The sequence below is a fragment of the Pelobates fuscus genome, chromosome 3, assembly GCF_036172605.1.
Source record: "Pelobates fuscus isolate aPelFus1 chromosome 3, aPelFus1.pri, whole genome shotgun sequence".
In the NCBI taxonomy this organism is placed as follows: Eukaryota; Metazoa; Chordata; class Amphibia; order Anura; family Pelobatidae; genus Pelobates; species Pelobates fuscus.
The window spans coordinates 33,328,126-33,400,214 of record NC_086319.1 but is presented as its reverse complement, the minus strand read 5'-3'; the positions used below and the strand labels follow the sequence as shown (position 1 = coordinate 33,400,214).

Genomic DNA, 72,089 nt, shown 5'->3' with positions numbered 1-72,089 from the left:
CTGGGAGACACAGGGAGACATGGGGACACTGGGCGACTTTGAGACTTGGGAGATATGGGGCACTCCCAGTGTCCCTATGTCTCCCAGCCAGTGTCCCTAGTATCTCAGTATCCCCATGTCTCCCAGTGTCCCTGGTGTCTCTCATTGTCCTTAGTGTCTCAGTGTCTTTAGTGTCTCAGTGTCCCCTAGTCTCTCAGAATCCCCTAGTCTCCCAGTGTTCCCATGTCTCACAGTGCCCCCAAGTGTCTCAGTGTCCCCTAGTATAAAATAAAAAAAATCTCAGGCACACACTGATAGATTTAAGCAGGTTTATTGGACACCGCAATGTTTTGACCTGTACCCAGGTCTTTATCAAGTCTCCAGTGTCCCTATATATCACAGTGCCCCCTATGTATCACAGTGTCTCAGTGCCCCATGTCTCCCAGTGTACCCTCATGTCAAAAAATCACCCAGTATCCCCATGTCTCCCAATGTCCCCAAGATTCTCAGTGTCCTTAGGTCTCCCAGAGTTCCCTAGTATCTCAGTGTTCCCATGTCTCCCAGTGTCCCAATGTATCTCAATGTCCCCTAGTGTCCTAGTGACATGGGGACACAGACACTAAGGGACTGGGAGACATGGGGACACAGACATGCCTCCTTTTTGTGTTTATTTGCCCCTTTTGTCAGTTCTTGTTATGTGATTTGTGTCAGTGGCCCAACCTTTTACCCCATCCATAGACTTCCTGCTTTACTGGACACTGCTGTTAGGGGGTATGGGTTTACTTGAAAGATGAAAGTGTGAGATTAGCATAGGGTATGTGTTTTCTCATAGTTGCATCCTATGAATTTCCCTCCAGCACCATCTCCATCAGATACATGACGCTTAGGTGGTATGACTGTTTTAGTGTTTTTGGTCAATAAGATTCTGCAATTAGGCCCATCATAATTGTCAGCACCAGGCCCACTGGGCTCTTAATCTGGCCCTGGGGATCAGTGTGATATGTCTTGGAACTGGTTCTTTGTGCAATGGCACAAGTGAACAAAAACTATTTTGACACCTGAGCTGGAATTTACCGAAGGGCAAGCGACTGAGTTCTTCTAAGCATTTGTCGGTTCTCAGAGTTCTCATATTAACTGGGTTTTTTTGCAAAATATAGTCATGCCCGCATTCTCCAGTACATACATACAGTCAGTTATACCCATATTCTCTAGTGAATTACATATATACAGTTAATCAGTTAATCCTTCTCACATTCTCCATTATATACATAGTCAGTCAGTGAGTCATACCCTCATATATAGGCATGCTAGAATGTAGGTATGCCCGTATGTTTCTATGGAAGTTCTTTGCACTCTCTCACATCCATACATACCTGTGGTTATAGCCACACTCTTGCATATATACATACATATAGACAATCATTTGTACATCGTCTCTCTGAACGCAGTGTCTCTCTATTTGGGTAATGGCAATGTGACTGGATCTGTGAGTGTGTGAATTTGTGTCAATGTTTGTAAGGCTATGTTAATGCATTAATTCAGCCTTCCTCATCTGTTTTTGATGTTGATCCAAAAGAAAGGGAAAAAATGGTTGCAGCCCTGCCACTTTTGCAACAAACTAGGAGGAAAAAAATCCTTCTTGACCCAAGAATGCCAGTCAGATCTCTCTTTGGATCAAGAAGCTATTGCTCCTTAAATTAAAAATGATATCCCTGAATATTATGTTTTTGCAAGTGTGCAAGATGTTTAAACACTTGCTGTTTAACCCCTTACGGACACATGACGTGTGTGACATGTCATGATTCCCTTTTATTCCAGAAGTTTGGTCCTTAAGGGGTTAAACATCTGTATAGACTCTGATAAAACCACCTCTTCATGCACATCCTTGCTGTTCTTATTCTAAAAAAAAAACCTTTCCTTTGCCTTAGACTAAATTTCCCTTTTTCCAGTCTAAATGTGTGACCTTGTGTCCTATGTATAGTCCTGTTTATGAATAGATTTCCAGACAATGGTTTGTATTAGCCTCAAATATATTTGTATAATGCTATCATATACCATATGAAGCACCATTTTTATAAACTAAAGAGAGTTATATTTGTTAACCATTCTTCATAATTAAAATGTTCCATTCCTTTTGTTAATTTTGTAGCCCACCTCTGTAATTTCTCTAGTGCCATAATGGTCTATAACTATTCCCAAATCCTTCTCATGTGTTGTTATCCCTAATTCACTACCATTTAAGGTAAAAGTTGCTTGTGTATTTGTTACCTCAAAGTGCATAACTTTGCATTTTTCTACATTAAATTTAATCTGCCATTTTAGTGCCCAGTCCCCCAGTCTATCTAAATCCCTCTGCAGCAGGCAGATACGTAATATCCTGCTCACATTGCATTACTTTACAGAGTTTTGTGTTATCTGCAAACACTGAAACATGAGTTTCCAATGCTTATTTCAATTCCAATGATCATTTATGAATATGTTAAATTGAAGCAGTCCCATAACAGAACCCTTCTGAAGAGAAATAGACTGGGGAGGAGGGGTTCCAACGGAGTTACTAATGTTACCAAAAGATGGAATGTGAAGAGAAAACAGAACCAGGCACAAGAACCAGCAAAGGACAGAATCACAAAAAAAAACAGGTTGCAGAGGGTTAGAAGAAGGAGTGAGCAAAGAGGAGAAGAAGAATTATGGAGAATAGTGACCTTTGGATTTAGCAGTGTCCAAATCACTGTTCACGTTAGTAATGGTCAGTAGAGTGAAGAGAGTTGAAAATGCTCAAAAAGCTTAACGTTGAACGGAAGGAATTAAATAGCTTAGTTTGCCATTATGAACAAAGTGATCTGACCAATGTTGTGAACTGTATGTCCAATCGAAAAGTAAAAAAAAAAAAAAAAAATATTAAAAGTTAGGAGCTAGCCACTAAATGTTCATTCCATTCACAGATCAAGCTAACTGCCCAGTGGAAGGAGTGGGGGAGGAAGAGCAGTAAAACTCAATTTCCAAGCAGAATTCTTCCACATACTTTCTCTTGTTTTGTTGATAAAGACAGACAAGCAGACAGGGATTGATTTTACACTCTCTGTGCCAGTGTGGAAGAGGGTTTCAGCCTACTGCGATGATGTTTAAGGCTACTGGATGCTGGGCCCAGCTACTGCAAGTGGCAATTACCAACTCTAAATGGGTGATAGCCTTGGTCATTGATCTTAGTGTGAGACTTGTTAGGTTACTGGATGCTGGGCCTAGCTACTGCAAGTGGCAATAACCAACTCTAAATGGGTGATAGCCTTGGTCATTGATCTTAGTGTGAGACTTGTTAGGTTACTGGATGCTTGGCCTAGCTACTGCAAGTGGCAATAACCAACTCTAAATGGGTGATAGCCTTGGTCATTGATCTTAGTGTGAGACTTGTTAGGTTACTGGATGCTGGGCTAGCTACTGCAAGTGGCAATAACCAACTCTAAATGGGTGATAGCCTTGGTCATTGATCCTAGTGTGAGACTTGTTAGGTTACTGGATGCTGGCCTAGCTACTGCAAGTGGCAATTACCAACTCTAAATGGGTGATAGCCTTGGTCATTGATCCTAGTTTGAGACTGGTTAGGTTACTGGCTGCTATGTCTAGCTATTGCTATTATACCAACCTTGAGTGGAAGATAGCCCATTTAATTGTTCCTAGTGTGGGTCTGGTTAGGGTACCGTACAGTGCCACTTACACCAACTTTGAGAGAGAGATAGCCTGCTCAAAATTTATTTTCTGTGTATTCAGCCCAGCGTGTGAGCACTCTGCAATGGGCTCTGTAGGGTTTGTTAAAGTTAAACACAATAACGTTACAGTAGTAAATCCAAAAAGCAGCAACCCATTTTCCAACACAAACATGTTTTGGTTGAATACAGCTGTGATAGTTTACACCAGTGGTAGTCAACCTTTTTCTACCTACCGCCCACTAATGCATCTTTGTTGATGGAAAAATGTCCTTACCGCCCACCAGTTTTTGCGCAAGTGCAGAATATATTTTAGAAAGGAGGGTGTTTTAAAAAATAAAATAAATGTACGTACATTTATCTTTTTATTTCTACTTAATGCATGTTTATAATGTTTTTAACTTTATAAAGTTTAATGAGAAAACAATAAAGTAAACTGAAATTACCTTTACTAGTGATTAATGAGATCCTTGAGGTTGATGCTGCGAGACTAAATATTTGATATCTGGTCCGATTTTCGTAAGGAACAAACAAAGGTCTCCTCTTTCGGTGATATTCAGACGACTTCTCTGTTTGCGCATAATATGATTTCTCATCTGTGCGTCAGCTCCCCTCCTCACCTTTTTTTTCCTTTTTTCTATTTTTTAACCTTCCTTATAGCAATGCCCAGTAGGAAGGCTGAGCTAGGTAGCCCACTTACTATTACTTACTATAGCCCACTATAACAGACAGACACACATGCATACATACACACATACACACATACAGACACACACACAAGACACACAAACAAAGACACATACATACAAACATACAGACACACAGACAGGCACACATACACATACAGGCACACAAGACACATACATACAAACAGACAGGCACACATACATACAGACACACACACAGACATGCACACATACATACAGACACACACATAATACATACAAAGACACATACACACAGACACAAGACACACATACATACAAAGACACATACACACAACACATACATACAAAGACAAGACACACACACACAAGACATACATACAAAGACACACATACATACAAAGACACATACATAAGACACACATACATACAAAGACACACACACACACATACATACAGACACACACACAAGACATACATACAAAGACACACACACACACACACACACACACACACGACATACATACAAAGACACATACACACAAACAAACACACACAAAATATTTTAGTCACCCTCCTGTTTCCTACCTTTTAGGTGCAGGAGGGTGACATTCCCTGGGGTCCAGTGGTGGCTCAGGTGGATGGGAATCAGAGTTCCCACTCTGACTCCCTCTGCTTCCTCCCGCGCAGTCTGTGTGTTACCTGGGAGGAGTGACGTGAGGTCACTTCCTCCCAGCTTGTGATGTAATCACAGGGGGACCGGTCGCGCTGTTAAAGCGCCCAGCGTTGACCAGGCCCCCTTACAATCCACATCCATCAGGTGGCCCTAACAGCATGGGCCACCCGATGGACCCCTTGGACGACAGCCCCGGCGATTTGCCGCGCGGGCCGGGGCCGCAAATGGTGATGGCGGTCCCCGGTCGCAGGGGTACCGCTGACTCGCACCCGCCCGCCCACCTGCCCAATCTCTCAAAATTAGGAAATCCCTACCGCCCACCTGGAATCCTGAAACGCACACTAGTGGGCAGTAGGGACCAGGTTGACGACCCATGGTTTATACAATAAAGATTAAAATCCCAATTTATTTTAATAACAACAACAAACCAACCTTCATCATAGTTACATCTTAATCACAAGAAGAAAAAAAAATTAAGTGAGGGTCAGTCGTGTATACCAATCCACCATCAGCAGTAGTGCCATGGCCAAACTTGACATGTTTTCCTCGGCCATGAAGACTGCTGCCACCCATAGGCGTGCGCACTGGGTGTGCCGGGTGTGCCTGGGCACACCCTAATCCCCGCGGCACACCTATGGATTGAGTCCTGCAGGAACGGAGTTCCTGCACTTTTTTTGTGCAGGAACGCCGTTCCTGCAGGCACTCAGCGCCCCCCTTCCTCCCCCCATGTCCCCCCTGTCATGGATGGGATGGGGGGAGGGCAAGAGGTTATGGACCCCCCCCCCCCGGTCGGCTCTCTCAATATCAGCCGCGGCGAGGGAGCTGTGAGCTCTCTGCTCCCTCTCGCCGCGCGCTGCTTGCTGATGCTGGGAGCCGGAATATGACGTCATATTCCGGCTCCCAGCTACAGCAGACAGCCCGCGCGGCGAGAGGGAGCAGAGAGCTCACAGCTCCCTCGCCGCGGCTGATATTGAGAGAGCCGCCCGACCCACTGGACCCCAGGGACAAGTCCACGCCAGCACTCCAGGTAGGGAGGCTGGGTGGACATTTTTTTAATTAAAAAAATAATAATTTGTGTGTGTGTGAATGTGTGTGTGTGTCTGTGACTGTGTGTGTGTGTGTCTGTTTGTGTGTGTGTGTGTGTCTTTGACTGTGTATGTGTGTGTGTCTGTGTGTGTGTATGTGAATCTGTGTGTGTGTCTGTGAATGTGTGTCTGTGAATGTGTGTGTATGTGAATATGTGTGTGTCTGTGAATGTGTGTGTGTGTGTGTCTGTGAATGTGTGTGTGTCTGTGAATGTGTGTGTGTGTGTGTGAGTGTATGTGTGTATGTGTATCTGTGAATGTGTGTCTTTGAATGTGTGTGTGTCAGTGTATGTGAATATGTGTGTCTGTGAATGTGTGTGTCTATGAATGTATGAGTGTGTGTGTGTCTGTGAGTGTATGTGTGTGTGTGTATATATATATATATATATATATACACACACACACATATACATACACACACTGGAGTGTATATTATTTTTTTGGGGGGGTGGGAATCTTGGTTCCCACACTTTATTCCCCAGGACTTTATTCTCCCCTGTCGGCTCACGCAGAACCGGCGCTGAGTGTCAGCTCTGCTCTAAGCCTCCATGGGTCGGCGGGGAGATCAAAGATCTACCTCACCGGCCCACAGCAGCATGAAGGGAGGCAGGAGAGGACCCGGGGAGCTCTAGACAGCAGCTCCGCCAGGTTCCTCTGGCGAGATCTGAGCGTTGCCGCGGCAACGCTCAGATCTCACGAGAGTTAACTCTAGCCCCGCAGGCTAGAGTTCACTCTCCACTGGACCACCAGGGATGGCACATGGCAGCAAGGATCCCCCCTCCCTACATAAGGTAAGAAGGGAGGGGGGATATTAACTAATCTGCCCCCACCTCCACAATCTGTCCAAACATACAGCACACACACACACATACAGCACCCACACACAAAAAGCACCTACAGACATACAGCACTCTCACACAAACAGCACACACACAGCACCCTCACACACACAACACCCAAACAGCACCCACACACATACAGTACACATACAGCACCCTCACACACACAGTACACTAACCGCACCCTCACAAACACACACAGCACCTTTACAAACACACAACACCCTCACACACAGCACACTAACAACACCCTCGCAAACACACACACACAAACAGCACCCTCAGAAATCCATGACACCCACACACATCACACAAACAGCACCCTCACACACACAGCACCATCACACAAACAGCACCCTCACACACACAGCACCCTCACACAGCACACTAACAGGACCCTAACACACACACACAAACACCCTCACACACAAACAGCACCCTCACACACACACACACACACACAAACACCCTCACCCACATAGTACACTACCAGCACCCTCACACATATACACACACAGCAGCACCCTTACACACACCACCCTCACACAGCACACTAACAGCACACACACACACAGCAGTGTATGTATATATGTGTGTGTGTATATATATATATATATATATATATATATATATATACATATACATGCGGCGTGTGTTTGTGCTTTAGGGTGCACACCCTAATGCAATAGGCTGCGCACGCCTATGCTGCCACCTCTGCCGCTGCCATCACTTTAAGCAGGACCTTGCCATATCTGTTACATTCATTCACCACCTAGGAGGTGAATATTTTTTGTTTCCCTCTAAGCCTTATGCTGTACTAATTGGTGACTAAAAGTAGAGAGTAGCAGAAGAATCTGTAGTTGTAGCAGCAAAGTCAGCTGGGTCCACAAGTAGAAACTTTAACAGCAGCATCTTGAGTGGTACTACAGCAGTAATGTAAAAAAGTAAAGTCCTTTAACGTCTGGTCTTGGTGGTGGCGGTAATCAATCTAGTGATGCTATCGCTCTTTTCCCAACCACCACCGTTTCTTTAGCTCTGGCCCTGGAGGGTTTTCAGTGAGCCAGAGAAATTGAAAGAGGAGAATATGGAGTATCCTGATAGTACTCCAATAGTGTTTTGTCAAGGTACAGTGCACTCTTCCCCACCATGGCTGGGTCCATCTCTATCTGCTTTGGAATTCCCTCATTCAATGGACACAATTACCATCATCTGCTACCACAGCGACAAGTAGCTCCACTGTCATTAAGTGTTCTTGCATAGCAAGACCACTTAATGTTATCTCACATATATTATTATTATTATTTTTATAAAAATGTCCACAGCTAAGCCATAGTCCTTATAGTTTTCACAATATGACCATTTGTTTGCAACTCACGCAGTCCATTGACATTCATTGAAACTCCACTCTGCAAAGCTCACATTTGAAGGGCAATTTCTAAACTGCGACTGTGCCTTCATTGTTAATATCTCAGAGACATACTATACATCAAAATGTAGGTCTGGGTCTTGTGATTCTCACAATATAAAGTTCTTCACTGTAGGATTTAAAATACGACCGTTTGAAGATGGCAACCGCAAAAATACTCTGACCTGTGCCAGGCTGCAGCATCAAGTGATGTCATAGACAGGGCCTTTTGTACACCTGCTAATGTTTTTATAAATGTATGTTTTAATGTAACTATGAAGCACTTTGGGCAACAACGTTGCAATTAAATGTGCAATATAAATAAATAACAACACTTACTTCGCCCACTCCAGTTGTAGACTACTGGTGGAGGCAAGAACACTTCACACAATTTCCCCAGAAATTGTATTCACTATCACCACCAAAACTACCCCCAGTTGTGTAGAGGCTCAGACTAGTTTATTTTTCTTACATTTTAGTGAAAGATCGTTTTATGTTTTGTTTTTTGCAGTGTGCCTGTGGGCCACTGTTTGTACTTTGTATGTTTGTGAGATAAGGGATTTGCAATTAGATGGATATGGATATCAGTGGTGGCTGGTGAAGATTTAAGATGATGGTGAGCCAGAGGCCTCTCTATACAGTACAGAGATACTCATACAATACAGAGAACAGAGCATAATACAGAGATGCTCGTACTATAAACCAAGACGGGCAAAACATAAAGATATCTATATAATACATAGAGCTGAGTATAATACATGGATAACATACTACAAAGAAAAAAAAAAAAGAGAGATGTGAGCATGGTTAAAGAAGATGGTGGGTATGTGCAGAAGGTGTTATTAAAACGGTTAGTGACCTGTAGGATAGTGCTCCGTGTCACAAAGGTCTCCCTCCCCGTATCACCCCTGGCTAGAGCATGCTTTCGTGGTGGTTTTTTTTTTTTTTTTTCTCCTCTCTACACACACAGTTAGGTCTGGAAATATTTGTACATGGATACCATTTTTCATAATTTTGGCACTGTACACCACTAAAATGGATTTGAAATTAAACAACCTAGATGCAAGTGCAGACTTTCAGCTTTACTTCAAGGGGTTGAACAAAAATATAGTTTGGAACACTTGGGAATTGCAACCATTTTCATACACAGTCCCCTTATTTCAGTGGTTCAAATAAAATTTGACAAATTACCACAATCATAAATAAAATGTTACTTTTAAATACTTTGCCAAGAATCCTGTGTGAGAAACGCATTGAGATCACCAAACGCTGGGTTTCCTTCTTTGTGATGCTCTGCCATTTCTTCACTGCAACTGTAATGGTTGAGATCAGCCTTTGCAGAATATTCCACTTCTTTGCCTTAAAAAGCTCTGGGGTTGCTTTCACAGTATGGTTTGGGTCATTGTCCAACTGGAGAGTGGAAACACTGTCCAATCAACTTCGCAGAATTTGGCTGAATCAGAGAAGACAATATACCCCTATGCATTTCAGAATTCGTCCAACTGCTCATCATATCATCAATAAACTCTAGTGATCCAGTACCACCGAACGCCCTGCCAGCACACTGCCTCCACCGTGTTTTACAGATAATGTGGTATGCTTTGGATCATGAGCTGTCTCAGGCCCGCTCCATACTTTATTTTTATTTCTCCCATTATTCTGGTACAGGTTGATATTACTTTCATCTGCCCAAATAATGCTGTACCAGAACTGGACTGGCATTTTTAGATGTTCGAGGATTATGAATGGTTTGCACCTCGTAATAAACCCTCTGTATTTGCTCTTGTGAAGTCTTATCTTTATGGTGCACTTTGATTATGATATGCCTACCTTCTGCAGAGTGTTCTCCACTTGAAGCGGTTTTTCTTTACCATGGAAAGGATCCTACGATCATCCACCACTATTTTCCATGGTCTTCCAATCATTTTTGTGTTGCAGACCTCAGTGTTTGTTTTTTTTTTTTATCAAAATGTGCCAAACTTGATTAGGCCACTCCGAAATGTTCCTGCGAACTCTCCGCTGGATTTTTCTTTGACCACATGTTGTAGGTTCATAGCAACAGCTACCAAATGCTAATGGAATGCCTAGAATCGACTCCAGATACTTTACTTGCTCAATTGATGAAGAAATAAAGGAATAGCCCACATCTGTCCATAAAACCACTTTTGAGTCAATTGTCCAATAACATTTGGGTCACTTAAAATAAAAATGAGGGGGCTATATATCGAAGAGCTGTTATTCCTAAACCCTTCTGCCAATTTGAATGTGAATACCCTCAAAATCAAAGCGGAGAGACTTTAAATCCATATTTATTATTTAACTATACATTTAATTTTGGTGTACAGCTGAAATAAAACTTTAGTCTGTCAAAATATTTCCACACCTAACTATACTTTTTAGTAAAGTCCCTTGCTTATATTAGCCCTCTGGCAGTCACTATGGCTACTGTGTGAGAAAGATATCCACATACATTTGGCTGGGGCCAGGAGTTGCTGCTGTGTTATACTGTAACCCTACCCACCCCTGAACAGCCAATGAATAGAAAAGCCACACCTCAAGAGCAGCTGGCTTTGTAAACACCTCAAATCATGTGTCTCTCAAGTCCTTCTTGGTATATGGATTTTAATTTCTTTTTTCTGAAGTGCACGAAAGGAATATTGGCAATACAAATGTTACTTGTTTTCCCATGGCTGTTCTCTACTGCAAACACTGAAAGTAGCATGTTTAGCAAAGGATAAAGAACACATTTAAAATGAAACTGTTTAATTCAACCAAAGATGCTAGACAGCCAAAAAAAACAGGGGATACATTTAGGTTATATTTTATAGATGTACCACTTCATTGACTGAAACACTTTGATGCACAAAAATGACTCTTCAGCAACTTCAAGGTTCATAAGAATCTGTGGGGCACCAATCCTATAGAACAGGAGACTGCAGAGAGGGGGATGGTGTCTATTTAAATACTGTGATACGTTTGTAGCTGTTGACCATGCAGAGTTAACGGGCAAATGTTTTGGTGCCGTTTGCTTATGCCCAACAAATATTGTATGCCAAATATTGGCTTTCGCATCTGATCCAAATTCATATTTAGCCAACTGAAGGAGCAGTCAGTGTTTCTTCTCCCCAACCCTTCTGTTTGTGTTCCCTACTCCATCTACACTGGCTCCCTTGGCTTTCAAGATCATACCTATGCGGATGACAAGTATGTCCTCTCCAGATCCCTATGCGGATGACAAGTATGTCCTCTCCAGATCCCTATGCGGATGACAAGTATGTCCTCTCCAGATCCCTATGCGGATGACAAGTATGTCCTCTCCAGATCCCTATGCGGATGACAAGTATGTCCTCTCCAGATCCCTATGCGGATGACAAGTATGTCCTCTCCAGATCCCTATGCGGATGACAAGTATGTCCTCTCCAGATCCCTATGCGGATGACAAGTATGTCCTCTCCAGATCCCTATGCGGATGACAAGTATGTCCTCTCCAGATCCCTATGCGGATGACAAGTATGTCCTCTCCAGATTCCTCTTACGGTCCCCCTCTTGACTTGTGTTGGACTGCCTCTGCCATTTCTAACTGGATGGCTGCCCACTTCCTTAAAATCAACTTGTCCAAAACAGAACTTCTGGTCTTTCCTTCGAGTGTTGCTACTCCAGTGTGTCTCCCGCCACATTATTGGCGCTACCATCAGCTCCACTATGCAGGCTCGCTGCCTAGGTGTTCTTTGATTGCAACCTCTCCTTCACCCCTTATGTCCAGTCAATCGCCAAATCCTACCTCTTCCATCTCAAAAACATTGCGCACATCCAGCCATCCTTAATGCGGCTAAGGAGTTTGTCCATGCCACTATTGTTTTGCCTGGACTACTGAAATACACCTCAGTGGTCTTACGTGCTCTTAATGTACCCCAAACAGTCTGTTGTGAAAGCGCATCTTCCTGTCTGCCCCTCCCACACTTCACCCCTCTGTCATTCCCTGCATTGACTTCCTGTAAGATATAGGGCTCAATACACACACACCTGCTCCAACCCATCTATTCTCTAGAACACATACACAAGTATGCCCTCAACCCCCTCTGTTTCTGTGTGTCCAACCTGTCAAGTTACAATGTTTGTTAGTTCACCCATTGTACAGCACTGCAGATTATGTTGGCGCTATATAAATAGCATCACCAAAAGGGTCCAGATATGTCAGTCCAAAATCACACCAAGGCTCCTTACAGACAGATTTTTATATATGATACCATTTCACTAACACACAAACAATCCACAACTTACAGCTGCGATCCTCCATGAAAGTCCCCCGCCCTCCCCTCAACAGAAATGCAGTTATCCAAGATTTTTTTTAATATAAAATATACAAACACATTTTGGTGTAATACAGTCTAGGTTTTATTAGGAAGACAAACATTTTAACAAAGCTTAATACTCTATCTTCAATTTTTTTTTTTTTTTTTGATTGTGGTACCCAACTACTTAAAAATAAGCTTTAAACACCAAGTATTGTGAAGCATTTTTAAAATGGCTCCCATGGTTTCATAAGAAAAAGGGAAAAAACAAAAACAAAAAAAAAACAACGAAGTTGACATAAAATAGATTCAGAGGTGCACATCTCTGAATCTACCCCTTTAATACAAACCGTAAATCAAAATTTCTTTCAGTGCAAAGTATCAATATGAGGTATTAAGAACAAAAACAAAAAACTCAGGGTTAGAAATAAACCGTATCAAATCAGGGATATTCACTAAACTCTGCACTTTAGCAAATTAATTCCCATAATTTAGGCAAAAGTAACCACATTGAAAGAAGAGAAAAACAAATCTCAAACTCTGGTCTTATCAAAGTTTGGCTATTTTAGCCTGAATTTTCCATATTGGGTTTAATGGACTGCAGTCCGGAGATTGAGTGAATAACCCTGTAAATCTTAAAAACTGGAGTGATTTGTCTTAATCTGTGCAAAACATACCTTTCCAAAAATGAAAACAGCTACTCTAATGTGCAACACTTTTTTTACTCTAAAGAGAGAAGCTTTAATGCAATAATGTACAGTAAAGTCTTACACCTGTTGTGTAAGACGGTTAGAGTTTCTGTCAAGGCAGCAGGAAAGGGAAAAGAAAAAACCTCCAACAATTTAACTAATGTGCTCTGTTATTAGGGTGAAACCTTCTTAGTCATCTAGCTAGGACTGATGCACATCAAACTGCCCAAAGCACACATGATATGGAATGGAATTACTGAAGGTTTTGCCAAAACAATACATTATGCTAAAACAATTTGCTTAAAAGGGGCAGTCTAAGTACCAAAATCACCTCATATTAAATAGGTGTTATTGAGCATACAGGCTGCCCCTGCTTTTTTTTTTTAAAGCAGACCTACCAGTGGCTTGCAGAAAGACCGTTACTAGGTGGTTTTAGACACAATGTGATTCAATTGTTAGAGAAGCAATGAATTGTTGGATGAAGGCATTGCAGCACGTGAGCCATGTAACCTTATTGCTACTCTGAAGCATCTTAGACAAACGTCAGTCTTAATGACTTTAATGGAAGAGGATCAGGCTGCAAAGAGGAGACTGTCCTACTCTGGAACCACAGCAAGTTTTATGGTGTTTTAATTTTGAATGAGAAAAAAAAAAAAAAAAAAAAAAAAAAAAAAACACCCCACCATACACACTATGGGGCAAAATATTGTAAAGGGAACACGGAATAAGTCTAATATTAAAATACATAATAATTCTACTTGGAGTGTTCCATAAAGTCATGTGTGCTCTGGTGTACACCATCATTACTCTCAGGGTTATTCTCTAAACTCGGAATTTAGCTGCTTAAATCCAAATTGTAAAATATAGGCAAAAGATTAGCGCTGTGAAAAAAAAATGATTTAATTCAGCTCTACTCAAAGCCTGATTATTTTGATTATTTTTGCAATTTCAATTTAATTTGCTAAAATCTGGAGTTTAGGTAAAAAAAAAAAAAAAAATTGTTAGTGATTCTACTTCGTAAAAAAAAAAAAAAAAAAAAAAAAAAAAAAAAAAAGAAAGATGTGCATCACGCAGCTCGTAGTACCTGGTCATACAAATGAAACTATACATTTTACAAAGTAGCAACCGCCCTGTTCTTATACAAGAGAAAAACCAAAAACAACACCCCTTTAATACATAGGTGTTGGAAAAATAGTTTGTAAACATCTTTGTTTCAAGTCTAGGGTTGGAGAATGACAATTTGGCAACGCATCCAAAAAGGCTGTTCGGTACATACACTACTCTAGTTCATAAGTAGTATAGGTTCTTCGAACTCATAGAAAGACTTTGTGCTAGTCTGACCTGCACGTGAGTCAGACTCAAAAGGACCACCTGGTAGCTCAGAAAAAGTGCACGCTAGTTGTTCATTTTCACGCTCTGAGCGGACGTAAGAGGTACGCGAATATCCTTTTTCACTCATAAAGTTAAAATCTTGAGGAATATAGAGCATGTCTGGATAATTCCTAGTAATCAAATCACATGTAGTTTTCAATGATGTTTTTCTAAAGGCCATGAGATGCATGTGAGCAAATTTTGAGTAAATCATGCGTTTAAAGCCGAGAGACTCGATTGCGATCTTCCAGCTTTTCATCATTAAAGCATGACGATTCTGATGTGAGGAATCAGGGGTGATGATAAGCAGCAAACCGTTTAGTGCAAGAAGTTCGTGGGCCTTTTTACAGCAAAGCCAACGTTGGTAACGTGAAGGAAAATAAGAAAGGAGAAGGGAGAAAACAACTACATCAAAAAGCTCAGAATGCAAGCTCTCAATTGGACTTCGTAGGTTCTTCAGGAAAATATCAACGGCCTCAGGAGCAAGCTGAAGAGGCTGGCGTATCTGTAGATTCAGGAAGTCACACCTGTGCACAGTCTGTGTCAAAGAGAAAAATAAAGTTTGGTGCATTAGAGATTAATCAGGAACGGACACTTTTTATTCGGTTTACTATGCAAAAAAATTCATTAGGTGCTTTTTATTGCTACAGATTTAGCAAATGGCATAATCCAATTCAGGCACAGCCAAGGCACACTATGCAAATCAGGAGAAGGACCAGAAGCATCTTGCAGCTTTCTTTATGCTGAGACAATAGCACAGGACAGAGCATAGAACAATGCTAGAGGGGGAGGAGGGAGGCATAACATTCAAAGATGTGTAGATTTCTACATTTAATTTTGAGCTATAGATAGATATAATCCAGTACACATTCACTAAAAAGCAATTTTAAAGCTAACAGAACACGTTAATTTCTCTGTAATTACATTTGCTTGTGGCAAAAATAAAAATAAATTAAAAATATAACACTTATAAAATATAGTAGTTATGGAGCTTAGTGACACTTCATACATGCATAATGTTTTTATGGCATTAACCTCAACTGCAGGAACAATGTCAATCCCAACTGCCAAGATGTCTTCATACTTGAGAAATGGATTGTAGCAGCTTCCGACATCGAGCAACCTCATCTTTCCAGAGTGATGAAACCTAAGACAGAAAATTATTTTTTTTAATAAAAAAAAAAAACCAAAACAACAAACACATCTTTACATCAAACCTGGATATGTAAAATTAAATAGGTTAGACTGGACTAAATGATATCAATTGAATATTAATTTTAATAAGCACGTCTGTTCTTTACATACCCCTATATTAATTAGAGCTTAGACAGTGAATATATTGAGTTTATTTGAAAATATCCCAAAAACAAAACACTAAAAAGTGCAGAAACATGATTGAGGTTAATTAATAACTAATTGACAGCTTCTAGTAGCGTGTCAACACCTTAATACAGAGGTATTTCACCATCAAATAACTTCTTCACATTTACCATGACGTATTTCCACATCACAAGTGACTTGGCAATTAGCAGTTACAAGTGAATATAAGATTAATTTCAAGCTGTCACGAGAGGGAATGGATTGTAATAAGCTTTGAAAGTTTGATATTCTTATAGAGAGGTGACAGAAAAAGTGAAAATAAAAATATATAAATCTTTTAGTATTAAAGTCCATAGAGATTAGTTTTCAGAAAGTCCCAGAGTCTACAAGGATACTCCTTAAAGTCCTAGCCTAGACTAGTTCCATATTAACCCCTTAAGGACCAAACTTCTGGAATAAAAGGGAATCATGACATGTCATGTGTCCTTAAGGGTCTAAAGAGGTTTTTAGTTATATCGTGCATCAATTTGGGGGTAACTGTTCTATACTATAAGCAGCACACTCAGGATGCATGATTTAAAGGACCACTATAGGCACCAAGACCAATTCAACTCAATGAAGTGGTCTGGGTGCCAGGTCCCTCTAGCTTTAACCATGCAGCTGAAAATATAGCAGTTTCAGAGAAACTGCTATGCTTACACTGAGGGTTAAACCAGCCTCTAGTGGCTGTCTCCCTGAGAGCCACTAGAGGCCGCTTCCGCGATTCTCACTGTTAAAACGCTGGACAGACATAGGAAAGCATGGAGTAATCCTTTACTATGGGCAGTTTGAATGCTCAAGCGGCTCTTGAGCGTCAGAAGGAGGAGGAGTAGAGGTCACCATCGCCGAGGGAGGCCGGCGCTGGAGAAAGGCAAGTGGCTTAAGGGGTTTTAACCCCTTCAGCCCAGCGGGAGAGGGGCTCTAATGACCCTATAGTGCCAGGAAAAAAAGTTTGTTTTCCTGGCACTATAGTGCTCCTTTAAGGACAGCTTCATGTTCAATACAAAATAAACCTGTTGAACGATGTGGCTGTTCTCAAGGAGTGAATTACATTTCCACTTTTTTTTTTTTTTAATAGTGTTTTTAGTACTCTTTGGCTTAACATAAATGCTAATTTTGCATTACACAAAATACACCACAAACTAGAAAACTGCATATAGAAACACTTACTCTTTATTTTGATTCAAGGACATCAGAACTTCATCGTAGTTTAGAGGGAAGGTACTATTTAACACAGCTCTGCGTGCATCCTTTTCAATAATTTTCCTCTTTCCTCCATTGAAAAAATAATCTCGGCAGACACTGGAAAGGAAAAAAAAACAAAAAAACAATTAAATTAAGGGGAAAAAAATCTCCAAACCTATTTCTGAGATTACTAAAAATAATTGGGGAGGGGGAGAAGCAACCTCTCTCATCATAAACAAACTAGAAAAGAAAAGAGCAGATTTATAACTTAAGGCAGGAGTATAGAAAGTCGAGCAGCAATGCCTTTTCTGCTGACATAATATGATGCACTTTTTTTTTTTTAAAGCAACATAGCATGCTTTTACAGTTTGTTCCTCCTACCACAGTAGATAAAGTTTATATAGCTTGCAACTCAAGCAATGGTAAGAACTGAGCAGTGAGACTGGAGGGGCATGATCTTATATAACAAAACTGATTCAATAAGCAAACGTCTTTAATAATGAGCAAATAAAAAATAAATCTTTAACAAAAAAAGTTTAACACTGAACGGGACAGAGCTAGGAGGTCACCAGACACTAGTACTTTAATTATATGAACCTATAACAATGCCTACCTGATTTTCCTTAGACCCAAGAAATACATCTACACACTTCTGAAAAATACAACTAAGTTTAAAGCCTTAGCTCTCTAGACCCTGCCATTTGCCCCACCCTGCTAGTCTTCACAATTCACGTTTCTGAATATTTACCCAAGGCACCATTCAATGCGACTTTGTCCTTCACATTTCTTTGTCCAGTAATTGTCAGCCAAGCTTTTCATTGCACATGCATATTCACCAAGTTTTCTTTCATCTTTACAATGCTGATTCCAAACTTTATCAAAATTGCCATCTTTAAAACAAAAGTAAGAAGGAATATTCATATATTAAACATTTAAGTCTAAATACAACTTATAAGAAGTGTGGGATGGAATAATTAGCTTTACAGAACATAATGCATGAGAAAGTGTCCTGATAAGCAAGATTTAAAAAAAAAAAAAAAAAAAAAAAAAAAAAAGACGGCTATTCTACTAGGTTACCAAAAGACACATGCAATGTAATGTAAAATCCAGAGCATAACACATTTAAGTAAAACCCACAATTAAGACTCATGCATAACAGTGATGAGGGTTATAGCTTAAACTAAAATTAGCAAAAGGCCTAATGAAACGTCTGTGGCAGTTGATTTTTTATTGTGTAACTTTCTCAACTAATCAGCTGACTCTGCATGGCAGAGTTTAACTCAGGATAGCCAATGTGACCCGTGCCCACCACTTTACTTACTCTGCAGCTGCTCCAAAACCAGACAGCCACTAAAGGGACTTTCGGTCGCCTGACGCTGGACGTCTTCACGCTATGCATGGGGATGTCCAGTGTCACAGAAACCACATAGGCACGTATTGAATAATGCGTTTCATCCTATTGCTGCGCATGTGCATTAGGTCTCCTCCATCAGCAGGTGAGGAGAGAAGGCCGGATCCAAGCCAGTGCTGAATGACATCAGAGCTGGACCCAGGAAAGTGACAGAAGGGGGAAGGAATAAGGCCAGGAGTTTTCCCAGGTACTATAGTTACCCTTTAAAGCAAGGATAGGGAGAACCTTCGGCCCTCCAGATGTTTTGGACTACATCTCCCATTATGCGCTTACATCCATAAGGCTGGCAAAGCATCAAATGAGATGCAGTCCACAACATCTGGAGGGCCAGAGGTTCCCCACCCCTGCTTTAAAGCATTAAGAAAAAAAAATTATATATATTTTAAATTGTATAAGAAAATATGATAAATTGTTTTGATAGGGAAAGATTGTACTTCAAAATGAGAATGCATTGTCGGAATAATTCAGACATTCTACTTCATGACATAGGACTGCTTGTAATGCATGATTTTCAAGATCGAAGCAGAGACTACAGTGATTTCTCTTTAACAATAAAAAGTAACGGCAGCATAAATGCTGTATATTTTATGCAAACCGCTCATGAGGTTACGCTGAGGGTGGAACCCTGAAGGCAGCTTCCCTTTTACACGGTAGACATGGTTATGGAATGAGAGGATAATAATATGATCACACTTTCACCATTAATTTAAAAAGGAACAGCATAGTCATTAATAAACTTATCTAAAGTCGTTAGTGTCAAATCAGTTACCATTTTTCATTTAAAATTTGTTTGAGGGCTTGAAAGAGCACTTTCCAGTTTTGCCTCACAATTCAGTGAGCCTTTATCTTAACTTCTGGTATGGCATACCTAATCATACCACAACATACCCCTTTTGTATACATGAACCATACATCACTCTCCCCCCACCCCTCCTTTTCCTGCACACACAGACATTTAGTAGGTTAATTACAGGTGGCAGTACCATTAATTATATAACGAGTAAGCATATTTCTGTAAGGATACTTCCAAGAACAGTACAGTGTTCCTTTAACACCAAACAAAATAAAATATAAAAAATTCCTCCATTTAGATTTACTCTGAAATACAGAAAATTCAACATTAAGTTTATTTATGTGAATATTTCTAATCCTTATTAGGTTTGTAAGTCCAACATACATGTGATGTCAAAATACAAAAAAAATAAAAATGTCCTATTATCCTATTTGGAGAAAAGTATATGTAAACCCAACTAATTATTGTGTTCAGGTGTCAGCCTCGCTCGTTGCCAACAGGTACACAGAATCCAGCACGTAATAATGTAATCTTTACAAAGTACAATGCATCCTACTGAAGAGCTTAGGGACTTTAAAAATGCCCGTGTCTCAAGCCAAATCGTTATGGCCTACCAGTTATGCTTTACACCTCTGTCCTATTTAGGGATCAACCAATGTAATGTTTCCAGAATCGATGCTGATAAAGATTATAGGTCGCCTTTTGACAATAAGCTGTACGTTTAAAGTTTTGAAAAGGCAACAATTTCTACACAAATCTGGCATTAACTTAACATGAAGACGGAAGTCCTATTGCCATCACTCTCAGCAACCCTGTACATTACAGCAGATTATTCACTGTCTCACCTAAAAAAAACAAAATCCACCAGCAAGAAATTTTTATGTTTTCCCTTTAAATTGTGAACTAGACAGGGTTCAAAGATATAGAATCAGTTTTCATCTTTCAAACGTGAGCTCTCAATCCCTTGCTGAATGTATCAGCTAAATAAACAGATGATGTTGGAGAATAGTCACCAACATGTAAACAGCTGAGGACTTTAGTTTGCTTTTCCAGAATTTCTTGCAGAGCAAGGTGGTTTCCTTCAGTCCACTGATAAACACAAAGTTTACAGCTTTGAATATACAATCTTTGACCTGCATTTTTTTGTATAGACAATATGCTGAGCATTCACAATACTGATAAATACAAGGGCTTGTGAATTCAGTTCCAAAAAGCAGTATACAGCAAATTCTACAATTGGCAAAAGAAAGCAATGACTTTTTTTTAGATTTAATTTAGACACCCATACAATAAATGTCACTCTTAAAACCTAATGGGGACCTCTGGGCACCATAACAACTTCATAAAAATGAAGTGGTTACATTAGTTATATTGCCACGGAGGACCCTGGCACACGTTTGCGGGTTAAACAGTTCACGAACAATTTAACCTCAAATTTTCCACTCCAGCGCTAACTCTGTCCCCTGCAGCTCCCATGTAAAAAAACGGCTTAGAAATATGTATTATTCTGATGAAGTGGTTATGTTGCCCAGAGTGACCCTTTAAGTTTTGGATTGGTTTATGATGTCTGGGATTTTGAAAGCAGGGCGATATACCTACTGCAAAACCTAACAAATTCTATTTTTCTTTACCTCCTTTTTTCTTCTAATTATAATTATCTACTTGGGTTCATGCACTTTGAGGGATTGGAGGAATTTTTTTGTACAAATGCTTGTTCTACACACTGCCCGATTATACAGATTTAGTCATTTTCACGGCATAAGAAAAACAAAACAAAAAAAAAACAACAGCCCAGTGCAAAAGAGAAGTACATTATATTTTCTGTTTTTGGCAGACGTGTGAGGTGATGAGGCAGGGACTGAATATGCAATCTAAGCAATGAAACATGATATTCTGTATAGCTAGTCACTTTCTTCGGACACTCCCTTAATCTAATGGTCAGGCTTGTTCAACGCAAGCAGTCTGCTTAACATCTTTTAAAGACACACTCCAATTAAATACATTTGTTTGTAATGTTCCTTAAAGGGACACTACAGGCACCCAGACCACTTCTGCCCATTGGAGTGGTCTGGGTGCCAACTCCCACTACTCCTAACCCTGCAAGTGTAATTATTGCAGTTTTTTTTATAAACTGCAGTAATTACCTTGCAGGGTTAACTCCACCTCTAGCGGATGTCTACTAGACAGCCACTTCCTCCTTCATAGCACAGATTATCTGTGCTAGACTGTCGCTGGACGTCCTCCTGTGTGAGGAATATTTTTCAATGCTTTCCTATGGGGAGCGCTAATGCGCATCAGGTCTCCTCAGCCGGCGGGATCAGTTTCGGCCGACGGAGACAGTAGGAGGAGCAGCTTGGAGGAGGAGACAGTGACGAGGGACATCGTCGCTGCCTCAGGTAAGTGACTGAAGGGGTTTTCACTCCTTCAGTAACCGGGGATTGGCGGGGGGAGGGAGAGGGTACCTCCAGTGCCAGGAAAACAGTTTGTTTTCCTGGCACTGGAGTTTTCCTTTAAACTGTTTAAAATACTAATAATCCCTTCAATATACTCTAATAAGCTAGTAAAACTCACATTTATCCAGCACCGAGAGAATCTCCTTGCTGTAGCAGCTCTGATCCTCTACCTGTGAGGTCATCATTGGTGACTTGTGTCCATTTAGAATCATTAAAAAGGAACAATAGTGTCAGGAATACAACACTATAGGACATAGGTGTTAAAGGAAAAAAATATGTATGTAGGTGTCCAGACCCCCTTGCCGCTCATGAAAAAGGTAATTTATTTATTCTTTTCAAGTGCCGCGTGATCTCAGACAATCCAATGCTTTCCTGTAAGAAAGTATTGGGAGTCTAATGTGCACGAGCGGCAAAACACTGCTGTGCCAAATCAGCAGATTGTGTTTTAACACAACAGGGTCAGAAATACTGGTTTGTGTTCCTTTAATCCCTAAAGCACTTCAGCAAGGTGAAATGCTCTAGGGCAGGCTTCCCCAAACTCCAGTCCCCCAGATGTTGCTGAACTACAACTCCCATGATTCTATGAATGAAATAGATAGGCTGGGAATCATGGGAGTTGTAGTTCAGGGCCGCAGTTTGGGGAAGCCTTCTTTAGAGGATTGGAGTGTCCCTTGCTTTAAAGCACTTGTTAAATGTTTAATCTGAATTAGAGTGCATCACAACCAAAATATTGAAGACAAATGCAAAAACTAATAAAAAAAAAAAAAAGACAAAGCTCTTGCATTTGTTGTACGACCTAATTCTTAGCGGTGCACTTGCACTTAAGACTGACAAGTAAGTGTCAGCAAGTCATAGAGCACACTTTGTATTCTTTAGTACTGCTGAACCTATCCCATAAACAGTGCACTGAAGGCCACAGGTTTCAGGAAGGTGTAGTTCAATAGTTAGCTTTTAACTCTAGGAAACTAAAAATTTAACTACACTTCCAAGAAACCCAAGTCACAGCATTATGTGCAGCAGACTTTCTGGAATATAAGTGAACATTTTAAGGTATAGGTTCTCTTTGTAATGCAAAAGAGTTCTAAAACTAGCCTAAAACAGATGGGCTCACTGAAGACCAAGTTAAAAGGGACATGCATCACCGACAAACAGGTTCATACAAAAGATTTCGCTTCGAATGACAGTCTGATCATGAAGAGCAGGCTGTGGTGTCAGGTTTCGCTCCCCTGCTGCTGGTTGATTACTTGTTTGTTATTAGTGGACTGGTCTGAAACGGAGATGGATGGGTAAAATGGAAGAGGGCCATAGAAACTTCCCTAACTAATAGGCATTCCCAATAATGCAGTCTGAAAAAGTTTATAATGGTTATCTACATCATTTTCAGAGTTTGTCTTGCTTTATTTTGGTTTGTGTAATTGTTTGAAAGTTTTGCTGGCTTCAAGTGAAATCGCTCTTTTTATGTTGGGCAAAAATGTCACCTATATGTTGATTGTGCATGGCAAATGTATATTACCCTACAGAATCCCCCCCCCCCCCCACCAACGAAAAAAAAATTAAAAATAAAAACCCACTACAATGCTACACAGAGAGGACAGTTAATACTCCAAAAACATTGTGAGAATAGACTTTGAAATAAGGACAAGTGGGTTGAAATATGTAGAGAGGGTTGTGATTTTTTGGTACCATAAACTACTGATAAGCATTTACCTCATGAATGTTTTTATATATATATATATATATATATATATATATATATATATATATATATATATATATATATATATATATACACACACACACACACACACACACACTTAACAAAAAAATAAAGTTATTAAAATTAAACATTTTAATGTTGAGCTTTACACAAAACCAGGAGGGTTCTTGGTCAAAAGCACAGACACTTAGGCCAGGTCATGTCCGGACATGAAACCTTAAACAAAAGCCAAGTCAGGGCTTTGTTGTGTTTGTTTTTTACTGAACTCCTCAAGTGGAGTAAGTGGAAATCCGAGTTGCATCAGACATGGTTAAAGCTGGGATATTTTAAGCCTGAACTTTTCCCCATTCGTTTTTCAATGAGCTACTTAACACGCCATGTAGAGTAACAGTAAAAATAATAAAAAAAAAAATAATGGAAAAGGAAGTTAAAACAAACATGGAGGAGAAAAAAAACCAAAACATTTTTTAAAAGTTAAATCAGCTGTTTTAAGTTTGTCTAAAATGTTGCAATAACTTTAAACTCCCAGCAGCTCACATTTAAGTGAACAACAACAACCCTGCAAGAAGTACTGAAACCTCAAAGCACAAAATACTGTCCCTTTAAAAACAGTGGCAGGTTATAAACAAACAATAAAAAGGAGCAGCTGCCAAGAGTCTCAATGCAGCCCTGGATAGAATATCATGGAATGTTGAGGATTATAATAGAATCCTCAGCTAATATTTGAGATTACAAACATACACTTTGGATTGTTAGCCTGTGTGAGCAAGTCCCCTCACCCTCTATTGTTTCTGTTTGTCCCATCTACCTTGTTTACGGTTTAAACCCCAACTTGTACAGCGCGACAGACTATGTTGGCGTCCTATTAACAATAAGAATAAAGTGATTGGGTAAAACTCAGAGACTGACACGGGCTAGACATCCCGCAGGCTGATTTAGAACTACACCTCCCGTTATGCTCCATCATTCTAGCGGATGGCAGAGCATCATGGGAGTTGTAGTTTTTTTGTGTAGTTAGCGGAATACCCGTCTTTTTGGACGGTTTAAGGACCGGACAGGCCGCAGCGGACCCAGTCACAGCTCCGTTACCTTCCAGGTACTGTTTCCGCAGGCTCCGGTGGACGCTCTTCACAACCCCGGAGAGCTTCTCCTGCTCCTGCTTGGCGACCCGGGGGACGGCTCCCTCACAGAGCTGCGGGTTCCCGGCCAAGGCCCGCGGGCCAGCCCTGCTCTCCTGCCTTCGCTCCATATCTCGACCCTGGCTGCTGGAAAATGCCATCCACGCCCCCCCTACCTTCCTCCCCGGCACGTACAGAGCGAGCGCTAGCAACAGCCGCGTCACCGCCGGACACCGCACGCGATAGGCTGGCGGCGAGGTGGGCGGGGATACACTCTCAGCCAATGAGAGCGTAGCAGCTATCCTCCTCAGCGACGCGGATCGCGGGTTAACTGCTCAGGCGCCAGAGAGCCACTGCTCGCCAGGGCCAGTGCGCGCGACAGGTCCTGATAAAACCGTTAAATGGGAGGAGCCTCAGGAAGCGTATGAGGGAGGGAGGGAGGGAAAGAACTGCCAATCACAAGACGCCCCCCTGATAGCTCCTCCCCGTCCTTGCAACAAACACGTTCCCTTTTGTTTCTTTCGGCAGCGCTTGGAGACCCGCTCAGCCAATCAGCGCAGAGCAGTGTTTTTGTACGTGCGGCAGCGTATCGATAGGCCAGACCGTTAGCCGCGCGGAGAGGAGGGGGGAGGTCATGTGACCCCTGGAGCTCGCTTGCTTGGTGTCTGGAACAATCCGAGTCATTGAGGGGAGTGGGGGGGTGGTCTCTCACTTCATGTTGCTATGTCACACAGTGATTTAATAAAGATTATCGTGACAGTGGATTTATACAGTAAAAAACACGCGCGCGCGAGTGCGAGAGCACAGTATTACTGTATTTTCTTCTCGCTCACAAGTACAGCGCTATGGAATCTGATGGCGCTATACAGAGGCGGCTCTAGACTTTATGAGGCCTTAGGCGAAACGCAAACATGAGGCCCCACTAACAAAAAAGTGTCACATATACACATTGATGCGCTGTCTACCTGTGTATGTGCCTGAGAGTGTGTCTGACAGAGAGTATCCTTGTGTGTGTGAATGTATGTCTCTGTGAGCATGTTTGCGTTTTTGTCTGAGACCCTATGTGTATGGGGTAGCTGCTTGAAGTGTGTTGTGTGTGTATAGGGGGGGGGTGGGTGATGGTGAGAGGGGGGTGATGGTGAGAGGGAGAAGGGGTGCGATGGTGAGAGGGGGAGGGGGTGCGATGGTGAGAGGGAGCGGGGGTGCGATGGTGAGAGGGAGCAGGGGGTGATGGTAATGTGAGAGGGAGGGGGGTGATGGTAATGTGAGGGGGGGTAATGTGAGAGTGAGAGGGGGTAATGTGAGAGTGAGAGGGGGTAATGTGAGAGTGAGAGGGGGTAATGTGAGAGGGGGTGATGTGAGAAGGAGGGGGTGATGGTGAGTTGGGTGAGGCTGAGGGTGGTGACGGAGGGTTATGGTGAGGGGGTGATGCTGAGGGTGGTGGGGGGGTGATGCTGAGGGTGGCGGGGGGGTGATGCTGAGGGTGGCGGGGGGGTGATGCTGAGGGTGGCGGGGGGGTGATGCTGAGGGTGGCGGGGGGGTGATGCTGAGGGTGGCGGGGGGTGATGCTGAGGGTGGCGGGGGGTGATGCTGAGGGTGGCGGGGGGTGATGCTGAGGGTGGCGGGGGGTGATGCTGAGGGTGGCGGGGGGTGATGCTGAGGGTGGCGGGGGGGTGATGCTGAGGGTGGTGGGGGGGTGATGCTGAGGGTGGTGGGGGGTGGTGAGGCTGAGGGGGGTGGTGAGGCTGAGGGTGGTGGGGGGTGGTGAGGCTGAGGGTGGTGGGGGTGGTGAGGCTGAGGGTGGTGGGGGTGGTGAGGCTGAGGGGGGTGGGGGTGAGGCTGAGGGTGGTGGGGGTGAGGCTGAGGATGGTGGGGGGTGAGGCTGAGGGTGGTGGGGGGAGTGATGCTGAGGGTTGTGGTGATGCTGAGGGTGGTGGGGGTGGTGATGCTGAGGGTGGGGGGGTGAGGCTGAGGGTGGTGGGGGGTGAGGGTAGGGGGGGTGAGGCTGAGGGTGGTGGGGGGTGAGGGTGGGGGGTGAGGCTGAGGGTGGTGGGGGGTGATGGTGAGGGTGGAGGGGTGGTGATGCTGAGGGTGGTGAGGGGTGATGGTTGGTGATGGGGGTGGTGAGGCTGTGGGGGGTGAGGGTGAGGCTGGGGGTGGTGATGGTGGTGGGGGTGAGGCTGAGGGTGGTGGGGGGTGAGGGTGGTGGGGGGTGAGGCTGAGGGTGGTGGGGGGTGATGGTGAGGATGTGGGGTGAGGGTGAGGATGGGGGATGAGGGTGAGGGTGAGGGGGTGAGGGTGAGGGTGGTGGGGGGTGATGGTGAGTGAGGCCGAGTGTGGTGGGGGTGAGGGTGGGGGGGTGAGGCTGAGGGTGGGGGGGTGAGGCTGAGTGTGGTGGGGGGTGATGGTGAGCGTAGGGGGGGTAAGGCTGAGGGTGGTGGGGGGTGATGGTGAGGGTGGGGGGGTGAGGCTGAGGGGGGTGGGGGTTGATGGTGAGTGAGGCTGAGGGTGGTGATGTGAGGGGGGTGAGGCTGAGGCTGAGGGTGGGGGGGGTGATGGTGAGGGTAGGGGGGGTGAGGCTGAGGGTGGTGGGGGGTGATGCTGAGGGTGGTGGGGGGTGATGGTGAGTGAGGCTGAGGGTGATGGTTGGTGATGGGGTGGTGAGGCTGTGGGGGGTACGGCTGGGGGTGGTGATGGTGGTGTGGGGTGATGGGGAGGGAGAGCCTACCTTTCCCTGGTGGTCCAGTGGGCTCCCTGGTGTTCCGGTGGCCATTACTTCCGGTCTGCAGCTCCGCAGAGCTGCAGACCGTGTAATCTCGCGAGATTTCAGAGCGTTGCCGTGGTAACCCGCGGCAACGCTCTGATTGGCCAACTCTCGCGAGTCACATGGTCTGCAGCTCTGCACACTGCGGAGCTGCAGACCAGTGTCTGCGGTGGCTGGCCGGCAGCCAGGAGGGGCCTCGCACCCGGCGGCATACCGGGCAAGCCGCCGGACCCCCTCCTGGTGTCAGGTCCTCGGTCACTGACCGAGGATCTGACACACTCTGCCAACAGGCGGTTTAGGCGGCCGCGAGGCCCCAGCCAGCGCGAGGCCTTAGGCGGCCGCCTAAACCGCCTAATTAGAGAGCCGCCTCTGGCGCTATATAAATAATAAAATAATAATTTACTATCAAAGCCCCCCCAAGACGTAAGCTCCTTCAAGCAGGGTCCTGCATCAACCTGTTGTTCCTGTAATATTTTGTAATTGTTTCATTTATTGATAAATTTCCCCCTTTTATAATATTGTAAAGCGCTGAGGAACAGGTTAGCGCTATATAAATATCAATAATAACAATAAAAGCAGATTAATAAGGCAGCCCAGGGCCCCAGAGTCTGTTTCTGAGAATGTTCTGGTTGTGTTGGTGGCTGAGTATTGTGTGTGTGATTGTGGGTGGAGGGGGCAACTGAGCGATGTTTGTAGTAGCTGAGTGTTGTGTGTGTAGAGGAGGCTGTGTGTGCTGGCTGAGTGTTGTGTGTATGGAGGAGGCTGTTGAGTGTGCTGGCTGAGTGTTGTGTGTAGAGGATTCTGTTTGTGCTGGCTGAGTGTTGTGTGTAGAGGAGGCTGTTTGTGCTGGTTGAGTGTTGTGTGTATGGAGGAGGCTATTGAGTGTGCTGATTGAGTGTTGTGTGTGTAGAGAAGGCTCATTGTGCTGGCTGAGTGTTGTGTGTAGAGGAGGCTGTTTGTTGTGTGTATGGAGGAGGCTGAGTGTGCTGGTTAAGTTTTGTGTGTGTATGGAGGAGGCTGAGTGTGCTGGCTGAGTTTTGTGTGTATGGATGAGGCTGAGTGTGCTGGTTGAGGTTTGTGTGTGTGTGTGCTGGTTAAATTCTGCGTGTGGAGGTGTCTCAGACTACTTTCAGTGTGTGTGTCTGTGTAGGGGAGTCTGAATGCGTTTTGAAAGTTTTTGTTTATGCGTGCCCTCCCACCCCTCCCTGTTACATTTTTGTCTATACCTAGGCCCTAGGCGGCCACCCATACTGCCTCATAGATAATTTGGCTCTGCTATTATTTTATATTTAATGTTTATATCTGACTTTTCTTTTCTATTTTGTTTCACTGTTGCTGGAGTACCAGGTATTGTTCCTTGCCATTCTGGCTCATGCAGAATAATAAATAAATACAGACAGACACACTATTAATCATCATAGTTGTTTCTTAGTGCAGCGCATGCATGTCCCACTCTGCCTAGGATTGAAGGGAACGGTAAGTAATAACAATCCTGGTGCATTAATTGGTAAAAGTTTATTGGGGGGAGACACTAGAACATTTTGTCTCAAAACACTCGCTCGCACTTAAACACTCACAAGAACGTCACATGACCCCCCCCCCCCCCCCCCCCGTGTCTCCGTGAGAGGTAAAGATTAATGACATGGAGTATAATCCAGATAGCTTGGTAATAAATAGAAAAATCCTCAACGCATCAGCTTATTAATAAGTACTGTATCTGCCAAGTATTACCAATGTAGAGCTGCCATAATTCAGATGGACATAAAGATACAGTCATCAGTATGCAGAAATACGTTGTCCGTAAATTGTAAAAAAAAAAAAAAAAAAAAAAGGCAAATGAATTAAAATGCATAACAGATCAAACATTTTTCATGGACATGTGCTCAATATAAATTCATTATTTAAGCCAGTTCGCCATAAAGTAACAAGTGTATGGATCCAAAGGCCAGTTTTTGCAATCTCCACCTACTGCAGGAATGAAGGAGACTAAATTAGACGTTGGGACAGCACCACAAAGCCAAATCTGTCCCACCAAAATCGGGGCTGTTGGGTGGGGGCCTGTCTTCATCTTTCACCTGGGCCCATCATCCTCAGCCGCCTGTCAATTAGTATTATAAGCTCGGTCGTAACATAATAGTTATGGTGCTTGGAGTGTTCCATTAACCTTAATTTTGCTAATCATTTTTTTAAAACTACTTGTTATTGAATAAACCCCATATGTGTATTAACTAGGCATACACTGGGATTTTAGGGGTGATTTCTAACTATTAGTTGGCCATCACATGCGTAAAGTTTCAGAAGATTTAAATGATCAGTGTTATCCAATTTTAAAATTCACCATCGGAATCTACCAAATGTATGCACGTGGTAAGACTTTTTCACATGCAAACAAATTTTACAATATAGGAGGATGTGATGTGTAAAGTTGGCCTTATCGCTGGCAGTAAAATTGTACAAGAAAAAAATTGCGCAGTTCAAAATGATAAACTTAAAATTGCATGCAAAGTCCGTGCAGAATATAAAAAAAACAAAAAAAACAAATGTAAGCAGCTAAAGACATCTTTTTTTATTGAGTTGAGATAGCATATTTCTTTCAGTTCTCCCATTAACTTTTATTATGGGTGATAAGGGGTCCCCATGCTTAGCACTTCTAATTATTTCTAGCAGTAGTATGAAGTCGTACTATGCTAGCATGCTATACGCAAGCTAAGTGCTACTGCACTATAGTGTGCCTCCAGTTATGCTGGGTACTAACCATATATTACATAGCATGTAATAACATTTACAGTTGTTGATAGGGACCCTCAGGGGCGGACTGAGAACCCTCAGGGCCCCCGGGCAAAATAAATCAAGGGCCCCCTTACAGGCCCCACCCATACTCCGCAGCAAGCGCCACCCATGTCCCGCCTCCATGCACCGCCTCCAGCCACACCCTACACAATCTTTAGACACAAGGAACAAAAGTGCAATAATCCCTTCAAGGCCCCAGTAGAGACTACAATTGAGGGCTAATGGGCCATGGAGGGGGGTCTTTCTAGCAGAGGCTATCTCAGTGTCCTTTAGAGAGTGTGTTAGAAAGAATCCCCTCCAGGCCCTATTAGAGACTACAATGGAGTCTAACAGGCTTGGAAGGGGGTCTTTCTAACAGAGGCCATCTCAGTGTCCCTGCTGGAAACAGTCGCCTCCAGGCCCCAGTAGAGACTACAATTGAGGGCTAATGGGCCATGGAGGGGGGGAGCATTCTAGCAGAGGCTATCTCAGTGTCCTTTAGAGAGTGTGTTAGAAAGAATTTCCTCCAGGTCCCATTAGAGACTACAATGGAGTCTAATGGGGCCTGGAGGGGGGTCTCTCCAACACTCTGGTTCCTATTCACAATATAGCAACACAACATAGCTGATACCTAGGCCAAGTTGGCTCCTCTTACCTTAATTACTGTTGCTGGCTGGCAGTCTGTGGGCTTGCTGGAAGGCTGTGGGCTTACTGGCTGCGGCTGGCAGGCTGTGGGCTTGCTGGCAGGCTGTGGGCTTGCTGGCTACTGCCGGCAGGCTGTGGGCTTGTTGGCTACTGCCGGCAGGCTGTGGGCTTGCTGGCTGCGGCTGGCAGGCTGTGGGCTTGCTGGAAGGCTGTGGGCTGTGGGCTTGCTGGCTGCGGCTGGCAGGCTGTGGCTTGCTGGCTGCGGGGTTGCTGGCTTTAAGCCTAACTGGTGGCCTGTAGACTGGCTGGCTGTCTACTGGCCAGCCTGTGGGCTGGCTGGCCTGTGGGTTGGCTGGCTTGCTGGCTACTGGGGCACTCGTAGATTATTTAAAGAAATAATCCATGCACAATAACCACTACTACTCTGTGTAGTCGTTATGGTGCCAGGAGGGCCGGGCCCCCCTCCCAGAGTAAGTAGTCAAACCGTTTAAGAACAGTTTGACAACTTACCTGGGGTCTGCTGGGATATGAGGCTGTAGTAGGGTATAGGAGCAGTGGTGCAATGTGTAAGGGGTGCAGTCTGTGTGAAAGGTTCAGTGTGTGTGAGGGGGTGTAGTGTGTGAATGTGTAGGGTGTGTGGGGCAATGTGTGTACGAGGGGGCTGTGTATGTGTGTGGCAATGTTAGTATGGGGGGCTGTGTGTGTATGGGTGGGCAGTGTATGTGTGTGTGTGTGAGGCAATGTGTGTAAATGTGTATGGTGTGTGTGGGGGCAGTGTGTGTGTATGGTGTGTGTGGGGGCAGTGTGTGTGTATGGGGGGCAGTGTGTGAATGTGTATGGTGTGGGGGCAGTGTGTTTATGGGGCTAAAGTTCACTCTCACCACTGCGACCACCAGGAATACCTGGTGGTCACAGTGTTGAGAGTGAACTCTAGCCCGTAGCTCCAGGGCTAGAGTTTACTCTTGCAAGAGCCGTAACGTTGCCGTGGTAACCGCAGCAACGATCTGTGCTCGCGCAAGAAGGACCCAGAGGAGCTGCAGGCTGAGCTCCCGGGTCCTCTCTTCCACCCTCCCCTGCCGGCTGCCCGCACGGTGCCTGCGGACAGGGGAGGGGGCAATTGCCCTCCTCTTACTCCCCCCTCCCCCTCTTCTTACCCCCCCTCCCCCTCTTCTTACCCCCTTCTTACTCCCACTCTCTTCTTACACCCATTCTTACTCTCCCCTCTTCTTACTCCCCCCTACCCCTCTCCTTACTCCCCCTTCTTACTCTCCCCATCTTCTTACTCCCCCTCCCCCTCTGTTTCCTGTACCCGGCCGGACTGACAGGAAGGTGCACACTCAGTGTGTGTGCACCTTCCTATAACTCCGGCCGGCACCGCGGACGCAGAGCAGCTCGGCCACGCTACGGGTAGGGGAGGTGAGAAGCTGCAGCCGCCTGAGCGCTCTTAAGAGAGCGCTCAGGCGGCTGCAGCATTTAAAGGGGCGGCCGGGCCCCCTGATGGCGGGCCCCCCTCCCGGCCGGGCCCTCGGACCATGTCCGAAGTGCCCGACCGGTCAGTCCGCCCCTGGGGACCCTGATAGTTTGTAGTGCTGCTATACTGAGTCTGGGCTTGATTGCAGATTTACCATCTCTCTTTCTTTAATTTTTAGAGCAAGGCAAGAAACCAGATGAGATGTCCAAGTCATCTGCATTTTACAGAGAGCTTGCACTCTACACATCTCTCTATGCAGTCGTTTAATCATGCTCTTTGTATATCTGTGATTAGCTCTCTGTTCTCTCTGTATGTTTCTGCGCTGGGATGTTAAGTCCTGTTCATTTTATATTTCTGTGTAGTGAAATGTGTCCTTGATCTCTGTATACTCAGTATACTGATATCTCGCCCTTCTCGCTTCTTTGTATTGCTGTTTGAAGCTGTTCACGTTATATTCCTGTTTAATGATGTGTAGCCCTGACCTCTGTACCTGGTGTGTTTAGAATTACCACTTGAATTGTAAAGCCTGTCCTTATTCCTGTTTATAGGTGATTTTCTTCTTTGCTCTCTGTTTGTTAAATTTCAGTATTTTTATATCTTTCTGATGGTTTTGTTCCCTGGAACAGATTATTTTCACAGTTGATCACGCAGGAGGGGATGATGGATTGTCTCACGTAAAACATATACGGCAACGTAAAATAAACCTCACTAAAACCTAATTCCTCTTTTACTTGTTGTCATCCAGATAGCAGAGCAAATGAGAGATAGACGTCCATCCAACAGAGTAACTAACCAAAATAAGACGCATATAAATGTTTCTTTTTTTTTTACATATATTAAGAGTGTTTTTCTTTTGTTCACATTTTAATATTGGTTTATGGTTTCGAGCAGGGTGTGCCTTTTTCAGTCGGGGTCAGATACATAAAGTTAAGTGGTCAAAGTGGTTTATCAATAACGTTCTCTGACTTCCGCCTGCTTGTGTTTTCAACATGATCACAAAAATGACACAACCTTTTTCTGCCGGTAACTTGGTAAAGCAAAGAATTGTAAATGTTGTTATCAACTTAAAAAACCCTCTGTGGTCATTGTTAATCACACAATTTCAACGTTGATACTCTAGTATCACTACCAGTTCAGGGGTAGACATCATTGAGAACATATTATGTTAACTACATTTCTCATAATGTTCTAGCATCCATAATGCTGGCAAAGTATCATGGGAATATGTAGTCCACAATGTCTGGAGTACCTAAGATTGCCTTGCCCTGCACTAGTTTAATGACAAACAAAATGGATCCATCTTCATATGATCTGTCCTGACTGTTTGACCCTTTTTCTATTAAAGTGGTGAGAATAATAGTTGATGTATGTCATTAACTTGTTGAGTCTAAACCCCAGCATAGTCAATTCACATTCAGCATTAAACCCATACAGCTGAGCGGTTACTATAATTACTAATCCAGTATTTATCAAAACAAAATTTTGGTTGGCCATACTCAATAAGACTTCTTCTGTCTCTCTTCATCTAACCATTATCTTCATGCAAGCCTCTTACAAACTGTGTTGAAATCCTTCATAAACATTATCGAAAGATCACGTCAGCACAAATAAAAATATATAATTCAACCCCCATCAATATAGGCCAGCAAGACAATGCCCAATGTAAGGACTTTATTCTAGACCTGCAATATGTATATATAAACCCGTTTAATCGAAACAGCATATAGTAGGTAATCTGTAAGGTCATCTGAGATATACATTTCAGCACGAACCTCACTCCCTAAGTAGTTCTAGTGGGAATTGTAGTGTTGGGTCAAAACAGTGAAGCAATAAATAGCAAAAATGAATAAGTCGCAGACGTGCAATGATAATGATTTCACGAATGATCAGAATCTTGCCACATTGTTATAATGTTACCTTGTTTCCATTAATGACAAAATATAAACCTACATGATGTAAGCCATGCTCTGGAATCCTTCCATAGGTAAGACTGCTAAATGACTGACCAAGGAAATAGCTTTCATTCTGCTGTGAATGAGGCATTAATAAAAATCCCTTACACCTACATATCCTCCCAGGTTATTGTGTGATTTACAGGTGCTCCGCTGTATCAAGAGTCTGGGCTTACTTGAGTTTCAGGAAAAGAAAATAAGGATTTTGGCCTTAACTTGTCAGTCATTAAATCAAGCAGAATTTACTATATAGCATTATTGAAATTAAGCCAGTGCCTGTCTGTTACCATCCATTGCTTGTGTAAACTCAAAGAAAAGTAGTCTGACAGTGCTTGTACTACAGATTTGCATTTACATTTGAAGAGTTTGCGGGGGGCTTATCCAACCAAACACACTGAAATGGAAAAAGTATATAGCCCACCATATCCTCACCTAAAACCAAAATGTACCATTGTTTTACCTGAAAAGTGAAGAGAATTAAAGGACCACTATAGTGCCAGGAAAACATACTCGTTTTCCTGGCACTATAGTGCCCTGAGGGTGCCCCCAACCTCAGGGACCCCCTCCCGCCGGGCTGGATGGTGAGGAAGGGGTTAAAACTTACCTTTACTCCAGCACCGGGCGGGGAGCTCTCCTCCTCCGATCCTCCTCCTCTCCTCCCATTCGGCTGAATGCTCACGCGCGGCAAGAGCTGCGCGCGCATTCAGCCGGTCTCATAGGAAAGCATTATCAATGCTTTCCTATAGACGCTTGCGTGCTCTCACTGTGATTTTCACAGTGAGAATCACGCAAGCGCCTCTAGCGGCTGTCAGTGAGACAGCCACTAGAGGATTTGGAGGCTGGATTAACCCATTTATAAACATAACAGTTTCTCTGAAACTGCTATGTTTATAAGAAAATGGGTTAACCCTAGCTGGACCTGGCACCCAGACCACTTCATTAAGCTGAAGTGGTCTGGGTGCCTATAGTGGTCCTTTAATCAGCTGTCATAGTGGGCATTATTGTCTAGCATGCATCATACTGAGTACGATAATTGTATGGTTTTACCTCCCACGCCTCACCCTTCTGTCACCCCCTACATTGGCTTCCTTTAAGATATAGGGCTTAATTTAAAATTCTAGTTCTTGCTTTTGAAATCTCTACATAATGCTGCTCCCACCTATCTATCCTCCCTAATATACAAGTATATCCCGTCTAGGCCCTTACGATCTGCTGAAGACTTACGTCTATCTTCTGTCCGTACTCCCACCTCTGATGCTCGCCTTCAAGGCTTCTCCAGGGCTGCACCGTTCCTATGGAACTCACTTCCCTCCTCCGTTAGATGCTCACCCAGTCTCCACTCCTTCAAAAAATCATTAAAAACCCACTACTGAAACTGTTAATAGCTCCCGACTGATTCCTCTCTTGCAACTGTCATTAGTCTAATACTCTCCTTACCTTTTGTGTCACTTTACCCCACTCCCTCTAGCATGTAAGCTCATTGAGCAGGGCCCTCAACCACTCTGTTACTGTGTGTCCAACTTGTCTGGTTACAACTACATGTTTGTTCGGCCACCCACTGTAAAGCGCTGCAGAATTTGTTGGCGCTACATAAATAATAACATAATAATAATAAGAATAATTAGGAACATTATTATGTACTGCTACAACTGGTTTCAGCACTGTGCGTTCTCTTTTCATAATATACATTTTGGATTCAGTTTCCTGTGTAAAGAAAGTTTGTTGTGCCAGTCTATTATTCGAGTATAATCTGTATTTTCTTGGCAGGATCAATTCTACTGTAGCCTAGCAATCACAAGACAAAGCAAAGATACTGCAGTATTATCTTCACAACACCCTCCAAGCAAACAGAAATGCAGAGGTTCAGGATAACCTTCTGACACCACAACGGAGTTAACAAAAAAACTAGTAAACAACAGTAAAATCTATAGCCACTTCTCCATGGATTATCTTGAAGCTTAAAGGGGCACTGCAATCTTACCAATACAGATTTCTAACCTGCTCCCAGCCCACTCAGCCAAGCATGTCCAACCAGGTTGGATGTAATTGGAATTGGTTATCTGGAAGTGTTATTGCTGCTTCATCAAAATCATCAATGCGGCCAAGAACTGGGTGTTTTATATCAAATCATTTCTACATGATTTGATATTTTTTGATATTAAACTGGGGATTATGCCAGGATACAGCAATCTGTAGAGGTTATGCCACTTAGTGTGCCTCTTTAATAAAAGAATAATAATAATATGTGAACTGCGTAAAGCCAAGTATTATGTGGCTATTTCATGATTTGTCCCCCCTTAATGGCCAAGCATCCGTGGCGGTGAATATATTTAACCCCTTAAGGACCAAACTTCTGGAATAAAAGGGAATCATGACATGTCACACATGTCATGTGTCCTTAAGGGGTTAAGGCACAGGCTAGGGGTGGCCTTAGGTTTCCCTCCCACCCTTAAAACAATTTTTTTTCCAGATTCCAAAAAGACATGCAAAGCTGGCACCACAAACTCATTGTTGAAATTGGCAAGGTTTAATTTCATTTTTCAACATTAACAACATATTCTCCAAGTTAGCTTTGCTGCAATCATGCAGTCTCTCTTTTTTACCCCTCGAATCCCAAAGATTAACCCCCTTTAAAATTTGCAAAGCTTTTTAATTGTTTCTCAACTGCCTTTTAGGCTAGGTCCAAAAAATTACATTAAATTATATTACTGAGAATTTCAATTAGGAAGCAATCAGAGAAGTTTGTGGTAAATTAACACAGAGCTGTGTTGGGATTAGTGATGTCCCGAACGGTTAGCTGGCGAATAGTTCCTGGCGAACATAGCTTGTTCGCGTTCGCCACGGACGGCGAACATATGCGATGTTCGGTCCGCCCCCTATTTGTCATCATTGAGTAAACTTTGACCCTGTACCTCACAGTTAGCAGACACATTCCAGCCAATCAGCAGCAGACCCTCCCTCCTAGACAGCATACAATTTAGATTAATTCTGAAGCTGCATTCTTTTTTTTTTTTGTGTTTGTGTTTATTATACATTATTCTCCCATAGCCAGTAACCTGTGTTTATTATACATTATCCCCCATAGTCATTTATCGTTGGACCTAGGCAGCATGATGTCTTAGGCCAGTCCAGAGAGTGAGTGAGTGAGTGAGTGAATAATATAATCATTTTTTGTGCTGAAAAACACTCACTCGTCTTATACTCGAGTCAGTTGTCTGTATTATGGCAATTTTCATTGCCATAATACAGACAAGGACCGGGGGCTGTCAGGAAGCTGTAACTTACCTTCACCGCAGCTCCTGTCAGCTCCCTTCTCTCTCCTCCGTCCGTGCAGCTCCCAGGTCAGCTCCCTCTGCAACTCTCGCGAGAGCCGCGGGGGTCAGAGCGTTGCCACGGGTTACCGCGCGCGGCCGCGAGACTTGCAGAGGGAGCTGACCTGGGAGCTGCACGGACGGAGGAGAGAGAAGGGAGCTGACAGGAGCTGCGGTGAAGGTAAGTTACAGCTTCCTGACAGCCCCCGGTCCTTGTCTGTATTATGGCAATGAAAATTGCCATAATACAGACAACTGACTCGAGTATAAGACGAGTGAGTGTTTTTCAGCACAAAAAATGATTATATTATTCACTCACTCACTCACTCACTCTCTGGACTGGCCTAAGACATCATGCTGCCTAGGTCCAACGATAAATGACTATGGGGGATAATGACTATGGGTGATAATGCCCCCCTCCCTGGCCAGCTAACAAGCAGGGAGGGGGGACGAAAAAAAAAATTAAAAAAAATAATAATACAATAAAAAAATAATAATAATAAAAAAAAATAACATAAAAAAAATATATTACAATAATAATTAAATAATAAGAATTAATAAAATGCCCACCCCCACCAATGCTCTGCACTCACACACACACACACTGCACTCACACACCCTGCATTCATACACACACATACACACACTGCACTGCATTCATTATATACACACACTGCATTCATACACACACTGCATACACACTGCATTCATACACACACTGCATACACACTGCATTCATACATACACACTGCACTCATACATACACACTGCACTCATACATACACACTGCACTGCATTAATTATATACACACTGCACTCATATACACACACTGCACTGCATTCATTATATACACACTGCACTCATACACACACACTGCACTCATACACACACTGCACTCATACACACACTGCACTCATACACACACTGCATTCATTTCATTATATACACACTGCATTCATACACACACTGCATACACACACTGCATTCATATACACACACTGCATTCACACACACACACTGCACTCATACATACACACTGCACTCACACACTGCATTCATTATATACACACTGCACTCACACACTGCATTCATTATATACACACTGCATACACACTGCACTCATACACACACTGCACTGCATTCATTATACACACACTGCACTCATACACACACTGCACTCATATACATACACTGCACTGCATTCATTATATACACACTGCATTCATACACACACTGCATACACACACAGCATTCATATACACACAGCATTCATACACACACACACACACTGCATTCATTATATACACACACTGCATTCATTATATACACACACTGCATTCATTATATACACACACTGTAAATAAATATTCAGTTAATATAACTTTTTTAGGATCTAATTTTATTTAGAAATTTACCAGTAGCTGCTGCATTTCCCACCCTAGTCTTATACTCGAGTCAATAAGTTTTCCCAGTTTTTTGGGGTAAAATTAGGGTCCTCGGCTTATATTCGGGTCGGCTTATACTCGAGTATATACGGTATGTTCAGAAACATATTAGTAATATATGTAAATCGGGTTCATGCAAAGAGGGTGAAAAGGTATTATAGAAAAACACACATATTGCATCAAATTTACAAAGCCAAACTTTTAAAAACTTTCCTCATTTCTTTCTCGGGATGAGGAATATATCGGTTGTAGACTGAGGATTTCCATCTGCCCAATCTTTTAATAATATGCACTGGAGTGTCAGTGTTGAAGGAGACCGAAGCTGCCCCTATTCTAAATGAAAGACCCGAGACATGGATACAACCCAATCTTAGGAGTAGTGTTCTGATGTAGAAGATGAATTTAGCCGTAGTCAGAGGGATTCAGTGAGAGTAGTGGTGAAATGTGTGTGGCATGACTGAGTGTGGGTAAGTAAGAGTCAAGTATTTTAACTGGGCACTAGTTCTAGGTGGGATAAAGTGGTATAGTGGATGGATGAGTAGTTCGGTTCGTTTTAGAGGTTTGTAGAGAAAGTATATAGTGATCATGATTTTTAGTGATATCCAATATTTTTAAGGTGGTCTCAAACAAACATAAAATGCTATATAAAATTTGTGGGTATATCGAATAGTCGTGTACAGTAAATCAGAGAGGGCTCAGAATATCGAACCATCGATCGGTAACCTGGATGAAGTAGGGGATCTATCTGTTTTATTAAATACGCGGTAATATGCTTTTAATGGGATAGGAAAGGTGTTTGATTGGGATAAGTGGTTGTGGCATGTTTTTACCTTATCCTGGGACCGACCTGGTTCCTAAGCTTGAGCCGCGCGTGGCTGGATCACTCCTGCCTCCACACGAGCCGCATGCGGCTTGATCTCCTCTTCTGACTTAGCCGCGTGCACTGACCGCAGTGATCGGTCACGTGGGTCGCCTGGCACTAGGAGCACGGCTCGTGTCACGAGCTCGCTCTTAAAGGGGCAGTGGGAGCCAAAAGTTGATTCAGGCTCCCATTGGCCCACGTCATTCCAGCACCCCCACACACGAACGTTTTGGGGGCGTAGGCATGACGTGGGCCATTCAAATGTTAAAGGATATTTAAACTTCCCTAGCCCTATCCACTTTGTTCTATCGTGGTTTCTGTGTCAGTACCCGTTAGTACGTTCCTTGATCTATTTTGTTTATTTTGGTATTGACCATGGCTTTGTTCTTGACTCTGAATTTATCTTTAACCCTTTCCTGTCTTGTTTGCCCGTGTGACTGATTACCACCTACCTGACTCTGGCTTGTTCTCGTTTTCATAGTCTCTCTGTTACCATGACCTCGTCTCGTTTCTGATTACGCTTTATCTCTTTCTGACGTTTAGTCTGGCCATTCTAAGTCCAGGCAATAAGTTATATCCTAAACTTGTTATCCTAAACTCTGCATGTTGGGGTATTACATCATGACATTATGATAGGACCATGGGCCCTGCAGGTTTAGGACAGCAAATGGCCTCCTATGAGGCAAGATTTTAAGAACAGGATCACCGTATGGACAAGATTGCCCAGGCCCATCAGACACTTTGGTCCAGAAATGCTTATTTGGCCCCTGAGACACTGGTGTGCGTACCATCTCAACCCGTACCTCCCATTCCAGAGGCATCTATCCTGACTAGAGATGACCCGAATAGTTCCCTGGTGAATAGTTCCCGGTGAACATAGCTTGTTCGCGTTCGCCACGGATGGCGAACATATGCGATGTTCGGTCCGCCCCCTATTCGTCATCATTGAGTAAACTTTGACCCTGTACCTCACAGTCAGCAGACACATTCCAGCCAATCAGCAGCAGATCTCCCTCCCAGACCCTCCCACCTCCTGAACAGCATCCATTTTAGATTTATTCGGAAGCTGCATTCTTTTTTTTTTTTTATTCTTTTTTAGTTTTATTTTCTTAGACAGAAGTGTGTTATATTTGAGCATGCTAGGCTGAACGTGCGTATATCATGGCTAGTTGCACTGAGGGTATGAGTATAAAGCAGTACATTGTTGTGAAAGATGGCTGTCATGTTTAGGGTGTAGCTTGCACGTTATCAACTGTGTATTTATATCAGCAGCTCCACCACTAGTTATAAATCAAGTGTGAGTCGCCCCATGAGATGAGACTAGTGAATAACATAATACATGAACGGTTAAGGTAAAGGCATGTAAGGAACTACGACAATAAACTCTTTAGGAGGTGAAATAATGACATGTTTAAATGCTTGCTACTTTACGATTAGTTAATGTGCAGAGAGCAGTTCATGTGATCAAAGGCATGGTGTGGAGGATCGGCTATAGTGGGACATGCTTGGCAGGCTGCTGTTTACTGCTTGTGCTCATCCGATCCCTTCTGGGCGCCAGGTGCAGACCCTGGGAGTCCCTGATACCTGGAACAACAAAGGCAAGTCTCTGGCTGAGTGCCGGGTTCGCGGCTTGAGGTGGTGGAAGCTTGTTTTGTCGGGTGGTCGGATCTGTCCCAGTGGTGTTTCACGTCCGGTGCGGGATTGTGGTGGCTTAAGGTGGAGGCGAGTGCTTGACGTGGGGCAGGCTCTGCATTTCTGTTTGTGCCTCTGGTCCCGTCTTCGACGCCTTTTGCGTTGGTGGATTTTAATGGGGACTGCTTAGCTTAGCTGTGGTGGAGCTTGTTGGGGCTGTGGTGGAGCTTGTTGGGGCTTCCTGCTTGTTATTTGCTTCCAAAATTGATTAACCCCTTAAGGACACATGACATGTCTGACATGTCATGATTCCATTTTATTCCAGAAGTTTGGTCCTTAAGGGGTTAAAGAGTCTGTCCAGCTTAGACTCAATATCCTGACATGCTTTGCTGGTACCAGGAGGACACCCGGCTGCCGCCATATTGGGAGAGTCGCAGATGAGAATGTCAGCCTGGGCGGCTGTTCTCTGTGCGTCCATTAGCTCCAGACAGCCTCTCAGGGGGGGACTGGAATAACCCCCACCAGTCTGAAGGGGCGGGGTAACGGAGCTCCTGCCGGGAAGTAGATGCTCCTGGGCATCGCAGGATCGGGAGATCGGCGCCTCTCCCGCCCGGTGAGCACCAGGCCACACTTGCCACGCGGAGGTAAGTAAGACTCTGTCGAGTTGCTGACCGCTATTAAGCATGTCGGGTCGGTTAGGTAGGAGCAACATTGCTGGGTCATCCCCTTCTGGGGTGAAATTCACTTGTTGAAAGCTGCTTAAAGTGAGATATTGAGGGAGCTCATACGAAGTGCGTCTTTCCTCCATGACAGCTAGCCCCGCCCCCCCGGAACCTGCATTTTTAGTGAGAGGATTGACAGTGTAGCTGCTGCTGATTTAATAGGGAAATCGATAGCTAGGCTAGTGTATTCAGTGTCCACTACAGTCCTGAAGGACTCATCTGATCTCTGCTGTAAGGACAGCACCACAAAAATCCATTTTTAGGGCTAGAACATCAGTCTGCTTTTTTTTTTTTTTCCTGTGTAATCTAATTGCAGTTGCCTGCCTGCCAGCGTGTGTGTCAGGCTCACAGTGTATACTGTGCCCACTTGCCCAGTGCCACCACTCATATCTGGTGTCACAATAGCTTGCATTTAAAAAAAACAAACGTTTTTGACTGTAATATAATAGCAGTCAGTCTCCTTCACACGTATGCATTTCAGGTCCTGCCTGGGCACAGTGTCACACCAGTGCAACTCATATCTGGTGTAACAGTAGTGTACATTTAAAAAAAAAAAAAATACAGGGGCTTGTTGTCACCTTTCGGGGACCCTTGGTGTTGTACGTGGCTGGGTGGAGGAAGAGACCTTCAATGACATCAGTGAGGACAAGGAACGGTACATGGCTAGCTTGGTATCCAACCTTGTGCAAATGGGGAGTTTGCGGTTGTGCAAATGGACTGTTTGTGGTTGTTTGCGGTGGAGTTTGGTCTGTCACTGTGAAGCGGGCGTAACCATTACACTACCTGATCGATACAACATCGATACAACATCATACCTGATGTTTTAAAGCACGTTATTCCAAACAATTTAGGAATGTTAGGTGATTTATGCCCTTTATGGATTAAAACCAGACTCTGCATCAACTATGTAACTTTCCATGGGAGTTTTGCCATGGGTCCCCCTCCGGCATTCCACAGTCCAGGTGTTAGTCCACTTGAAACAACTTTTCCATCACTATTGTGGCCAGAAAGAGTCCCTGTGGGTTTTAAAATTCACCTGCCTATTGAAGTCGCTGTTCGCGAACGTAAAATTTTATGTTCGCGACATCACTAGTTGAGATAGATGATGCCAGAGGTAACCAAGGGAAGCAAAGCTTTGCAATGTCGTCTGAACCCAGTCGAAAAGGAATGACTTGCAGCACAGATGGCTAGAATTGACATATGACACTTAAAGAGGCGCTGACACTTCTGAAATCTTAGCACAACCAAAGAGCTAAGGAAAATTTAGCAATCGCTGTGTTATCTGATCACTTCTTTTAATTCTTTATAGATTTATTGTTATTTTAGATGGCATATCTTGCTTGGAACACTGGGCAAAACATGCAAATTAGTTAACACCGTACGCACAGGGCATGCATGCCAATTATAGCGCTGGAATAAATGCTAATGGCACATGTTGTTGTATGGAATTTATCTATAGATGCCCGAGCAAGCATAGATATTGCAGAACTATGCAGTGCAGCAATCCCTCTTTAGAATGAAATTATGGAGTGAAATCCCCTTATTTTATTAATGCATGATATAAATAATTATTTAGAACTGTGAACAGAAATTTGATAGCAGCGATACTACAGGTACTTTCGCTTTACACGTAGCCCAGTTCACTGTTTAGCAAACTGGGTCATCTATCAATATTTAAAGTCTCAGTCTAGGGCAGGTTTCGGTAACCTGTGGCACATGTGCCACGCACGGCACTCAATGCTGCAAAAGACAAACAAGCCCTGGCGTTTCATGAGTCCTAGTGGTGAAGGACAATCCTCAATTTACACATTGCAGCACTTATAGGGAGTGATCTGATCGCAGCACTTGTGAATAGGAATTTACACTGGAGTTGAACAGCCCACAACAGCTATCACAGCTCCTGCTCTTGACCTGCACCTGGCCAGCCAGTCCCCACTGGACCCCAGGGAAACCACCCACAGATATACAAAGAGCTGCAGAAAAAGCCTCCCGCTCATACAAGTAATACAATAGCCCATACACACGTTCACAACAAAACTAACAATCACATACTTGCAAACAACCCCACAAGCAGCCTCTCACATACACACACCAACAAACATACAATGTGACATATCATCCACACACAAGTAAACAGGCAGCCCCATACACAGCCCATGTCCATCGGTATCCTACACAATACCACAAACAAATCATCAACAAATACAATATAACAGCCAGCGTACCCACAAATAAAAACAAAGCAACTGCAGCACCCATAAATATCACAAGCACACACCTCAATTTAAAAAAATTGGACTGGCAAGCCAAGGGACTTCTTCTATTGGCACAGTACCTTCCACTGTTTCAGGACTTGACTCGGTCCTGGGAGGACAGGTAGATCTGGCCAAGTTGTTCACCAATGGTGTCTCCATGATGGACACAAAACCTGGACAAAATTGATCTTCACAACAGGAATATTTACATCCAGCATGGAGCCATATCAAAAGCTCATTATTGAGAAAGATAATTATCTCTGAGAATAAACATTGCATGGATTCACAAATATAAAGGATGGGCGAGGAATTATAGGATATGCTCAGCACTCCTGAAAGAAAAAAATATAGAAGCAGGACTGAGCTAACTGCAGAAGCTAAAATATCCTGAATATTTGCAGTAAAATTTAAAAGCTTTAAATATGATTTTATTTGTTATTATTATTATTATTTTATTGCATTCAACATGCAATGTTCCTAGACTTAAATATTCCTTTAAATGGTTTGGAGTCTTTTTAGACTGAAATAGATTTAAAAAAAAAAAAAAAAAATTCATTGTGAATGGAATCTTAATCCTTCACTTAAGAAAGAAGGATTTTTTTTTAGTGCTGTGCACTTTGTATTCTGCCTACAGCTGTCCATGCTGATTTTAACGATGCCCTCTATCAAGACATCATAACCGAGCTGATTACAACAAAGTTAATGAATCAAGGCATTGAGAGCTTGGGTACTGTATGGATCACAGCCAGGCCCTTGTTGTGATCACATACAATCAGAAGCATTTCCAGAGCACGACACAATAGGGCATAATGCCCACAATAGCCCACGCCGCACATGAATGCACCGCTGTCTACAGGCAAAATACACAAAGACTATGATAAAAAATTGAGTATATAGTGAATTGTGGCAGCTGCGTTTCTTACATTCCAACCAGGTAGTGAAATGTCTCGTTAAAATCACTGCTCTCATTAACTACCTTTACAACTTCGTGGCCATTGTGTCTACTTTTTGGAAGTGTCAGAATCCACAATTTTAGTGGGATCAAAGAAATCCCTACACATGTTTAACCTTTAGAAATACAGACAAGTCTGTGTTTTACTGACTGCCGGTAACAGTGAGATGGACGCGATCACTGTAGTGACACAACACTGTGAGTCAAAGAATTTTGAAATTATAAGTGAGGCTGGCTGTCTGAGATTGGTAAGAGCTACACGTACAGGCTACAATTACCTACATGCCTATCTGTGGCTGCCATCATTAATGCTGTCCTTTTCTTCTTCCTAAAATGGCAAGGTGGTGGGGAGAGTAAAACACTGGAGGATATTTATCAAAGTATTCAGCAAAGTGGTGGAAAAAATGTAAACAAGGAAGAGCCACCAATTGAATGTGCCTGTAGGTTCCAGTGGTTTCCATGGTGACTGTCCCACTTTTAGTTCTCAGTTTAGACCTGTTTTTAGAGTGGGGCACTTTGATAAACCTCCCTACAGTGTCAACGGGAGAGAATTAGTGGCGGCAACACAGACAGAGAGAAACCTGGATGAAACTCCCCAGTACTAGTGTGAGTGTTTGTGATTGAAAACCCCTTCCACAGCTTGAGGTTGGTTACTGGTTTGCTATTGAGGCTGGGTTGTGCTTGGGAAGCAAAAAACTAAAAGGTTATGGTGGGGAAAATGTGATTCTTTGTTAAACTAAATTGCATATGCCCACCTAGAATCTTTTGCGGTGGTAACATCAATGCAAATTTGTGATTTCTGTGCAGGGCCGGACTGGGAATGAAAAGCAGCCCTGGAAAAAAATTCCATACCAGCCCCGTAATGCATCGCGCCAGCATAGTGCGCAGATATGGAAGCGGGAAAATAACTGAAAACTATCACTCAAACATGAAAGAAATCGTTTGTGCATGGAGGGGTGCTGTGTGCGTGAAGGGGTGCTGTGTGCGTAAAGGGGTGCTGTGTGCGTAAAGGGGTGCTGTGTGCGTGAAGGGGTGCTGTGTGCGTGAAGGGGTGCTGTGTGCGTGAAGGGGTGCTGTGTGCGTGAAAGGGTGCTGTGTGCGTGAAGGGGTGCTGTGTGCGTGAAGGGGTGTTGTGTGCATGGAGGGGTGCTTTTTATGTGTGGAGGGGTTCTGTGTGCGTGAAGGAGTTCTGTGTGCGTGAAGGTGTTCTGTGTGTGTGTGGGGGGGGTTCTGTGTGTGTGGAGGGGTGCTGTTGGTGGTGGGGAGGAGTGTAGTGTGTGTATGGGGGGGTTATAGCATTGATATATTTATATTTAAAAAAAACAAAAACATTTTTTTTAATCCCCTCCCCCTTTACCTTTGGTCAGGGCCCAGGGGAGAGGGGGGACTTTTCAATCCCTGGTGGTCCAGTGGTGGCGTGTGCTGTTCAGCCTGCAGCTCCTCTGGCTGCAGGCTGACTTTGCTCTTCTCCCGCGAGAACAGCAGGCAGGTCGGAGCGTTGCCATGGTAAATCACGGCAACGCTTCAACCTGCCTGCTCGCGTTCTCGCTTGCAGTTTCCTGTGAGACCGGGTCGGGGAGCTTCTGATTCGGTGGCGTACACATGACCTATGGGGCCCCGGTGCGAAAATTGATCTGTGGCCCCCCCCGCACTCTTACTCTGCGCAGGCCGGGGCCGCAACACATGGCGGCGGGCACCTGGTCGCAGGGGTTGCGACCCCTGCGACCGCTGTATGTACACCAGTGCATGCAGATGCACACACACTTAAAGGACCACTACAGACACCCAGATCACATCAGCTCAATGAAGTGGTCTGGGTGTCAGGTCCCTCTAGTTTTAACCCTGCAGCTAAAAGCGTTTCACTGAGGGTTAATCCAGCCTCTAGCGGCTGTCTCACTGACAGCCGCTAGAGGAGCTTCCTCGATTCTAAGACACTGAACGTCCATAGGAAAGCATTGAGTAATGCACATTCGGAGCTGAGCGGCGGAGGGATCCCCAGCGCCAAGGGAGTCCGGCGCTGGAGAAAGGTAAGTGCTGAAGACACACACACTCTCACGAACAGACGCATACACACTAGATAACAGACACACACATTTACTGACAGAGACACACTCAGCGACAGACATACACTCTCACTGACAAACACACACTCACTAACAGACATCAAACCGACTCACTAACACAAACACACTCAGTAACAGACACACACAGTAACACACTCAGTAACAGACACGCACAGTAACACACTCACTGACACTCACTAGCAGACACACACTCACTGAAACTAACACTAACACACACAGTAACACTCACAGTAACACTAACACACACACTAACACTAACACACACAGTAACACTAACACACACACTAACACTCACATTAACACTAACACACACACACACACACTAACACTCACAGTAACACTAACACACACACACACTAACACTCAGAGTAACACTAACACACACACACACTAACACTCACAGTAACACTAACACACACACACACTAACACTCACAGTAACACTAACACACACACTAACACTAACACACACACTAACACTAACACACACACTAACACTCACAGTAACACTAACACACACACACACTAACACTCACAGTAACACTAACACACACTAACACTCAGAGTAACACTAACACACACAGACACTCACAGTAACACTAACACACACACACTAACACTCACAGTAACACTAACACACACACTAACACTCAGAGTAACACTAACAGACACACACACTAACACTCACAGTAACACTAACACACACACACACTAACACTCACAGTAACACTAACACACACACACTAACACTCAGAGTAACACTAACACACACAGTAACACTAACACACACACTAACACTCACAGTAACACTAACACACACACTAACACTCAGAGTAACACTAACACACACACTAACACTCACAGTAACACTAACACACACACTAACACTCACAGTAACACTAACACACACACTAACACTCAGAGTAACACTAACACACACACACACTAACACTCACAGTAACACAAACACACACACAAACTAGCACTCATAGTGACACTAACACACACACTAACACTCAGAGTAACACTAACACACACACTAACACTCACAGTAACACTAACACACACACACACACACACACACACACACACACACACACACTAACACTCAGAGTAACACTAACACACACACACACACTAACACTCACAGTAACACTAACACACTAACACTCACAGTAACACTAACACACACACTAACACTCACAGTAACACTAACACACACACACACACTAACACTCACAGTAACACCAACACACACACACACACACACTAACACTCAGAGTAACACTAACACACACACACACACACACACACACACACACACACACACACACTAACACTCAGTAACACTAACACACACACTAACACTCACAGTAACAATAACACACACACACACTAACACTCACAGTAACACTAACACACACACTAACACTCAGAGTAACACTAACACACACACTAACACTCAGAGTAACACTAACACACACACTAACACTCAGAGTAACACTAACACACACACACACACACACTAACACTCAGTAACACTAACACACACACTAACACTCACAGTAACAATAACACACACACACACTAACACTCACACTAACACACACACACACTAACACTCACAGTAACACTAACACATTTTTTTAAATTTAATCCCCCCCAGCCTCCTTACCTTTTGGAGTGCTGAGGGGATTCCCTGGGGCCCAGTGGTGCTGCTGGGCTCCTGCGGGGCCGGTCACCCGGCGGGCAGTCAGGCTGGCGGGCGCGCGAGGGAGCACTCTCCCCTGAGTGCTTCCTCTTCAGCTCCCTCGCGCGCCGCGTACTGATACCGGCACCGGAAGATGACGTCATCTTCCGGCGCCGGTATCAGTGCGGTGCGCGAGGAAGCTGAAGAGGAAGCACTCAGGGGAGAGTGCTCCCTCGCGCACCGGCCAACCTGCCTGCCCGCCGGGTGTAAGCAGGGCCAGCCTCGAGGTGCCCGGAGGTGGCCGGCTCCTGGGCCCCCCAGGAGAAGAGGCTGGCCCAGTGGTGCACACTAGGCGGCCACGCACCGGCCACCTAGTGTGCCGGCCCACCGGGAAATTTCCCGGTGTCACGGTGGGCCAGTCCGGCCCTGTTTCTGTGGGAAAAGCAAGTCTTATGGTTTGACTGGTATGCAGATTTTTGTTTAAAATTGTATTAACTATCCACAGGGGTGGGGGCCAGGGAGGGAGGACAGTAGGTCCCCCCCTCATTATTTTTATGGCCCCCACCCACTGCGCAGGGGTGGGGGCCGGGGGGGGAGGAAAGTAGGTCCCCCCTCATTATTTTTATGGCCCCCACCCAACGCTCACGGGTGGGGGCAGGGGAGAGGACAGTAGGTTCCCCCCCATTGTGATTAATGGCACTCACCCACCGCGCAGGGGTGGGGGCCGGGGGGAGGACAGTAGGTCCCCCCCTCATTATTTTTATGGCCCCCACCCACCGCGCAGGGGTGGGGGTGGAGGGGGGGAGGACAGTAGGTCCCCCCCTCATTATTTTTATTCCCCTATATAACAATGTTTGGTATTTAGTGAATATTCCCCTGTATAACAATGTTTGGCATTTAGAGAATTTCCCCCTATATATTCCCCTGTATAGCAATGTTTGGTATTTAGTGAATATTCCCCTGTATAACAATGTTTGGCATTAGTGAATATTCCCCTATATAACAATGTTTGGCATTTAGTGAATATTCCCCTATATAACAATGTTATGGTGGGGAAAATGTGATTCTTTGTTAAACTAAATTGCATATGCCCACCCAGAATCCTTTGCGGTAGTAACATCAATGCAAATTTGTGATTTCTGTGGGAAAAGCAAGTCTTATGGTTTGACTGGTATGCAGATTTTTTTTAACATTGTATTAACTATCCACAGACCTCAGGTGGAAGGAGTTTTCAATCACAATTTTTTCCCCACCATAACCTTTTTGGTTTTTGCTTCCTAAGCACTACCAAGTAGTGATGTCGCGAACATAAAATTTTCCATTTGTGAACGGCGAATGCGAATTTCCGCAAATGTTTGCGAACGGGCGAACCGGGCGAACTGCCATAGACTTCAATAGGCAGGCGAATTTTAAAACCCACAGGGACTCTTTCTGGCCACAATAGTGATAGAAACGTTGTTTCAAGGGGACTAACACCTGGACTGTGGCATGCCGGAGTGGGATCCATAGCAAAACTCCCATGGAAAATTACATAGTTGATGCAGAGTCTGGTTTTAATCCATAAAGGGCATAAATCACCTAACATTCCTAAATTGTTGGTGGGGACCATAAATCACAATGGGGGGGACCTACTGTCCTCCCCTCCACCCCCACCTGTGAGCGTTGGGTGGGGGCCATAAAAATAATGAGGGGGGGAGACCTACTGTCCTCCTCCCTGGCCCCCACCCCTGTGCGGTAGGTGGGGGCTATAAAAATAATGAGGGGGGGGACCTACTGTCCTCCCCCCTGGCTTGAAATCCATCCAATCACAGTGCTCTGTCATTTTACACAGCGTGTGAAAATTCCAAAGAGCTTTCCCACGCTGTGTAAAATTACACAGAGCACAATGATTGGATGGATTTCAAGCCCACCAATCAGAGTGCTCTTTGTCATTTTACACAGCGTGGGGAAATTCCAAAGAACTTTCCCATGCTGTGTAAAATTACACAGAGCACTGTGATTGGATGGATTTCAAGCCACCCAATCAGAGTGTTCTGTGTCATTTTACACAGTGTGGGAAAGTTCTTTGGAATTTTCCCACGCTGTGTAAAATGACAAAGAGCACTCTGATTGGCTTAAACCAGCCAATCAGAGTGTTCTTAGCCTAATTGCAGGGCTTGGCAAGGCTTTATGAGGTGACTAGGGGTCCCCAAGCCCCTTGTCACCCACCCACCCACCCCAAAAAAAGTTACCCCCTACCTACCCCCCTCACCCTAAAAAATCGTGAGGGGGGAATAAAATAACTAACCTGTAAAGAAAAATTCAACTTTCCATTTGACTTCTTTTTTCTAATATCTTCATTTTTCAGCCCCAAAAAAGGGCAATTAAAAAGCCATCATACCTGTCGAATTTAAAATAAAATAAAAAACCTGAGCGCAAAAAAAAATTCCTGACGAAAAAGAAAAAACCTGACGCTAAAAAAATTAATCCATCTTCACCCATGGAGGGCTCTGCGCAGACTGAGCTCTGCAGGGCGGGGGAAGGCTTATAAAGCCTTGCCACGCCCTGCAATTAGGCTAAGAACACTCTGATTGGCTGGTTTAAGCCAATCAGAATGCTCTTTGTCATTTTACACAGCGTGGGAAAATTCCAAAGAACTTTGGGAAAATTCCAAAGAACGCTGTGTAAAATGACACAGAGCACTCTGATTGGGTGGCTTGAAATCCATCCAATCACAGTGCTCTGTGTAATTTTACACAGCGTGTGAAAATTCCAAATAACTTTCCCACGCTGTGTAAAATGACACAGTGCACTCTGATTCGGTGGCTTGAAATCCATCCAATCACAGTACTTTTGGGATGTTTGTGGAATGTGAGTTTTTTGTGCCTGGAGATAATTGAGTTTTGAACAGTTCCTGACTCAATTATCTCCCAGGCATAGGGGAGGGATTATCCTGTTTTCTGTGGGAGTGTCATGGGCATGCTTGTCTGTGTTCAGAAATATATAAAAGCAGATCATCTGGATAGATTAAAGACATTCCAGCTTGTACTCCCAGAACTATGTGCCATCTGGTTACTGGGAGGGAAAAGGGCTACTCTTAAATCACTGTTCCAGTGTGGAGGATTCAACGGGAAATACCTTGTAAGGACTAGAGCTCCCAGGACTGAGTGTTGTCCAGTGCCTGGGGGTGTCTAAAGGTGATACTCAAAAAATTAGAATATCGTGCAAAAGTTAATTTATTTCAGTAATGCAACGTGAAAGAAGAAACTAATATATGAGATAGACGCATTACATGCAAAGCCAGATAGTTCAAGCCGTGATTTGTCATAAGTGTGATGATTATGGCTTACAGCTTATGAAAACCCCAAATCCACAATCTCAGTAAATTAGAATATTATGAAAAGGTGCAATATTCTAGGCTCACAGTGTTCCACTCTAATCAGCTAAGTAAGCCATAACACCTGCAAAGGGTTTCTGAGCCTTTAAATGGTCTCTCAGTCTGGTTCAGTAGGAATCACAATCATGGGGAAGACTGCTGACCTGACAGTTGTGCAGAAAACCATCATTGACATCCTCCATAAGGAGGGAAAGCCTCAAAAGGTAATTGCGAAGTTGGGTGTTCCCAAAGTGCTGTATCAAAGCACATTAATAGAAAGTTATGTGAAAGGGAAAAGTGTGGAAGAATCCTGGAGAGGATTGTCAGGAAAAGGCCATTCAAAAGTGTTAGGGACTTTTACAAGGAGTGGACTGAGGCTGGAGTCAGTGCATCAAGAGCCACCACACACAGACGGATCCTGGACATGGGCCTCAGATGTCGTATTCCTCTTGTCAAGTCGCTTTTGAACAACAAACAACCTCAGAAGCATCTTACCTGGGCTAAAGAAAAGCTGACCTGGTCTGATGCTCAGTGGTCCAAAGTCCTCTTTTCTGATGAGAGCAACTTTTGCATCTCATTTGGAAACCAAGGAACCAGAGTCTGGAGGAAGGATGGAGAGGCACACACTGCAAGATGCTTGAAGTCCAGTGTGAAGTTTCCACAGTGTTTGTTGATTTGGGGAGCCATGTCATCTGCTGGTGTTGGTCCACTGTGCTTCATTAAGCCCAGGGTCAATGCAGCCGTCTACCAGGAGATTTTGGAGCCCTTCATGCTTCCTTCCACAGACAAGCTTTATGGGGATCCTGACTTCATTTTCCAGCAGGACTTGGCACCCGCCCACACTGCCAAAAGCACCAAAGCCTTGTTCAATGACCGTGGGATTAAAAGTCTTGTTCAATGACCTGTGCTTGATTGGCCAGCAAACACGGCCTGACCTGAACCCAATAGAGAATCTATGCGGCATTGCCAAGAGAAAGATGAGAGACATGAGACCGAACAATGCAGAAGAGATGAAGGCCGCTATTGAAGCATCCTGGTCTTCCATAACACCTCAGCAGTGCCACAGGCTGATAGCTTCCAAGCCACACCGCATTGAGGCAGTAATTGCTGCAAAAGGTTGTCCAAACCAAGTACTGAGTCCATATACATGCTTATACTTTTCAGAGGTCCGATATTGTTCTATGTACACTCCTTGTTTTATTGATTGCATGTAATATTCTAATTTACTGAGATTGTGGATTTGGGGTTTTCATAATCTGTAAGCCATAATCATCGCACTTATGACAAATCACGGCTTGAACTATCTTGCTTTGCCTGTAATGCGTCTATCTCATATATTAGTTTCCCCTTTTACGTTGCATTACTGAAATAAATGAACTTTTGCACGATATTCTAATTTTTCGAGTATCACCTGTAGAGCGAATTCCCTATTGTACAGGATTTTTACTTCATTGACTGTTTGGGTTTTTTCTGTGTCCCCCCAGATAATGTTGAACTAAATCTCCCAGAGTTCTCTACCAGCCTATGCTAGTGGTCTGTGAATGGTAGCCCAACAACACCTTCGAAAGGGTGGGAAAGTGAGGGGGGCTGTTCCTTTTGTAACTACTTACTATGATTGTTCCACTGCAAAACAGGATTATGATAATAATAACTAGTATTCATATAGTGCCTTTCTCCCAGTAAGACTCAAAGCACCTTTTAAAGCGTGCTCTCAGAATTAAATGAATCAGCAGATGAATAATAATTGGGTTATAATTACCCAATAGATGGTACTCACTTGTTGATCTTGGAAGAATGAAGGGCTGAGGATCCTGCTGGGATTTGAACCTGTGACCTCTTTAATCAGGGAATTTACCAACTGAGTGGTCACATAGGAACCAGGGCTTAGACCAGGGGTCCGGATTCATCCCTACCATTCCTATGTGAAAAATAAAAGCGGGTTCCAAAATGGTAACCTGTGTAGGGACCCATGGGATCTTTAGAAACCTTCACTGTGTGGTATGGGTACTCACCCCAGTGAACAAACAGTGGAGCGCTAGAAATTGAATCAGTTACCCTCACTATATGGGTGAGGTATAGAGTTCGGTAATGAAAAATACTAAAATAGAGTAGTATATCCAGTATAGTACATACAAAAATATATTATTCTTAGTGCACTCACATTTAACTGAGCCACATTGGACAGGCTGAGATCACTAGAGTAGGTGTGTTCTAAGGTGACACTTCCCCTCTTCCTCTGTATCAGGATGTGCTTGCAATACATAAAATAGAAGAGAAATTAATCTAGTGCAGTGTGTCAAAATAATACAAGTGCAAATATGTGAGGTTGCAAACTGCTCACCTTGTTCAGAGCCTAATATACTTGGCTCTGAGCTTGTAGACTTTTGTGTCTATAAAGGGGACACAAACACCCTTCTTTGTAGCAGGAACAAAGGTAGTAGAGTCTCCCAGGAGGATAAAATTAACTAATTTATTACAACTTTGTTTAAAAAGAAATATAAAAAATCCTGAAGTGGAACTCCCGAGACTTGTTTTGCCCCTAAAAACGGCTTTCTCAATCGGTATAACTACCAAACTATACTTTCTTGCTTTTTAACTAGTCAAGAGTCCTCTCATTGGTCTGTTCCATGGGTTGTGCGCCAATCACCAGTGTAACCGATGATGTAATCCTTACGTTGATATAAGTGTCGATTGAAATCACCTGAGCAGGGAAATGATGTGGCTGCTTCCACGTCGTGTCTCTTCCAGTTATCGATCCACCATCTTTAGAGAGGGAAACTCTGAAGGAAAATAGACGATTTGTTGCATATATTCAGATATTGTCCATAGAAGTCCCATACATTTGACATAAATTAAGTAATGTACTAAAAATACACTCAGAGGACCATAGAAACGAAAGATAAATAAAGGGAACATGGAATGAGGAGAATAGAATTGGTAAATACATAAAGTATATGGAATTAAATAAATGCATAATAATATTATATCTTTAAAAATGTAAAAAATATATGACTAAACACTCTAATTAAAATTGAACTCGCAGAAAATTAGGGAATATCTGGGATGTAAAAGTACATACATAAATATTACAATATATATAGATATACATTTTTGTTGTTGTTGTTGCATAAAAGATTATAAGAAACGGCAAAGTTCAAAGTCACTGTTGAGACCATGAGGTAAGATTGTGTTTAATGCCTTAAGGACGGCGGGCGTTCTATGCCATCCTTAGGCAACCGGCTCTAAACGCCGGCGGGTGGCATAGAACGTCCAAGCCGTCCTTTGTACTTACCCGGTTGCCTGCTATCCCACGCCGGCGATCACGGTATGGGGACTTACCTGGGAGCCCAGGGAGTCCCCCTCCACCCTCTTGGCCCCCCTGGGCCATGTGATTGCGATTACATGGACGGCATAGCTGTCCAAGGCATTGCCAGCAAGGGGAGTGCCTGTAATGACAGGTACTCCCCCTGCTGCCTGTAAAATGTAAAAAAATAAAGTTAATAACAGTTTAAAATAAAATATATACTTAGATCATATATATATATATATATATATTTATTATATATATGATCTAAGTATATATATATATATATATATATATATATATATATACTTAGATCATATATATAATAAATATATATATATATATATATATATATATGATCTAAGTATATATTTTATTTTAAACTGTTATTAACTTTATTTTTTTACATTTTACAGGCAGCACTTAGTGTATGTGTATGTATGTATCTGTGTATATATATATATATATATATATATATATATATATATATATATATTTCCTGGCTAATCATGGCAGCATATACACATGGGTTAGCTCCTCCCCTACAGCCGATAGGACAGGAAAACCACCAAGGTTTTAAAAGGAGGCTCCATCCCTAAGTCTTTTTCCTGTCCTACAGCCCTTAGGATGTGAGCAATTTGCTCCCTTTACTTACGGACATGTATGTTTTTTTTTATCTTCATTACTTTATTTGCCTCTTTTACTGTAGTACATTATGCAGTTGTGCTTTTATGCTATGATGCATTTAAGCTTTGATATCTTTAACCCCTTAAGGACACATGACGTGTCTGACACGTCATGATTCCCTTTTATTCCAGAAGTTTGGTCCTTAAGGGGTTAAACTAGTGCATTATACAGCTGTACCTTATTTTTAGATTGTGGTACATTAAGCGGTTGTGCTTTTGCTAGGAGGCATTTAAGCTGTGTGGCATTTAAGCTGTGTGGCATTTAAAACTGTTTCATTTAAATTTGCATTTAATACTGTTGCATGTAACACCGCAAGTCATATGAAAATGCAGTACATTTGGAAAACTGCAGTGCATTTGAAGACTGATATATTTTAAAACTGTGATACATTTTGAAAACTGTGTTACCTTTTATATCTTGAGGCCTTTAGACTGTGGTGCCGTTAAACTTTGACTTTTTGCACGTGGTTGCCTTTTCAACTCCCTTGCAGGCACTTTTGTTATCTATTTTGCTTCCCCTCGGTCCCAGTGATTTATTCCCGGTACCCTGGGTGTTTAGGGGCCTTGTAGGCTTCAGACAGCGTCCTCTCCCTGGTCTCTAAACAGCAAACGCACTCGGAATAGGCCCACATGTGTGCAGTTTGTGCCTTATTGGGCCTAATACAGATGACTTGCATTGTGGGAATACAAGTTGTGGCAGCCATCTTGGATAAGGGCAATTGCCAGAAAGTGCCTAAAATAAAGGGAAAATTACAGTAAACATACCACACTTATTTGGTAAGTATTTGCAGGGTCTCCAGACATGGATAAGTGCTGTCTTCAACCTGTTTTAAAGCTGTTTTGCTGGTTTCTTATAGAATTTAACAGTGAACATTTTTTCTTAATACTTCACCACAGGTAATATTTAGTTATTATTATTTGTCAGGTGTCTGATTCTTCACCAGGATCTGGTTATGAGGAGAAATCAGTGGAAGGAATCGGTTATGCACTGACTTCCTCCAGAAGGTTGTCGCTTCAGCATGACCTATCACTGTGCAGCCACATGACATGCGGGCAGGGCTTACAAAGTAAGTTCCAGAGGCCTTAGGGGTAAGAAAAGAGGTCAGGCTTTACCCTGTGGAGTAAGTTATTTCCAACCCCAGAACTACACCACCTAAGTTGCACACTTATGGATCATAGGTGGACGCAGACCTGTCCAAAATGTTACGCCTACCATCGCAGGAGGCCAGCCAGCTGTGACTTCCGCTGCGGTTTCTACAAACATGAAATATGTGATTAAAGATCTAAAGGCTACTATGGAGAGAGATATTAAAAGCCAAGATTGAAGAGGCAGTCTGAAGTCTTCGGGTTACAACTGACTTCTTCACAGAAACTTCCCTAGATGTAACTAGGATATTCTCTGGAGCAAAGGGCTTTAGCAGCTAAGAAAGCATTATGGTTCTGTTTCTGGGATGATGACTCATCCTCAAAGTCTGCCCTCTACACCATTCTATTTGAATGGGTGGTGCTGTTTGGGGAAACTTTGGATAATTCCATTGAAAAGGCGAATGAGGCCTGCAAGATATTGGTACTTTAGGATAGAAGTTCCAAGGATCCCAGCTACTCATAGTCTGACCGGAGAACCTCCAGTGACCAGTATTTCTGAGATACATGGAGCTACTGGTCCTGCAGGGAATACTCCAGAGGTTACTTATGGCAGTTGGTAAACCTGCCTGTCAAGGTTCTAATGAAGCTGTAACGCAGTCGTTTTGCTCTTCAGCAATGAACATATCTCCTCCAGTACTAGGAGCCTCATTTTTCTGATCACACATACCTGGGCTCGTCATACTCTGGAGGCTTGAGTGGTATCCATGGTCCAGATTGATATAGACTGGAGTTTTTTCTTAACGGGCACAGGCGTCTCCATACCAACTGGAGTATTAAGACCAATGAATCAAAAGGTAAAGCACTGAAGGAAGAAGCCTTCTGGACGAAGAGGTGATTTTTTTTCTAGGTCCCAGAGCAAGAGCAGTTCCAGGGACAAGTTTCGCCTCTCTTCTGATGGTAAGAGGAAAAGCACATGAAAGCCTACACTGGACATAAGAGGGGGCCAACAAGAGGCTGAGGGAATGTCAGAGTCTTCGGGATGGAGTCAATCAGATCCATATCTCAAGCAATCTGGAAGGATAATTTCCTTACCTCTATATATATATATCTCAAGAATGCTTACTTTCAGTCCAATCTGCAGAGATCTTCGGCATTAGCTCAGAAGAGAACCTGCCATTTGGCCTCAATGTGGCCCCAAGAATCTTTTTATATGTGCTTATAGTGTTATTGAGAGTCCAGAACTCCACCTGGGTCCATTATCTGGAGGATCTACTTCTGATAGCCTTAGACCCTCAGAAGGCAGGCACACAGAGGTATATAGTTATTTCATAACTCCTAAAGTTTGGCTGCTTGATGAATATCAAGAAAAGCAGTTACAGACCAGCTCAGTGGTTGACATTCCCGAGTGGAAAATTCTATGCTCTGCTTTTCCCTATCTCGGGAACAGTTCCACAGATTGTAAAGGTTTTCTCTCCCAGTTTCTTCATTTCTGCTTGGTAACAGCAAGAAAATAGATGCAACTACTAGGAATCCTGGCTTCCACCAGCAGACTTGTCAGATGGGCCCAATGGCATCTCTGGATTCCTTACAGACCCTTCCTATCTTGATCTAACAAGAGAAAGATTATTGGAGTCAGCCACTTACTATGTCCCCATCAGTAGAGTTACACCTTACCCTGGCAGCTGAAAGAGGGATTAGATCTCTGAGTTTCCAGTGAACAGAACCTCATTGGTCTATTATTAGCTTGAATTCCAGTTTTTATAAGATTGGTTGCACAGTGTTTGGACCATGTTGCACAATATTTCCATTCATTTGTATGGAACTAAGTCGTTTTCAAGGTTCTTCTTCACTTCAGAGGCTTGCTGAAGAATGTGTGGCTCCAAATTTGCTCAAATATCAATGCAACTGTATCCTATATTTACCAAGATGGGTCTCACAGATACGTATTGATGGAATTCCAGCCCATAATGATAAGGGCACAGAAGAGCAACCAGTGGCTCAGAATACAATGGCTGTTTGCTGGAGCTGAATAACTGTGGACAAGGTGGATTGGCAACCATGTCCTGACGTATCCTCAGGGTTGACGCAGATTGTCTGATACCCTGCATAGATCTGATGGCCATTTCTTGGACCTACCAGGTCCAGAAGTGTTTTTTACATGCTAGGACCAGAATGCTCAGGTTCAGGATACACTGACTCAAATTTAGAATTTTAGTCTGATGTACATATTTTCCTGTTTTCGACTTTCCTAAAAAGGCAATGCAAAAGGTGACAGTGGAAGACCGTGTCGACTCTAATTCCTATGATAAATAAGATGATTCTGGAACCTCCAAGGGAAATTCCAGTACGTCCAGACCTATTACAAGGCCCCATGACACACCAGGATCCTCAAGTTCTGGTGTTGATGCGGGAGTCCATATTAGTATAGGCATCCCTGAGACGGTCATTGAGATCCTCTTACAATCCTATACAGGCTTTACTAAGCAGACATGCTCTTTCCTGTTGGAATTACTCCTCGTTCAGGCCTTGAAAGGTTCTGTGTTATAACACTCTAGAGGAGCACTTAGCTGCACTTTGCTTCATATAGGCATTGATTGAAATCATGCCTCCACTGAGTGTGGTGAAGCCAATATGTGACGTACCACTGGTCTCACAGGCCCTGACTGAACCATTATTCGAACTTCTAGAAGGAGCTTCCATGGTGGTAGCACAGAAAGTGCTGGTGGCTGGTACCCCAGCAAGGAAAATGGGTGAACTCCAGGCTTGATCCTGTGAACCCCCTTTCACTACTTTTCAACAGATATGGTCGTCTTGCGTTTGGCACCTGAAGATCCTGCCTATGGTGAATGCTTACCTGTCATTCTCTACCTGTACTAAAGGGTACCGATTGAGCGTTGATATCCCTGGTGCTTTGCTTCATGTAAGCAACAATTGAACTCAAGCCTCCGCTGAGGTTGTTGAAACCAATATGTGACGTACCACTGGTCTCACCGACTCTGACTGAACTTCTAGCAGGAGCTTCCATGATGTCAGCCCAGACGTTGCTGTTGCTGGTGACTGGTACCTCAGCAAGGTGAATGTGTGCACTTAGCTGCACTTTGCTTCATATAGGCATTGAATTAAATCATGCCTCCACTGAGTGTGGTGAAGCCAATATGTGACGTACCACTGGTCTCACGGGCCCTGACTGAACCATTATTCGAACCTCTAGAAGGTGCTTCCATGGTGGTAGCACAGAAAGTGCTTGTGGCTAGTACCCCAGCAAGGAAAATGGGTGAACTCCAGGCTTGATCCTGTGTACCCCCATTCACTGAATTTCAACAGGATATGGTTGTCTTGCATGTAGCACCAGAGATCCTGCCTAAAGTGAGAGCCTTTCAATGCCATTCTCTACCTGTACCAAAGGATTTGGGGCATTCTCCACTAGTACTGTTACAGCATCTCGTGGGCTTCCATGGCAATGGTCTCTGCTGAAACTTTGTAAAGTTGGCATTTGGACCTCTTTGAACTAGTTTGTCCTGCATTACATATTGGACTTTGAAGCAATTAATCAGGCACAATTTGGACGTCACGTCCGTTCTCTACCTGTGCTGGAGGGTATCAGGGCACTCTCCTGTTGCAGCATCATTGCCATGGCAATCGTTTCTGCTGACACTTTTTGTAAGCTAGCATTTGAACCTCTTTAGACACGTTTGTCTGGCATTTCATACTGTTCGTTAAAACAGTCTATGATGCACAATTTGGTACTCAAGTGCTTAACTGAGTTCATTCTTCTATCTATGTTGAATTATTCTGATTATTTGATTGGCTATTCTGTCCCTCCCTTTGTAAGCTTGGGTATTCCCCATGTGTATATGCTGCCATGATTAGCCAGGAAAGTGGAAAATGTATTCATACTTACCGTAATTTTCTTTTCCTGGCTATTATTCATGGCAGCATATACTTCCCACCCATTAATGTCTCTATTTATGTACTGTAGAGCTTGTAAACTGACTGAGGACCTTAGGGATGGAGCCTCCTTTTAAAACCTTGGTGGTTTTCCTGTCCTATCGGCTGTAGGGGAGGAGCTACCCATGTGTATATGCTGCCATGAATAATAGCCAGGAAAAGAAAATTACGGTAAGTATGAATACATTTTCCACTATATATATATATATATATATATATATATATATATATATATATATATATATATATATATATATATATATATACACAGATACATACATACACATACACTAAGTGTATTTTAATATTTATATATATATATATAATTATATATATATATATATTAATATCAAAATACACGTACAATGATATTGATTATATATATATAATTTTCATTATATATTTATATATTATATGAAATAAATATGTAAATACGTTAAAAAATAAAATTACAAAATAATAAAAAATAAATAAATTACAAAAATATATATGTATAAATTCATTCTAACTGTATTTTTAAATAAATATATATATATTGATATCAAAATACATGTAGAACGAAATTATATATATATCTATATACGAATATATCACTATATATATGTATGTACGAATATATCACAATATATATATATATATATATACACCTATATATAAATAAAAATAATTTTAAAACATTATATACATATATATATACACACATATATATAATAATTCTACGTATATATTTATGTAATAATTTTATATAATTAGGTCATTTTATTAATTACAATTTGCGGGACCTCCCTTACAACCCAGGCCAAAAGTCCAGAGAATTTAATTTGCTAGCACTATATTTAACCCTGTAACTTTCCAATACACCATTAAACCTGTACATGGGGAGGGGGGAGGGTACTGTTTTACTCGGAAGACTTCACTGAACACAAATATTAGTGTTTAAAAACAGTAAAATGTATTACAACGACGATATTGTCAGTGAAAGTGAATTTTTTTTTGGCATTTTTCACACACAAATGGCACTTACATGGATGATATAATTGTTGTGATAAGTTACTGTTTTGAAACACTAATATTTGTGTTCAGCAAAGTCTCCCGAGTACAACAGTACCCCTCATGTACAGGTTTTATGGTGTTTTCAAAAGTTACAGCGTCAAATATAAGGCTTGCGATTCAGTTTTTTCACATTGAATTTCAGGTTGGTTATTTTGCCTTAGAGACCGTATGGTAGCCCAGGAATGAAAATTAGCCACTTAGTCACAAACACTGGCCAAAATTGGCATTCAAATTAGTTTTTTGCATTTTTCACACACAAACAAATATGAACACTAACTTTGGCCAGTGTTTGTGACTAAGTGGCTAATAAAAAAAGACTGGACATACCCAATTTGCAATACCTTGGGTTGTCTACTTTTGCAAATGGTATGCCATCATGGGGGTAATTCTTATTCCTGGGCTACCATACGGTCTCAAAGGCAACGTAACCAATCTGGCAAATTTCAATGTGGAAAAACAGAAAAATGTAACATGCTATATTTGACCCTGTAACTTCCCAAAACACCATAAAACCTTTACATAGGGGGTACTGTTTTACATGTGAGACATCGCTGAATACAAATATGTGTATTTTATTGCAGTAAAAGCAAACAGTATTATGACACTGACAGTTAATGTCACATAGAACTAATTATTTTTTTAATTCTTATTTTCTCCAATTTTTTTTTATATTCATATTAAATTGTTTCATACCTAAATATTTGATGTTAAATTAAAGCCCTGTTTCCCCTGAATAAAATGATATATAATAAGTGTGGGTGCACATAATATGAAAGAGGCAAATTATGCCTGAACAGACATCCACCTCATCTCTGTTTAGCCCATTTTTAAAATTAAATCATCACCTCTACAATTGGGTCACTGATCTTAATTCTTCTCTGGACCAATGTGCAGGAAGTAAAGTCTTTACTCTTTGACAAAGACTATGCTTTAACTCTCCAATTCCCAAAACATGGTTAAGAGATTCTCACCTTGCAGCCCTTACCTTGACTGCATTGATTTTTTTCAAATGTGTATCTAAAATTTTGAAGTGTTTATTTATCTGTTCCTCTTCTTTTTCTCAATGTCACAGATTTGATAGTAAGTCATTTTCTGGAAGATCAGAAGACAATGATCCCCTGGTGTGGACGCTAGAGGCACAGTAAAGACACAGCGAGATACCCATCATCTGATACAACACTTCTCTCAAACTAGTCAATACAATGTGACTCACGGTCAGAGATCATCACATCATAATATGAAAAAACAAAGCAAAACCAAAAAAAATATAGAATAAAAAAATGAATTTTAATCTTCAATCACTACTGTGCACAAGTCAGACGTTTTACACAATTTATAGAAAATAACTGAGATAATTTCTTGGAAAAACTGTCTATTAATGATTATCAGACCTTCAGAGAATAGTTGTAGAGTAACTTGTATTAAAAAGTGACTTCAGATTTAGACAAGATATAGTCAATTGTTCAATTAATTTCCAAAGATGACCAATAGACCAACACCAGTCAACTCAACATCACTCAAATGACAACAATGTACTTTGACCCCCATCATGTCTACTTTCAGAGCAATACAACCATTATGTATGCCTCAGGTACGTTTAGAGTAATACAATTGTCTGTCTCTGGACTGTATCATATTTTCACAGAAGCGATAATGCTCAGAAATTCAACCTTAAAGTAGAACTGTCAAAAAAAATTTTCGTAAAGCTAACAGGAGTCTGTATATAATGTACATGTATGTAAGGAGAATATACACCCACTCATGATAACTCACGCAGAGCCAATAACATGGCCTCAATCACTATCCCTCATCTGTTTTGATTTAAAACTGTTTCTATCTTCACTTGGCATTGCGTGTTTGTTTTCAACACGATTACAATTCAAAAGTCATAAGCATTTTCTGCTAGCATTGCTACAAAGGTTAGCAAAAAGCAGTTAGATAAACTCTCCTATCATACCTCACTGGAACAGAGAACAAAAAACACACACACACACACACACACACACACACAAAACCACTCCCTAGGTGACCAGACTATGGATGACAGGGAATAGGCCCAAACAAGCCATAATTGCAATTGTCAAAATATAGAACACAGTAACTTAAATTGAAAGATCGGAACTAAACATCAAAACACTGTCTTTTAACAGAGTAAAAATTCCAGAGTAGACTTCACTGTATTATAGTATTCTTTGGCTCTAAAACATTACATATTTGTACCCAGCCAAGGGAAGGAGCACTAGATGCAACATTTAAAAATCAAACCAAACGATACCCCTCCATATTTCAGAATGATGGAAAAAATGTGTAACATCACTATATAACAGTCTCCTTATAGGTAGTAAGAATTTTTATAATAAAATACATTTCCATAAATAGCCTAGAGTCGACACATAACACCATAATATATACAAATTAGTGAAGTATTTTATTATTTTATAGTTCAAGCTATGGACTTTTCTTTGTGAATGTTAATGCTTGAATTTACATATAGCCAAAGCTGTTAAGACAGGAGGGACAATATTCCAAGGAACGCTTATTTTATATAGACTTGTGCTAAGCCTCATTTATAATACCATTCATTTAGGATTTTACAATATAATTTAGTTAGGGTTTAATCTTACACAATACATACATGAAATTGCTTTTAAGAAAAAAAAAAAAAACAACTTATGCAAATCTAACCAATGACTGGTTCTGATAATATACAGTTGTTTTTAGAACAATTCACAATAAATAAACAAACTTTAGACTGGTGCTGGGATGAATGGAAGGGTTTGCAGTAGTTTGAGATTATAGATCTGCATCTATTACACGTCAATATTTTATATACGTCTAAAGAGAACATGCAAAAAGAAAACACATGCATATTTACTTTGGGAGTGTATCTATTAAATAGATTATTTTATTTTTTTTTAAATCTTTATTTTTACCCAGCTCTCAAGCCTGAGTGGGCTAGCAGAAACAATAGCAGTTTTAATATAGTATCCATTATAAACATCACAGTGTACATGTTACAGTGCTGTCCGTCAAAAGTGAACATTGCTTGGAAGGAGGGGGTTTTGGTTTTAATTTATTGTGGTCTACGTCGATTGGCCTTTGTCAGTATCTGGTCAATTGAGGTCGATCACACGGTTGTGCCTAACCCATGAGGTACAGTAAGCCTGTGGGGCGGTAGTAGGGGTAATCTGAATTAGATTGAGAGTAGCTTGGGCCCCTCGCCTTGAGGTTAAGAGTAGCTTGGGTCCCTCGTGTTGAGGTTGTGATTTTTTTTTTTTTTTAATGGAGTGTTCCTTTAACACTTTTATGCACAACACTTATAAAACTCACATCTATACACACTGGTATATGGACACACAGCCACATACTCCCAGAGGTACTCACTCAAACTTATACTTTTATATGTTTCTTACCAAATGACAAATTGGCATAGCTCAGAGTTTATCCATTACTCTGAATGAGAATGAAAGCAACCCCACTGCTTTTAATCCCACCCTTTATAGTTAATATGCATAACAGAAAAATGTATCACTTTTTTAACTTTAAAATTTTTGAGTTTTATTAGCATAATGTACAGCGTTAAAAATTTAACACGTTTTTAACACCATCATGACTGCAGCAATCCCAACAGTGTATTTTTTTTTTAAAAAAACAATATTTCCGAAATTATTGTATAGCAACAACTAATTATATAAACCCAGGCACACATACCTATTTACAAACAACAACAACATAATGGAAAAAACACAGTTTTAAAACCATAACTAAGGCCTCTATTTAATAAGCTTTCCAAATGATTCCATTCTGTTACAAAAACTTTTCAAATAATTCATCTAAAAGAATTCCCATAGACTTAATAATGACTATTGGAGATAAATGATTTGGAAACTTTTTTTAAACAGTATTGCAAAATAAATACATAATATCCATCGATATATATATTTAGTAGTACACTGATTTGAGCATTTTATTTGGTTCATAGATCAACTGAGAAAAACTAACCGATAGAGGGAAAAACAGAAAGGAAGCAATAAAAAATAAAGAAATCAATGTTTATGTATTTACATATATTTATTAAATTAAAAATATATAAATATAGATTTTTTTTAACTACTCCTCCTGTTTTTGCCTATATTGCTCATTTCTCATCTGTGTATAAAATCAACATTTAGTGACTGTCCATCAAGCATTTTATTTTCCCGTCAATCATTTGATTTTCTGGTACAAGGGCCAGAATTCTGAATATTGAAAATCACATTGAACATTCTGTTAGTCTGTAATTTCGGCAAATTTCGTCATAGAATTCGGTAATTCTGCTGAACATCCAATCAGCCCAAATTCGTCCAAACTGCAGTTTGCCTAGAGCAGCAGAATTAAAGGACTGAAGGATTCTGAATTTCTTTTTTTTATTTTAGCCAGAGCCTGTTTTTTAAAACTGCCACTTGTCTCACTGCAGCTGTTGCCATCCCCTCCTTTGCTGATCCTCATGACTTTCAGCACGTCATTTACGTTTCCTATGTGGAATCAGAGCTGCCCGTGAGGTTAGTAGCTGTGAACTATAAACCATGTAAACCATGCCTTTTTAATTCTCTCCAATGTTAGATACAGGGAGTGGATCTTTGGATGCAGAGTTTTATTTTGGCACCCGCTGCTTGTTACTATACAGCCTGCCAAGGGGAATGCAGGAATGAGTGTAGGTGAGAGGATGCACTGCTTCCACGTTTCCCCACCACCAAACACTCGGAAATGTAGTCATTGTAGCCTGCTCTTATTGCCTAGGTGCCAACAGAGTAACCTGGAGTGTGATGACTGAGGTTAGGAAGCTTTCTCTTATAAAATATATATTTATGAGTATCTCTAATCTATGTGACTGTGTGTGCATGATTGTGTGCCTATGTACGTGTCTATGTTTTTATGTGGGTGTTAGTGTTAGTTTGTCTTGTGTATTTATTTATTTTTTTCTTGAGAAAACTTGACAAAAGATGGAGTTACTATCGACATGTTTTGTTAATTCTCTCAACCATTACTTGATGGCTGTGAGGAAAAAGGCATTATCTATGAAGGTTCCCTCGGCTTCACGGGATCCACCATGACATTAGTGATGTACTCTTGCACATGTGAGAAAGTACAAAACAGACTTGGGCTCCTTGCAGGAATTGAAGAGGGTCCATCGGCTGAAGATGGTGGCATCCAAGATAGACAGCTTCAGGTAAATAAAATATACTTTCCCCTGTGCTCCTTGGCCACTGCACACTAAACAGCAATGTTGCCATCGGCGGTCTTTGCTAAATATTAAAATTTTTCTTCATAGTAAATTCGGACAGTTTTCGCAAAAATTTAGATTTTGGAAAACTGCCAAAATTAGTGTGGTGGCAAAAGACAAATGAAGCAGAATAATTTTCTATCAGAAAGTGAATGGAAATTTGTAAAATCATTGCGCAGCCAAAAAAAACCAGTTTATTATTTATTGTTTCTTCTACTAGTGCCTACACTCGCACTACAATCACTAGCTGCAGTTTTACTATGTTTAGCGTTAGGACACATTTGAACACTTGGATGAAACATCACTCGGTCTAGCTGTGATAGGCCTAGTTAGTTTGTCACATCCTACATAATTACTTTATAAATGTGCAATGTTCTCAAATGCCATATACATGTTTCTATCTGTTTCCTGAAATGCCTGCAATAGCTGTTGTGGCATTGCAAGCCTACTTGTAAAACGTATGCACAGCTAAAAAAAAATAACATAAAAAAAAAAAATGCAATATATATTTATGGTGTAAGTGTGCATAAATAATTTTTTGCCCAAATTTCATAAAAAATTAGACATAAAAGCGTTAGCGCCAGTTTGCTAAATGTCCCCAATCGAGTATGTAATCACAATGGCAAGACGTTGCAAAAAAGGATAGTAAAGAGACACTGAAAAACTACAGAACCCCCCCAAATCTGGAAAAAAACATACATGAAAAAGACATTGAACAAAAAAGCACCATGAAAAAACAATGAATCACAATGACAAGAGGCAAACAAACAAGATTTAAAAAAAGATAAGGAAAATAAAGAGGTCTGCAGTAAGCATTAACCAAGCAAATGAAATAAACAACTTCAAAGAGAAGTCATATATAAAAAAACAAAAAAAAACACAATGGTATTTATCTTAACATATTTACTTAACGTTAGCACTTTGACCAGATCTCCTCCTTTCCAAGACAGTACATTGCTGAAAAAATTCTTTCTTGCTTGAGAACTAAAGAATGCTGAGACATTTTTTTTAAATCATTTGGTTTAATTTGCTTAACCAGCAACACTCTAAATCCTTAGCAAAGCTTCTATCAGATATTGGAAAATTATTATTATTATCATTTTTTTATTATTTATATAGCGCTAGCAAATTCCCTGGCCCCTCTCAATGAGCTTACATGCTAGAGGGAGTGGGTTATAGTGACACAATGGAGCTTTAATTTCTGTAAAACAAATTTAAAAAAATGGTTAATTACATGCTTAAATATCCACATGGACATTTAATTTTGTTGCTGTGGTTTCTTGTGCCATCAGATAGTTTTAGTTAGATCAATGACACTTACAATTTATTGGGAGAGTCAATGATACTAGTTTACTGAACACATGCGTGTACGAAGTCCACTCTAATTTTTAATTTGAGTTCAGTGTACCATGGAGCTGATTTGATAAGTTGACCTTTCGCTATTGTACTGCAGTGTCAGTCCCATTAAACAAACTGATGTCAAGATTGCAACACAGTAGTAGCCGTAGTTATTAGTACGGGAAAATTAGCTTTTAATGCCTAGGACGTCAAATATATTTTTCCAATTCGTATCTAAATTCACCACCTATGGTTTTGCGCTAGTCTTGGGCCCCAGTAGCTGTAGTAGTACAGTTTCATACCCACCTATATAGTTACTCTGTGTTTTAACAACCCTGTTGGTGCTAGAGGGTAAGTTTACTTTGCTTGTTACTTGACAAATTAGGGGCAGAGTAGTTAAACTGAAAGCACAACTAACCTAGGGTATTTTTCCCAATTTGACGACTTTGACCTTAAATATTAAGTTCACTTTGAATTTACTTTGAATTCTCACTTTAGTGAAAAACCCTGTAAACTCGTGCTTACATGGCCCTACCTTTCTTGATTTCAAAGTTAAGACATTATTTTACACATTCCTGCATGGTATAAAAATGTAAGATCCTGTTCTAACAGTATCTCACATTTTTATACAATGCAGGAATGTGTAAAATAATGTCTTAACTTTGAAATAAAGAAAAAAAAGTCCTAAAAAAATAAAATAAAACGATACATTTAAACTTCCTGCATTTGCTGCAAAACGCTGTGAAGCAGTTGCAGTGAGGGCTAACAAACCAGGAAGTAACAATACCAATCACACTTAACATTTCCTAGCATTGATTTATAGGCACAGCAGGGGTTTTTGGAAACAGCAATTCAATTGTCAGCATTGACTGTGGAAAGCTGACAACACAATTTCCCCAAATCATGCACAGTATTTTTGGAACAATAGAAGGAAGCTTTGCAGAGTGGAAGTACAGAAGAGGTGATAATCAAGCTAACGACGAAACAAGATCAATTGTAAAAAAAAAATCAGCATAACCAACTGTAACTTCATCTACATGTCACATCTGACCTGTGTAGAGGTCTGCTGTACCCATTCATACAACCCATTCATACAGAGGTTATAAGTGGAAAATGTCCGTATATTGGGTTAAGGACCACTGAACCAAATGGAGACAAATCAGCTCATTATCAGTCTCCATGCCAGTAAATTCCTGAACCACCTGTGATATCCAGAAATTAACAGTCAATCGTAGAGTTTGAGGGCAAGAACTGGTTAGATAGTTATCACAAAATATTGTCTACCTAAAAGCGAGTGTTTATTGAAGTTTGAAAATGGTGGAGTGCTAGACTCCACCCATGAAGTCTTACTTTACTCTGTTGCATGTAAGGCTCTACACGTTTAACCCATGTACCCAACCCATAACCTAATGAGAGGGCACAACATATTCATCATAATAAATTTATGGATCCACGAGTTTGGGAAACTACAACCACTTTATGTTTATTTTACTTCCTGTGTTTAGTTTATTTTACTTCCCGTGATGCTGCTATTTAAAAAAAAATGACAGCCGAACCTCAATCTATGGACCTGCCGTCACTGCTGGAAACTCATGTTTTCTTAAAGAACCGGACCATTTGGATGCACATCTAGACGTTTTTGGGGGCATTTGTGCATTGCCATACATTGGGATATATATATTAGGTCATCTGTTCTAGATCATGGACAGTCTTGCTAACGTAGGACATTTTTTCCAGATTGAAACAAATGTAACCTAAGTTGTACCAGTTGCTGTAAGAATTCGGTCCCCACTCACCCAGACCGGTTTTCATAAATACGTAAATAAATTATATAAAAGAGTAAAGTTTTTATGGTACATAGAAATGGTATATAATGAAGGCATAGCATTGTATACCATTTAAGAACATCAAATTCAGATAGCATTTAATTCTACTTAATTTTTCTTTTATGAAATTTGATTCACGTCACTATGCTATTTATTTTTTTAATTAAATATTTCAACTATATTTTGGCATCTTGTTTAAACAGTCTCTAATAATAATTTATTTTAATATGTTTAGAACTATACTATGTTGTACTGGACAATTAACTAATTTAATAATACGGCTCCTTACACTTTTTTTCCAGTGTTGAAAGAGTTAACTTAACGTTATGCTGTCTTGCGTTCACAGTGTGAAAAAGGCTGTGTAATAAATACAAGCGTTATGCCTTGTTAACTGATCCCTGCGGGTCACCATTGGATATTCCTTCATTAATATGCATTTCATTACAATCTAATTTGACTCTGCTGGCCTTGGGACTTTGAAACGTTAGCTATAGAAAAATATAATGACACTCCAATGAGAGAGTGAGATATGTAGAATAATACATATCGAGCTGGTGCCGCAAATGTTTGAGGAAGATTGTGTAATTATGACTTGCAACTGAATATTTAGAAAATGAATATAAAAATAATGTTAGACGCGCTGTTTAATGTATATTTTACGCTCCTTTCATTCCCTAGCAATGCATGCTTAAAATAGGAAGAAATTGTAATTATTATATTGATGTTTAGCTTATCTCTACAAATCACCAAAAATCTATCATTGTGCCAGCTGGCCAGAATTAGGCATTTCATATTGGTAGGTCAGCAGGCTACAATCTTTGGCATTCGGTAGAGCTTGTCTATTTGAGTGGCGTACAGTGCCAAGCGTATTCTATTAGAATTACATATCTACTGGGATCACCAACTCTGACAGTCATGAAATGACCCATGCTAGATCT

At 42.1% G+C, this 72,089-nt stretch overlaps 1 protein-coding gene across 1 annotated transcript; it reads right to left on the bottom strand.

Moving 5' to 3' along the window:
- Window positions 1-14,376: 14,376 nt before the first annotated feature.
- On the bottom strand, window positions 14,377-24,930 carry BMT2 (base methyltransferase of 25S rRNA 2 homolog). Its single transcript, XM_063445101.1, has 5 exons — window positions 24,710-24,930; window positions 17,995-18,136; window positions 17,232-17,363; window positions 15,738-15,849; window positions 14,377-15,240 (listed from the first exon to the last, which is right to left on the bottom strand). Exons 1-5 carry the CDS (start codon window positions 24,897-24,899, stop codon window positions 14,614-14,616), a joined length of 1,203 nt encoding a protein of 400 aa, XP_063301171.1. The 5' UTR covers window positions 24,900-24,930; the 3' UTR covers window positions 14,377-14,613.
- Window positions 24,931-72,089: the final 47,159 nt, after the last annotated feature.

Bases quoted from the DNA above. Each gene is read 5' to 3' on its own strand.
- BMT2 (XM_063445101.1), bottom strand. From the start codon at position 24,899: ATGGCATTTTCCAGCAGCCAGGGTCGAGATATGGAGCGAAGGCAGGAG. The intron at 17,364-17,994 runs GTAAATATTCAG...TTTCCTTTCCAG, and splicing joins CGCATTGAATGGTGCCTTGG to TGTCTGCCGAGATTATTTTT. The intron at 15,850-17,231 runs GTAAGTGTTTCT...TTTCTGTCTTAG, and splicing joins TCCTTGAATCAAAATAAAGA to GTTTCATCACTCTGGAAAGA.